The 58,418-nt window shown below is 51.2% G+C and overlaps 5 protein-coding genes across 11 annotated transcripts; all 5 read right to left on the bottom strand.

Moving 5' to 3' along the window:
* Window positions 1–255: 255 nt before the first annotated feature.
* On the bottom strand, window positions 256–6,025 carry CE2H19orf84 (chromosome E2 C19orf84 homolog). Its single transcript, XM_042918000.1, has 3 exons — window positions 5,423–6,025; window positions 2,520–2,630; window positions 256–1,427 (listed from the first exon to the last, which is right to left on the bottom strand). Exons 2-3 carry the CDS (start codon window positions 2,552–2,554, stop codon window positions 899–901), a joined length of 564 nt encoding a protein of 187 aa, XP_042773934.1. The 5' UTR covers window positions 2,555–2,630; window positions 5,423–6,025; the 3' UTR covers window positions 256–898.
* A 6,743-nt stretch (window positions 6,026–12,768) lies between these two features.
* LOC122207801 (sialic acid-binding Ig-like lectin 10) lies at window positions 12,769–35,277 on the bottom strand. Of its 4 annotated transcripts, XM_042917995.1 has the most exons (12): window positions 21,576–21,705; window positions 21,115–21,495; window positions 20,671–20,955; window positions 20,343–20,390; window positions 19,931–20,194; window positions 18,570–18,617; window positions 18,181–18,438; window positions 17,805–18,089; window positions 17,392–17,485; window positions 17,113–17,296; window positions 13,952–14,268; window positions 12,769–13,220 (listed from the first exon to the last, which is right to left on the bottom strand). In XM_042917995.1, exons 1-11 carry the CDS (start codon window positions 21,610–21,612, stop codon window positions 13,984–13,986), a joined length of 2,169 nt encoding a protein of 722 aa, XP_042773929.1. In that variant the 5' UTR covers window positions 21,613–21,705; the 3' UTR covers window positions 12,769–13,220; window positions 13,952–13,983. The 4 variants fall into 4 exon arrangements, with proteins under 4 accessions (XP_042773929.1, XP_042773927.1, XP_042773926.1 ...); XM_042917993.1 differs by lacking the exon at window positions 21,576–21,705 and adding an exon at window positions 35,026–35,277 and having other exon boundaries at window positions 20,671–21,495; XM_042917992.1 differs by lacking the exon at window positions 21,576–21,705 and adding an exon at window positions 21,793–22,203 and having other exon boundaries at window positions 20,671–21,495.
* Window positions 35,278–37,157: 1,880 nt separating this feature from the next.
* LOC122207803 (sialic acid-binding Ig-like lectin 14) lies at window positions 37,158–39,308 on the bottom strand. Of its 2 annotated transcripts, XM_042917999.1 has the most exons (4): window positions 38,334–39,308; window positions 37,918–38,175; window positions 37,687–37,822; window positions 37,158–37,558 (listed from the first exon to the last, which is right to left on the bottom strand). In XM_042917999.1, the coding sequence occupies exons 1-4, from the start codon at window positions 38,425–38,427 to the stop codon at window positions 37,516–37,518; spliced, it is 531 nt and encodes a 176-aa protein (XP_042773933.1). In that variant the 5' UTR covers window positions 38,428–39,308; the 3' UTR covers window positions 37,158–37,515. The 2 variants fall into 2 exon arrangements, with proteins under 2 accessions (XP_042773933.1, XP_042773932.1); XM_042917998.1 differs by having other exon boundaries at window positions 37,918–39,308.
* Window positions 39,309–45,934: 6,626 nt separating this feature from the next.
* LOC122207802 (sialic acid-binding Ig-like lectin 8) lies at window positions 45,935–48,419 on the bottom strand. 2 transcript variants are annotated; one of them, XM_042917996.1, is made up of 3 exons: window positions 47,563–48,419; window positions 47,101–47,379; window positions 45,935–46,950 (listed from the first exon to the last, which is right to left on the bottom strand). In XM_042917996.1, exons 1-3 carry the CDS (start codon window positions 48,002–48,004, stop codon window positions 46,595–46,597), a joined length of 1,077 nt encoding a protein of 358 aa, XP_042773930.1. In that variant the 5' UTR covers window positions 48,005–48,419; the 3' UTR covers window positions 45,935–46,594. The 2 variants fall into 2 exon arrangements, with proteins under 2 accessions (XP_042773930.1, XP_042773931.1); XM_042917997.1 differs by having other exon boundaries at window positions 46,264–46,875; window positions 47,563–48,418.
* A 2,473-nt stretch (window positions 48,420–50,892) lies between these two features.
* LOC122208782 (sialic acid-binding Ig-like lectin 5) lies at window positions 50,893–58,133 on the bottom strand. Of its 2 annotated transcripts, XM_042920218.1 has the most exons (9): window positions 58,054–58,133; window positions 57,614–57,973; window positions 57,167–57,445; window positions 56,922–56,969; window positions 56,253–56,510; window positions 55,879–56,166; window positions 55,064–55,160; window positions 54,647–54,725; window positions 50,893–51,152 (listed from the first exon to the last, which is right to left on the bottom strand). In XM_042920218.1, exons 1-9 carry the CDS (start codon window positions 58,082–58,084, stop codon window positions 50,973–50,975), a joined length of 1,620 nt encoding a protein of 539 aa, XP_042776152.1. In that variant the 5' UTR covers window positions 58,085–58,133; the 3' UTR covers window positions 50,893–50,972. The 2 variants fall into 2 exon arrangements, with proteins under 2 accessions (XP_042776152.1, XP_042776153.1); XM_042920219.1 differs by lacking the exon at window positions 56,922–56,969.
* Between the last annotated feature and the right edge of the window lie 285 nt (window positions 58,134–58,418).

Raw genomic sequence — 58,418 nt, 5'->3', positions numbered from 1 at the left:
TCCCCCAAATCCCTTAAGCCTCCCCACACAATGGCCCCGTGGCCCAGAAGCTTCCAGCAGCTAGAAGTGCAGTGGTGGCAGAGGCCCCAAATAGAATTCGCTGAAACAGGGATCCAGGCCCTCCCTCCCCGCGGCCCCGGCCACCCTGGCCTCTCTCTGTGACCCTCCCCACGACCTAACCCCTTTCACAGGCCTTGCTCACAGCACCCGCTGGGTTAGCCTGAGCTGCGTAAGCACACACACAGAGACACAAGATATGGGGCAAGTCTTCCATTTATTTTTCAACCAGGCTCCCCGCACCGAAGGGCAGGAAAAGGGGTGGGAGGTTGCAGGTCTGTTGGGCCAATGGGGTTCTCTGCCGGTGGGTCACAGGGCGTGTCACGGTTGGGGCTGGGAAACAGGACGGGATGGGGCTGGCTGGGGTCCAGGGTGGACTGGACTAGGGCTCAAGTGTAGGACACAGTTGAGGGTTGGGTTGGGCCTGAGGTGGGTAGAGAAGCTGGGAGCAAGGGTGCAGATGGGGACAGAAATGGCAATGAGTGGGATTGGGAAGGTGGTATTGAGAGTGGGGACCGGAAAGGGCTTGCAGGGGAAGGTGGGGATGGGAGGGACTGAGGTTGTCACTGTAGACGGGGTTGGAATGGGGGGTGGGGAGCTGGGGATGGCTTGGGGCACGGGGGCGAGGCTCAGGGTTTTCTCTGGTGTGGGATCCTAGGTCAGGTCCATGTTTCATGGGGTGACTGGCAGGAGGCTATGGTTTTGGGGGAAAAGAGATGGGAGCACGATGTTTCTTGGGGCATCTCTGCCATAGCTGAGGTCACCCTGGGGCTCCAGGAAAACCCTCCTGGTGACCCTGAGGGGCCCTCTCAGGAGTTTGGGGAGCTGGACCCTCAGGGTCCTAGTATTCTGAGTCCCAGTTTTCTGCTGCAGCAGCTGGCATGTCCTGGGGTGTCTCCCGACCTCCAGCTTCCGTCTTCCCATCCTGGGCAGGCAGCCTTGGTGGTGAGGCTGGCATCACCGGGGGAGTCTTGGGGCCAGCCCCAGACCCCCCCCGCCAGCCCCTCTCCAGCTGTTCCACCCTTCTGGGTCCCCATCGCGGCTGGCCCTGGCCCCGGCCTGGCCTGCGTCGGACGTCCCAGCCCCCACGTCCCCTGGATGGCCTCGTGGCGGTGCCTGGCTGGGAGCAGCATGCCTGTGAGTTGCAGGGGCAGGAGGGCAAGGACTGTTGAAGGGTGTAGGCCCCCAGCAGGGCACTGTGCAGGAGGTAGGAGAGGGCGTCCAGACGGATGGGGACGGTGACAGAGGCCAAGTTCTCAGGGAGCCCCAGGTGGGCTGGATCTGGGGTCCCCAGGGGAAAAGGTGGCAAGGCTGGGAATGGCCCAGAGGGCCACGGCTCAGGCCCAGGTGATGGCAGGGACGGGTTGTTCCTAGAACGACAAGAGGACAGGTCAGCAGATCTCGGCATCTCTCTACGTCCTTCCTACTGTGGTCCCGCACTTCTCCTGGGAGTCCTCTGAGCTGGGCATCCACCTGTGACCTCCTTATCCCCTTCTCTCCATTTCTCTCCCCCTCCCCCCTCCTTTTATTTATTTTTTTATTTAGTTTATTTATTTATTTTTGAGAGAGGAGGAGGATCTCAAGCAGGCTCCACACTGTCAGCACAGAGCCCGACGTGGGGCTCGAATTCACTAAACTGAGATCATGACCTGAGCTGAAATGGAGTCAGACGCTTACCCGACTGAGGCACCCAGGTGCCCTCTTTCTATCTCTGTCTCATTCTGTCTTCCCGTCTCTCTTTACAGACAGACAGACAGACAGACAGCTCTACCAGAACTTAAGCATCAGACAGAACCCAGCTCCAGGCTGCCTCGCTCATGGTGTGTTTCTGGGCTAATCATTTCCTTGTGCTGAACCTTAATTTTTTCACACCAAAAGATGGCCTCGCATAGTGGCAAAGGTGCATATTAAAGACCTGGGTCAGGGGCGCCTGGGTGGCGCAGTCGGTTAAGCGTCTGACTTCAGCCAGGTCACGATCTCGCGGTCCGTGAGTTCGAGCCCCGCGTCAGGCTCTGGGCTGATGGCTCGGAGCCTGGAGCCTGCTTCCGATTCTGTGTCTCCCTCTCTCTCTGCCCCTCCCCCATTCATGCTCTGTCTCTCTCTGTCCCAAAAATAAATAAAAAACGTTGAAAAAAAATTTTTTTTTAAAAGACCTGGGTCTGACGATTATTATCACTATTTCTTCAGCCCTGTGACTGTTCCTGACATCACCGATTTCTTCTCATTCCTTCTTGAAATTTCTCCCTGTTCCACAAATATCTGTGTCCCTATCCCTAAGTAGCTCACTCAAATCTGACCACAAGATCTCCAAGATTCTGTTTCTAACAACTGATGACACTGGAAAAAAAAATTTTTTTTTCCTGATAGTCTCTCTGAGTCTGTCCACTCTGTCTCTGATTTTCTCTGTTCCCTTCCCTCTCTGGTCTCTGTTCTCCCCGTGGGAAGGGCCTCGTGTCTCTTACCCTTCGGGCCCAGTCCCTTCCTCCTGCTGTTCCATCTTTGCAGAGATCTCCCGAGTTTCTTCTAGCACCTTCGCCTGAATGTCTTCAGGGCCCTGAGAGGCGGAGAGAGGTCTGGAAGAAAGTGGGAGGGACTTTGTTCAAAGTGGGGCGTGGCCTTCGGGGCGTGCGGAGCCGCGGGAAAGGGCGCTGGGGTCTCAGGACCTAATTTCTCAACACCACGTATCTGGGGTCGCAGCTCTCTACCTCCTGAGTCCCAAGAGTACAGCCCCTGAGCTTCTTCCACCCCCAGACCCAGGAGTCCAAGCCCCCAGCCCCTCCTCCCTCAGACCCAGGAGTCCAGTCCCCCAGCCCCCTCCTCTCAGACCCAGGAGTCAGGGCATTAGCCCCCTCCTCTCTTTCCACCTGCATTTCTGGCCGTTTCCTCAGGGGGCCCATGGTTCTTTAGGACTAAAGGGGCATTTAGATAGGGAATTCTGGACATCTGGACATTCCTCAGGGTAGAGGGGATCGTCAATGGGCTGGAGTCGAGAGCTGGATTCCACCCAGGCCCTGTCTCTGACTGACTTTGTGACCTTCAGTCCTTCTGGACTCTGTGCTTCCGTTTCTCCATCTGAGAAATGGGGCGAATATTACCTTCCAGGTTCTTGTGAGGTTTAAAGATACGACTTGTGTAAAATAGTCAACACAGAGTCTAGACTAATTTGTTTCAACAAATGAGAGTTACTTATCATTATTGCTGCGAGTGTTGGTAGTATTTTATTGGGAAACAATAGTCATTCTTAATCTCTTCACTTAAGAAGTATGTATTAAAAAAATAAATATGTATTCAGTGCCTACTGTATGCTAGGCCCCATACTGGGCTTTGGGGGTGTAGCCCCGGGACAAAATAGACTCAGCCCATATTCTTAAGAGAGAACAAGAGGGACAAGACACAAGTATACATTTCCTAGAATAAGTTCTGTGGGGGCACCTGGATGGCACAGTCGGTTAAGCATCCAGCTCTTGGTTTCAGCTCAGGATACGATCTCACTGCAGGTTCAAACCCCGTGTCGGGCTCCACGCTGATAGTTCAGAGCCTGTTCAGGATTCTCTCTCTCTCTCCTCTCTCTGCCCCTTTCTCACTCTCTCTCTATGTCAGAAATAAATTAAACATTAAAAAATTTTTTAAGTTTATTTCTGAGAGAGAGAGAAAGAGAGAGAGAGAGAGAGAGAGAGAGAGAGAGAGAGAGAACATGAGTGGGGGAGGGGCAGAGAGAGAGAAAGAGAGACAGAGGATCCGAAGCAGGTTCTGTGCTGTCAGAGCAGGAGGCTTGAATTCACCAACCCTGAGATTATAACCTGAGCCAAAGTCAGATGCTTAACAAACTGAGCCACACAGGCACACCTAAAAAAAAAAAAAAAAAAAAAAAAAAAATGTTTTTAAAAGAATAAGGACTGTGAAAGTGTGAAGACAGGGCAAGGGGAACAGAGAAGCACAGGGGGCAGTGAGTTTAGTTGACTAAGATGGTCAGGGAAGGCTACTGTGGAAGGAGCCAGAAGACGTTGGTGTTGAGTATTCCTAGTGGAGGGAACAGGAAGTGCAAAGGTCTGAGGGTGGAAGGAGCACAGCGTTTGCAGCACTGGGAAGGACAGAGCTTGGAGGGGGTGAGGGATAGGTCTCTTTGCTTTTAAATACAATTTTTCTTTTGGAATACTTTTATTTAAAATTTGTTTAATGTTTATCTATTTTTGAGAGAGACACAGAGCATGATCCCGGGAGGAGCAGAGGGCGAAGGAGACACAGAATCCGGAGCAGGCTCCAGACTCCAAGCTGTCATTACACGGGGCCCCAACTCATGAACTTCGAGATCATGACCTGAGCCAAAGTCATGTGCTTCACCGACTGAGCCACCCAGGGGCCCCTGGAATACTTTTATATTTACAGAAAAATTATAAAGATAATAAGGAGAGCTCCCATACAGTCCTCACCCAGCTTTGCTTACTGTGTATCTTCTTCCATTGTCGTGGAACATTCATTGCAACTAAGAAACTAACATGACTATTAACCATACTCCAGACTTACTGGATTTTACCAGTTCCCACACTAATGTCCTCTATTTTCTGTTCTAGAACTGGTGCAGGATACCATTTACCAGACTCGTCTGTGGTACAGCAGCTTCTCGTCTTTGCTGGCTTTTCACAACCTTGACCATTCTGAGGAATGCTAGTTAGTTACTTTATACAGTAGAGGTCTCTTTTAATTAGTAATTCTAACTCATTTAATCCTCACTTCACAGGTGATCAGACCTTGCCTCAAGGGGTGTAAGTAAGTTACTCAAGGTCACAGGGCTAGTCAGTGGCACAAGTGAGATCTGAACTCCACAGCCTGGCTCATATCTGTGCTGTTGATGGGAGACACGAGCAGGAGCCAGATTATGTAGGACCTGGTGGGCTGCAGTGGAGACACTGGATTTTTTTTTTCTTAGAACATTGAGATGACTTTGAACATTTGCAAGCAGAAGTGTGACATAATTTGATTTATGTTTTAAGCAAAGCACAGTGTCAGCGGTTTGGAGAATAGGCTGTGGTGAACGCCAAGAGTGGTTGCAGGAAGCCCAGGGAAATTGCCGCTATCCTCCAGGCAAGGGGTGGCAGTGACTTGTAGGGAGGGGAGTGGGAATGGGAAGATGTGAAGGGATTTAGAAGGTATTTTGTTAGAACCTGTAGCAAGCAGGGCTGCTGGGGGTGATAAGTTAATGAGGAATCGAGGATAATGCAAAGTTTTCAGCCAGACCAGTGAATATGATTTTTCTTTTCTTTTCTTTTCTTTTCTTTTCTTTCTTTTTCTTTTCTTTCTTTCTTTCTTTCTTTCTTTCTTTCTTTCTTTCTTTTTTTTTTTAACTAGAAGGTTCACGACATCCCACCTTAAGGAAGGGAAAGCCCAGATACGAGCTTTCACTTTTTGCCCTTCTCTCCAATCCAGGTCCTGTGCTGGATGATGCTGATGACTCGGAGGTATCACCGGTCCTTGAAGGGCTGACTTGAGGGGTGGGGGACAGGCACAGAGATGGACGACGGTAACATTCCAGGGCGATCAGAGCCGGGACACTGGAACAGGCCAGTGAGAGCCCCAAGCCCAGGAGGGAAGGGAATGCTGCCTGGGGGCAAAGGGGTGACGTGAGGGAAGGGGGTCAGGAAAACTTTGCTGCCTGCCAGCAAGGGGCAGCGTTGGTTGGTTGGTTGGTTTCGTTTTTGGTTTTTTGTGTGTTTTGTTTTGTTTAGGGGAGGTGGCCTTTGGGCTAGGTCTAGAGTGAGAAGAAATGGTGTGAGCAAAGGCCAGGTGGCTGGACCGAAAAGATTTTATCATTGAAGCCAAGACTTTCTCAGCGAGTGTGATTAGGATTCGGGTCTCATCCTTCGGTTATGTCGTATCCCAAAGAGGCGTGGCTATTTTGTCGAGACACAGGGCTTGGAAATGAAGGTTCGAATCCCCGCTCCGCTACTTACAAGTCCGTGACCTAAAGCAAACTGCTTAAACTTTTGGGGTCCCCTGTTTCTTCGAGAGATAGCCCTTCCTGGTCAATTCCAACATAATGGAATGGCTTTCGATTTTGTTCTGCTACTGTTTCTATTTCTGTGAAGAGGTCCGACGTCGACTTACCAAGAACCTGGCCCTTTAAGGCCCTCCTCCCACGCTAGGGAGCGGAGGCGGGCTCTAGTGTCTCTAAGGGAATGTCCTGTATCCGTTTTCCAACATTGGGAGGCAAGTTCTGCAAGTGACCAATCAACTCCTGCGTCGGGGGCAGCGAAACTTCCGATTCGTGGGGAAACTCCAGCAGCGTTGCGTTTGAGCTCCGCCCACTCCGTGTTAGACAGCCGCGCGAGACAGTCATTCTCGGCTCTGATTGGTGAGTGAGCTCGCGTTGCCCCCGAGTCCCCTCCCCGCATCCCGCAGATCTGCGAGCCGGCACCCTCGCTCTTTGATTGGTTATATTTCTGAGCGCGAACTCGGCTCGCTCTCTGATTGGTTGTCCTCTCTCAGGGCTTACTCCGGACTTTCTTGCTATGGAATTCAATGGAGTCGATGGCTATTGCTTCCGCAGGGTGGCGTCTGCGGCGTCCGGGGATACCTAGCCCAGGCCTGGAGATGCCGAGCGAAGCTTGGAGGGGCGACAGGACCCCGGGCTGAGGGAGGGAATCCCGCGCAGGCGTCTCCATGGCCCACCAGGGAGCCCCGTTGCCCCATCCCCGCCTTAGGTTCGGCCCCTTCCTTCCACTGCCTCCCCCCAAGGGCCTCGGGCGTAGTCCCAAGACTGGACTTTCAGGGCCTCCCAGCCTACTGGGCTCACGGGTTCCCTTAAGTCCCCACTTCTGTCCCCCTCCAGGGGACCCTTCCAACTTGGGGGCCTTTCCAAGTGCCCTTAGGCACCAGGGCCTCCTGGTCTTGAGGGCTTCTCTCCCTGCCGTCCCACCCTTAATACCCCTCTTTCCCCCCACCCCCACTCCCCCGCCGCCTTTCTTGCCTCCCTTGGAGACTCTCCCCACCTCTAGAGGCTCTGACCTCACTGCTTTCTTCCCATACCCTTCAAGGTAGCGGTGGGGGACTGCTCACCTTTAGACTTTGACCCAGAAGTTATACCTTCTTTCTAATCAGAACCCTGCAGGGGCGCCTGGGTGGCTCAGTCGGTTAAGCATCCGACTTCAGATGTGCTCGGGTTATGATCTCACAGTTTGTGAATTTGAGCCCCGTGTGGGGATCTGTGCTGATAGCTCAGAGCCTGGAGCCTGCTCTGGGTTCTGTCTCTCTCTCTGCCCTTCCCCTGCTCATGCTCTGTCTCTATCTCTTTCTCTGTCTGTCTCTCAAAAATAAACATTTAAAAAAATTTAAAGGGGTATATATTAAAAAGAAAAGAAAAGAAACAGAGGAGTCCAGGGGCTCCTGGCTAGCTCAGTCATTAGAGCATGTGACTGTGGATCTTGGGGTTGTAAGTTTGAGCCACAGGTTGTATGTAGAGATTACTTTTTTTTTTTAATTTTTTAAATGTTTATTTATTTTTGAGACAGAGACAGAGCATGAACAGGGGAGGGTCAGAGAAAGAGGGAGACACAGAATCTGAAGCAGGCTCCAGGCTCCGAGCTGTCAGCACAGAGCCGGATGTGGGGCTTGAACTCATGGACCACGAGATCATGACCTGAGCTGAAGTCCGACGCTCAACCGACTGAGCCACCCAGGCGCCCCTAGAGATTACTTTTTTTAAGGCTTTTGTTTTGTTTTGTTTTGTTTTTAATTGAGAGAAGCACAAGTGGGGGGAGGGGCAGAGAGAGAGAATCCCAAGCAGGCTTTTCACTGTCAGTGCGGAGCCCGACACAGTGCTTAACTCATGAACCGTGAGATCACAACCTGAACCAAAACCAAGAGCCAGACATTTAACTGACTTAGCCACCCAGGCGCCCCAACACGTAGAGATTACTTAAAAAAATAAAATTAAAACAAACAAACAAAACAGAGGAGTTCAGAAAACCTCACTGGACCCACCCAGGTTCTCACGTTCTTGCTCCGCAAGAGAGCCAGTCTTTGGACACATCCAGGGTTAGCCCGGAGAAGGCTTCAGCCAACAAGAAGCTACTGCTGTGGCCAGTCGGGTCAAGAGTCACTTGTCCCCATGCCCATCCCTCCTCTAGGCCCCTAAACTTTGGGAAATCAGGGCTTTAAATGAGGATGGAGAAAAGATGTGTCCAGGATGATTGGTGTCCCTCTCTTCTCCAAGGAGGCAAGTCCCAGCTTGAACCACTACTGGATGGAGAGGAATCTGAGGGGAAGGCTTAAGACCAGGCTGAGCAGAGTATCTGAGACATAGTTAGGAGCTGAGAAGAAAAATATTCTTTTTTTTTTTTTTCAAAGCAGGCCCTATGCCCAATAGGGACTTGAACTCATGACCCTGAGATCAAAGTCACATGCTCCACTGACTGAGCCAGTCAGATGACCTGAGAAAAAAATGTTTTGAGAGAGAATGATCGGATCAGTGATCAGAAACATAGAGCTGTTTTGTATTTATACTTCCTGGGGCTGATAGTTCCTAGTGAATTGGTTATAGAGACTGCGTGACAAGGGGGAAAGTCCAGGCTGGGTCTTCTGCCTCCAAGCCTGTTGTCACTCATATTTTCATTTACACAACGTTGCCCTTCCCCAGAGTCCCGGATAACACCGTCCTCGCTCCCTCCGAGTCCCAAGTCGTTATTGGTAAGTCAGGACCTTAGCTCACATATTTCAAAGTTAGTGACCCCTGGCCAAACCTGTTGCCCTAGCAACGCACTCTTGAAATTTCCCAAGTCAGGGCGCCTGGGTGGTTCAGTCGGTGAAGCATCTAACTCTTGATTTCAGCTCAGGTCATGATCACACGGTTTGCAAGACTGAGCCCTCCAAGTTGGTCTCTGAGCTGAAAGTGCCCAACCGGCTTGGGATTCTCTCTCTCTCCCTCTCTCTCTGCCTCTTCTCCGCTTGTTCTCTCTCTCTTTCAAAATAGATAAATAAATAACTTACAAAAAAAAAAGAAATGTCCTAGGTCATACAAACTTTGAAAGGTGGCTCTCATAGCAGGATTTGGGGGTACAGGAATGGAAACAGAAGCCCCTCCGGCATCCTCCCCGCTCCAAATTTGTTAAAAGGGATTCATGCTGTGCAGTCAATGCTCATCCGTTCTAGGACCTGGCTGGGTATGAGTTTCACTTCCTCCATTTTGCCACATGGCCTTAGGCAAGACCCTGTCCCTCTTTCTAAGCCCCATCTCTAAAATGAGGGGATTGCATTGGGTGATCCTAAGCCGAGTCCCTAATTCTCTCACTCTGTGCATACTGGCTCCTAGTGGCCAACTTGAATCCTTGCACCTAATTCACTGTTGTACTTCATGCTGTCCCCAGGAGCGTTGGCTCACTGAAGAAGGCAAAACAGGTCTGAGGGGGTCTCCCTGGTATATCACCAGCTACCCAATAACAGCCCAATCGGGGCTCCTACGGTGACTATGGGAGGAAGAACAGAAAGAGCACGGGAGACAGTGACCACAGTGCTCGCCCTCGCTCTGTATCTTATTCTCCAAAGCTGTTTGCAACCCCCCTGCAGACTGGGGTGCCATGGCTAATGCAAATGGGCAGCCTCTTACGAGCTGAGAAGATTTCGCATATTATAGTTGCCATTCAACAAACGTGAGATTTGGATCCCGATAGATAAATTCTCTGTTCTTCTGAAGGCTCTCCACCATACTTAAATAATCCTACTTCGTTGTACTCAGATAAGCATAGTTAATGTCTAAATGATGCTTTACAGTTTATACACTATATTTACAGTCTCTATTCAGTCATTACAACCCACATTTGAGCAAGGGTGTTACCGTCATTTGAATACAGGGGGAAATAGAGGCTCTGAGAGGGCAACTCACTTGGCCTACACTTACTCTGCTAGTAAGTGGTAGAATCTGGACACAAGGACAAATCCTTTGTCCTTCCCATGTGCTGTACCTGCCACACCTCTTTTTTTTTAAGCTCATTTATTTGCTTTGAGAGAGAGAGAGCTCCAGAGAGAGTGAAGGGGCAGATAGAGGGAGAGAGAGAAACTCCAACTCATGAACCGTGAGATCATGACCTGAGCTGAAACCAAGAATCTCTTAACTGACCGAGCCACCCAGGTGCCCAGCCACACCTCTGGTCAACAATTCATCAGGAGGCCCATATAGGATCATGACTAAGAGCCTGGGCTCCAGAATCAGATTGCCTGGGATTGAATCTTACTAATCATGTGGTGTTGGGCACGTCTGCAACCTTCCGGTGCCTCAGTCTGCTCAGCTATAAAGCAGAGATCGTAATATCTGCATCACGAAACCCTTGGAAAATTCCATCTCAAAGTCTCCCCCCTCCCCTTTCTTTCTCCCTCTTCATTATTTGCTGCACAGTGATCTTCATCTGAGAACCAGAGTGATTTGTTAAACTGTCACCAGGAGATCTTGGTACCACAAAGCTCAGGCCATTTCATTCACAAGAAGGAAGTTTTGCAAGCTGTGATTAATAAAAGGAAAAAAGTTATGAGCTGGTCTTCAGTTTTCACATCTGGTCCTAAGTCATCAAAATTTTTACATGCTAACTTCTCTGTAACATTTGTATTAGAGAAAAGTCAGAACCTGCCTCTTAGTGGCTCGAATGAGGAGAAAAGTTGTGATTGGACAGGAGTCCTGTCAATCATTTCAGGTATAAAGAGAGGAGAGCCCAGGGGCACCTGGGTGGCTCAGTCTGTTAAGCGACTGACTTTGGCTCAGGTCATGATCTTGTCTCTGAGTTCAAGCCCTGCTTCAGGTTCTTCTGTGCTGACAGCTCGGAGCCTGGAGCCTGCTTCAGATTCTGTGTCTCCTTTCACTCTGTCCCTCCCCCACTCACTCTCTCTCTCTCAAAAAAAAAAAAAGTAAATAAACAATAAAAAAGAGAGAGGGAGAGAGTCTGTCACCTCATCTCTGGAGGAAGCAGCGGCCAGACTGTGTCCACGCAGCTGGCCACTGTGGAAGATTTGCTTTTTGTTTTTTGTTTTTGTCTTTCTAAGATTATGGTGGGGGGGGGGGGGTGGAGAGAAGGGATCTTTAGTCCCTAAAAGGATGAACAGAATTAGATAAATCTTGCCAGTAGTGGCTAAGAAACCAGTGCAAGAATCAGCTTATTATTATTATATTTTTATTTTATTTTATTATTATTACTTTATTTTAGAGAGAGAGAGAGCGCATGAATAGGGAAGGGAGGCAGAGGGAGAGAAAGAGAGAATCTTAAGCCAGCTCCATGCTCAATGTGGAGCCCCACACAGAGCTCGATCCCACGACCCTGAGATCATGACCTGAGCCAAAATCAAGAGGCAGATGCTTGGGGTGCCCCGGGTGGCTCAGTGGGTTGAACATCCGACTCTCGGTTTCAGCTCAGGTCACGTTCTGGCGGTTCGCGAGTTCGAGCCTCGCATCAGGCCCTGCGCTGACAGTATGGATTCTCTCTCTCCCTCCCTCTTTCTGCCCCTCCCACACACTCTCTCTAAATAAATAAATAAACTTAAAAAAAAACCAAACATCAGATGCTCAACTGTCTTGAGCCACCCAGGCGCCCCTCAGCTCATTAGTACTGACGATTACCTTGGGTAGACAAATTAAGAGGTTTTGTTAAATTCTTCTGGATTAACATCTGTTCTTTCTTAAAGTTCTGAACCTTTTCGGGCTGCCTTACATGAACCAGTTAATTGGGATCTGGCAAGATGAAGGGAGACTTCCCCAGTCTTCAGTCAAAAATTCCCTTAAGAGTTTCTGTGTTGAGTGGGATAATATAATAAGCATTCACCGAAGCGCCTGGCGTAAGTGCTCAATATGTGTTAGTCCGTGTTACAAATGTCTCCACAGATCAATAGCTCTGGAATTTGAGAGGGTTTAGGTGAAGTGGGGCTTGTCTGCGAACATCCGGTTATTCTCTCTCTCAGGACACAAAGCCTCAGGACCTTAGCCAAATACCTGGGAAAACGTGAACCTGTCCACCACCAGCTCCTTCCTCTTCGTGGAAGCTGCCACCCTTTGAAATGATATGCCCTCCCCTCTAACCCTTTCCCTGGTCTTTAGCTCTTGACCCTGTGGACCACAAGCATGGTCAGAGACGGGCCTTTTATGTCCCAGTCCAGCCAAAAGCCCCCCAAGGCTCCGAGTCCTTTTCGCTCAAGAGCGCCCCCTTCAGGCAGCATGGCAAAGCAGTGGGGAAAGATTTTTAGAGCCAGGCAGCTGTTGGGGTGTGGACACGCTCTTGGTTCCACAGATTTCTCCAGTGTGGCTTTATTTTTATTATTATTGTTATTTATTTATTCATCAAATTTTTAAAATGTTTATTTATTTTTGAGACAGAGAGAGAGAGAGAGTGCAAGCAGGGGAGGGGCAGACAGAGAGGGAGACACAGAATCCGAAGCAGGCTCCAGGCTCTGAGCTGTCAGCATGGAGCCCCACGTGGGTCTCAAACTCACGAACCGTGAGATTGTGACCCGAGCTGAAGTTGGACGCTTAACCAACTGAGCCACCCAGGCGCCCTGTTATTTATTTATTTATTAAATGTTTATTTATTTATTTCTGAGAGAGACAGAGAGAGAGAGGGTGAGAGCCAGGGGAGAGGGCAGAGAGTCCCAAGCAGGCTTCGCTCTGTCAGCACAGAGCCCCATGCCAGGCTTGAACCCACAACCCGGGAGATCATGACCTGAACCAAAACCAAGAGTCAGCCGCTCAACCGACTGAGCCACCCAGGTGCCCCCAACTTTTTTTTTTTTTTTTTTTAATGCAAAGGCCAACATCTCTTCTGGGCTCCTCAATTTTCTGCCTGGCAAGTAGCAACCATCCCCCATGAGAGCTTTCTGTGAAGCAATTAGGACTCTGACCTCTGGGGAAGGAGGAAGGACCTGCTCCCCTCGGAGAAATAGACCCATCTTCTCTCTTCACCGGCTGGTTGATTCAGAGTACATGGTGAGCTTTGCTTTCCATTACATTTTGAGAGCGTTCCCAGTACCATGCCCTCCTGCGATCGTTCTTCCTCAGGTTCATGGGTTGGAGGGCACAATTGCGCCCAGTCTCCACGTGGTGTCCTTGCCCTGAGGGACTTCCTGTCTTGTCGCCTAGCAGGACATCTTTACGGTGGCTGCTCTTGAACTCACTCTGAACATCTGCTTCTGTTCCTCTTCTGTAAAAATAAGTGGCTGTGTTTACTTTAGGTGAAGATTCTGCAAACTCTTCCTGCAGATGCCCAGACAGCAGACATCTCGGACTCAGCTCTGCCTGCCGTGGGCCAGAGTCCTGCATTCTTTTGAATGGGCGCAACTGTGATCCAATAAAACTTTATTTATGGACACCGGAATTGGAATTTCATATCCTTAGCACGTATCAGGAAACATTTTTCTGCTTTCGATTCCCCGCTCCCATTTATTTTTTTAAGTTTATTAGTATTATTATTTTAGTAATCTCTACACCTGACCTGGGGCTTGAACTCACCACCCCGGAGATCAGGCGTTGTAAGCTCTCCCATCTGAGCTGGCCCCTCCCCACAACCATTTAAAATGTGGAAAACACTCTTGGCTCGAAATTAGGCATCGGGTCAGACTTGACCTGTGAGGTTAGCTGGCTGACCTCGCAAAGATGATAGGTTAATTGCCTTTAAAGTCCCTCCCACCTTTGAGAAACTGTGAGCCTGTGTGATCAGCTGTGGGGGGGGGGGGTGGGGGGGGTGGTGGCAGAGAAGATTTCTCTTGCCTCTCAGAATAGTGCATCCAGAGAGATGCGTCCAGCTTTTCCAAATGATCGGGTCTGGAATGGGAGGACCCATGCTTGGAGACCAAGAGGGTGAGGGAGACAGAGAGAGAGAGAGAGAGAGAGAGAGAGGATGCTTGTCTTCCTCACCCTCTCCATTCTGCCTACCCTGGATCCCAGCCCTGCAGCCCGGGAGACGGTCAGTGAAACTTGATGTCCTCGTACTCCGGGCCTGTGTCCTTGGACTCCCAGGTGTCCCAGGGTCTGAGGCCCGAGAAGGTGAGGGCAGCATAATGGAGATTCTCTTGGTTACTCTCTGATTCTGAGGCTTTCGTGGATGATCTGGGTCCTGGATAAGTGTGGGGAGCAGCATGTAGCTCCTTCTGGTTTTTCTTACATTCCTGGGAGGGAGCGCCTGGAGGAGAGGCCTGGGAAGGACTGCTCGGCATGGCCTTCCGGTTCTGGTTCCGGTTCCGATTGCGAGCCTGGGAGAGAAACCACCAGGCTTCCTTCCCTCCTTCTATTCTTCCTTCCCGCCTCCCCTCTTTCCTCCCTCCCTCCCCCTTCCTTCCCTCCCTCCCTCCTCCCCTTCCTCCCTCTCTCTCCCCTCCTTCCTCCCTTCCCCTCTTCCCTCCCTCCTCTCCTTCCTCCCTCTCTCTTTCCCCTCCTTCCTCCCTTCCCTCCCTCCCCTCCTTCTCTCCCTGTGTCCTTCCTTCCTTCCCTCCTTCCACAAATACTCGAGAGCTCACCATGCACCAGACACTAATTAAGAACTGGGACTGGGGCGCCTGGGTGGCTTAGTTAAGTGATCAACATCGGCTCAGGTCATGATCTCACGTTTTATGAGTTCGAGCTCCGCCTCGGGCCCTGTGCTGACAGCTCAGAGCCTGGAGCCTGCTTCGGATTGTGGGTCTTCCTCTCTCTCTGACCCTCCCCTGCTGGCTCTCTCTCTCTCTCTCAAAAATAAATAAACATTAAAAAATTAAAAAAAAAAAAGAACTAGGATTACATCTTGGGGCAGGAACAAACAATAAACAATGTCTGTGGTTTAAGTCACCCCAGCTGCAGTCCTTTGCTATGGCAGCCAGAGCGAACACACACAGGGAGATCCGTGCAGCCCACAGCACGGTCAAGACACAGAACTGTTCCTCCCCACAAAGCTCTCCCCACCTGCTGCTCCTCTCTAGTCCTCACTGCCCTCCTGTCCCTAAACCTGGCCACTACTAATCTGTCCTCGGTCTCTACAATCTGATGGTTTGCAGGGTGTTATAAACATGGAATCCTGCATATGTGACCATTGGAGATCAGCATTTTTCCTTTTTTTTTTTTTTTGTCTCTAAGGTTTTTTCAACCAGTAGCTTCTTTCAATCATTTGTTCCTTATGATGGCTGAGTAGTATTCCACGGGGGTTAGTTGTCCCTATTTGGTTTTTTTTTTTTTTTTTTTTTTTTTTTAAGTTTATTTAAAGAGAGAGAGAAGGGGAGGGGCAGAGAGAGGGAGAGAGAGAGAGAAGCCCAAGCAGGCTCTGCACCGTCAGCACAGGGCCTGATGCTGGGCTCGAACTCACCAAAGGTGAGATCATGATGAGCTGAAATCAGGACTCAGACGCTTAACCGACTGAGCCACCCAGGGGCCTCCCTATTTGGGTTTTTATTTTTTATTTTTTTTATTTTTTTTTTTTTATTTATTTTTGGGACAGAGAGAGACAGAGCATGAACAGGGGAGGGGCAGAGAGAGAGGGAGACACAGAATCGGAAACAGGCTCCAGGCTCTGAGCCATCAGCCCAGAGCCTGACGCGGGGCTCGAACTCACGGACGGCGAGATCGTGACCTGGCTGAAGTCGGACGCTTAACCGACTGCGCCACCCAGGCACCCCTATTTGGGTTTTTAAAGGATACCATGCACACGGAAAGAGAGCGGAAGCAGGGGGGCACACACAGGAAGTGGCAGAACCGGAAGAGGCGGTTTGGGTGTATTGGGAAGGGGGTCTTGCTAATGGGTTGATCGTGGGGTGGTGGAGGACAGAGGAGCGAAAGACGGGCTTGGGCAGCCAGGCGGACGTGGTGCTGTTTGCAGAGCCGGGCCGCATGGAGAGCGTAAGCAGTGGAGTTAGTCCTAAATTCGACTCGGACGGGCTAAATCCGAGACGCCTGTTAGACACTCAAACAGACATGCCGCCCGGACCGTTGGATAGGAGTCTAAAGGTCAAGGGTGAGTTTGAGAGATGCAAGTTTTGGAGTCATCAGCATACAAATGTTCTCTCCTGGGGGCGCCTGGCTGGGGGGGGGGGGGGGGGCCGGTTGGTTTCGGCTCAGGTCGTGATCTGATGTGGGTTCGAGCCCTGCATCAGGCTCTGTGCTGACAGCAGGGAGCCTGCTTGGGATTCTCTCTCTCTCTCTCTCTCTCTCTCTCTCTCTCTCTCTGCCCCTCCCCTGCTTGTGCGCATGCGCACCTCCCCTCTAAATAAACTTAAAAAAAGTAAAAATAAAAATAAATAAGTAAGTAAATAAACAAATAAATGTTCTCTCCTAAAACTATCCGGCATTTGTAGAACACTTAGTAGGTGCCGGCTACTATTCTAAATGTTTACAGGTTCCAGGAGCATAGCGAGTACTTAGAATGATCCTAGGTAATAGATACTACTATTTCTCACATTTTCTTTAAAAAAATTTTTTTTAATGTTTATTTTTGAGAGAGAGAGAGTGCAAGCAGGGGAGGGGCAGAGAGAGAGGAAGGCACAGAATCCGAAGCAGGCTCCAGGCTCTGAGCTGTCAGCACACAGCCCGATGCGGGGCCCAAACTCACAGACCATGAGATCATGACCTGAGCTGAGGTCAGACTCTTAAGGACTGAGCCACCCAGGCGCCCCCATGTCCCCCATTTTAAACTAAGGCACAGAGAAGTTAAGAGACTTGTCCAAGAACACACTGCGATAAAACCAAGAGTGTACCCGGACGAGCTGACTTCAGAGCCGCGCTCTTCATCACTAAATACACGGACTCTCCATGATATTAAGAATGATCACATCATCAATTAGAATTAGTAACCTCATCGGGGTGATAAGAACGGGCGAGCTGCTACATTTTGAGCAAGTGCATGATGTGTTCTCATCCTCAAACCAGCTCTCGAAGGAAGCAGAGGAAGAAATGGAGGCTCAGAGAGAGCGAGTGATTTGGTCAAGATCTCACAGCACTCGAATCCAACACCCATACCTTTTCCACCTTGATGTCCCTTGGGGGAAAAGGGTTGGGACAGGGCAGGGGAGGGGCGAGGGCGAGGGCTGGGAGTCTGAGCAGGGAGAGTAGAGGCAGCACACGGAGCCACTCACCAGGGGACCAGGATTGGGGACCACGTTGATGTAGTCCAGGATCGTGCTTCTCCGCTTGGCCTTGGGCTTCGGCGGAGCCCCTGCCTGGGCCGGAGTCCCTGCCTGGGCCGGAGTCCCTGCGTGGGCCGGAGCCCCTGCGTGGGCCGGAGTCCCTGCCTGGGCCTGTTTCTTCCTCAGAGTCTTCCTGCCCGGGGAACAAGACCCTTGATTGTGCGCCCTGGCACTTCCCCGGTCCCCAGCCCCGGATCCCACGCCCCATCGCGCAGGCTCCTAACTCACGTGACCAGGATGAGGCAGAGGAAAAGGAGCGTCGTGATGCCCATTCCCAGAAATATTCCGCTACCCAACGCCTTTGAGAGGAGTCCCTTCTTATCTGTGCAAGGAGACGGTCAGCCAGCTCTGAGCCTCCCCCGTTAACGTGGGGCCTCACGCCCACCTGCCACCGGGCACTCAGGTTCCAGCTCCCATTCCAGGAATTTTATCTGCAACCCCTTCTGTCCAAGTCTTGGAAACCCCTCTGCGCCCAGGGCCCAGGCGACAGGCCTTCCAGTTTGGATTGCCCTCTGCATTCCCAGCCGCAGGTGCCACGTGCACCTTCCCAGGTCCTGCTCCAACCACAGGACCTTGCCCCTGCCCCCACTCAGCCTCCACTCGTCGGGGGTGGGGGTGGGGCCTCCAGCTGGCCCGCAGACCTGGCAACAGCAGGACCGCGGCGCTCTGTTCCCCATGTGCATTCCGGGCCTCGCAGCTGAGTCTGAGGCCGGAGCTCAGCGGTCCCCTGAGGCTCAGGGAGCTGTTGGCCCAGGGCCCCTCGGAGCTGGAGGTGACGGTCAAGGAAGCGTCGCTGTGGTTCCCCTCCAGCAGCCCCTCCCCTAGCCGCCAGCTCAGGGTGGGGGCCGGCTGGGCTTGGGCGGAGCAGGTGCAGCCCAGCGCCTCGCCCTCCCAGGAGCAGGAGGGGCCGAGCAGCCTCGGGGGGCCTGCAGGGGGGGGGGGGGGGAGGGGCAGGGTCAGCGGCGCCTCTGCTCCCCAGGCCCCGTGCGTCTCGCCCCCGGGGGTCCCCACACTCACAGACCACAGAGAGAAGCAGGGAGACGTGCTGGGAGCCCAGCGAGTTCTGAGCTCGGCAGGTGAGGACTCCTTCATGCTCCGTTTGTATCTGAGGCAGCTCCAGGATCCCGGGGTCTGCGGGCTGGGAGGGGCTCAGAGTCTGTCCCCGCAGGGCCCAGCTCAGCTGGGCTGGGGGGTTGCTGTGGGCGACACAGAGCAGACGCAAACTTTGGCCCTCCAGGGCTGGGAGGGACGTGCCATTCCCAAGGTTTTCCAGGACTGCGGGAAGGAAGAGGCAAGATCAGAGGCTCAGCTGAGGGCACAGGGACCCTTTTGCATGGCAGCATTCCAGACGCCGAGGCCCCCAGTGTGGCACCGAGAGGCCCCAGGTTCTCTGTCCCCCTTCATACCTGTCCTGTTTGCTTGTAGGGCCATCACTCTCAGGTTCTCTGGGGCATCTGAAACAGAGACAGGGTGCCGGCTCTAGAAGGGAGGGGAGGGGGGTTCCCTCAGGGCAGAGAACGGTCCTTGGAGACAAAGAGGGCAGGGCGGCCAGCATGGAATCACCTAGTGACTGATTCTCCACTGAGTGGCCCAAGGGAACAGACTGGTAAGAAGGGCTGGTCTCTATGCTTGTGATTTATAATAAAATATATAAGGGCACCTGAGTGGCTCGGTCAGTTAAGTGTCTGCCTCTTGGTTTTGGCTCAGGTCGTGAGCTCACGGTTTGTGAGTTCAAGCCCCACATCGGGCTCTCTGCTGACAGCATGGAGCCTGCTTGGGATTCTCTGTCTCCTTCTGTCTCTGCCCTTCCCCTGCTCACACACACACACACACACACACACACACTCTTTCTTTCAAAATAAATAAACTTAAAAAAATTAAATAAATATACATATCTCTCCCATTCCTGGCATAGAGTTCCTAAAACCCTCGGAATTTCCTAAAAGACGAGAGAGATAAAGGTGTCTTGATATTCATAACAAACCCCTTTCAAACCACACCTGGGTTGATGTAAATGAGGTGACCGTTGGAAAGCACCTTGGGGGGGGGGGGGATGGCTGGTGGCCAGAGAACCAACCTCGGTGACTGAAGCTTTGGGACTTTCCATCCCTGCCCTGACTTCCGGGGAAGGGAGAGCGATTGCAGGTGGGATCGGATGGCAGTGGCCAAAGCTTTGGTCAATCCTGCCTCCGTGTCGAAGCCTCCATAAAAACCCAAGAGAATGGGGTTTGAAGAGCCTCCCTACTGGTGAACACGGGGAGGTACGCGGGCAACGGCCTTGCCCCCCACGCATCTCTTCTGTCTGCTGCTGTATCATTTTATAATGACCCCCCCATCCAGTAAGTGCAGTGTTCCTCTGAGTTCTGTGCCCCATTTTATCAAATCAATTGAATTCAAGGTGGGGGTGGGGGGGTCATGGGAAACTCCGATCTAGAGCCAGTTGGTCGACTCGGCTTGTGACTGGCCTCTGAGGTGGGGGCCCAAGGAGCGGGGGGGACCTTGCGGGACTGAGCCCTTCACCTGTGAGATCTGCCACCACCTCCAGGTAGACAGTGTTCAACCGAGTTGAGTTGCAGAACACCCGCTGGCGCCAGAGAATTGTTTGGTGGTGTGGTGGAAAACCCACGTTGGAGTTGGAATCGGCATTGTTAGCCCCCCCAGCCTGGGGTTCCGGGTCCCTTTCGAGCTCCGGGGCCCTGCCCCCCAGCCCCAGCCCCCCTCTTCCTTCTCCCTTTCTGGAAACCAGGCTCCTGATGGTCGCACTCACACTGCACGGAGAGGTTCAGGGTGCGGCTCTGGGAGCCACGCCTGTTCTCTGCTCGGCAGGTGTAGCAGCCTGAATCCCCAGGCATCACCCGGGTCAGCACCAGAGCCAGGGGGCCGGGGGTCCAGGGGTGAGACCAAGAGAGGATCCTGTCCTCCAGGGCCCAGCTCAGGGTGGCAGGGGACTGGCTCTCGGAAGCACAGACCAGCTGCAGGAACTGGCCTTTCTGGACTTCCAGATGTGGGCTGTTTCCCTGGGGCTCCGGGGCTGCAGAGACAGAAGCCGGGAGAGAGAGAGAGAGAGAGAGAGAGAGAGAGAAGCTGAAGGAGGAACAGAGTGTCCCTCACCCTCTGTCTCCCTCGCCTCCACCCTCCGCAGAGGACCAGCCCCACCCTCCCAGGCCCTCAATACGTACCTGATGCCTTGGCTCTGGAAAGGCTGATAACCAGGTCTTTGGGGACATCTGCAACAAGATTGAGACCTGGCTTGGGGGAGGACCGTGGGGCTCCTGGCAGTAAGAGGGAACCCCCTCGGGGGGGAAAAGAAAGCGTGATATCCTCCGGGAGGCTAGTGACGAACCGGTGTCAAAGATGCTTGTGGCTGGGGAGCAGATGGCGTCCCCAAGCCCTCCCAGGGCCGAGGCAGCGTGATGCGACTCCCCACCGACCTGTCTGGATGCCCCCGCCCGGCCACATCCCGCCGTGCCTGTCTGCACACCCTGATGCCCTGGCCACCAGACTCACGGGTGACGTTAAGTCGAACGGTTGTCTCTGCGCTCACGCCCTTTCTGGAGAAGTCTACCCGGCACGTGAGGTGGGTGCCGTGGTCCTGGGGTCTCGGTGTGAGAGAAAGCACTGAGAAGTAGGAGGGTTTGCGTCCGGGCCCTGGGGTGGTGACGGCGGCCCCCATCCAGGAGAAAGTAGGGGCTGGACATTCCTCAAAGGCCCAGTTAAACACACAGATGAGTGTCGCCCGGCGCCCTGCTTCCAGGGTCTCTGGGACGTAGACATCGGGCTTCTGTGTCAGGGCTGGGGCAGAGAGAGGGCACAATCCTAGCCCTGGGAGGGGGTGCTGCAGGGGTGACCCCTGATCTGCTCCCCACAGTGTGTGTGTGTGTGTGTGGGGGTTGGGGAACGGCAGGGAGGAGGAGAGTTTCCCTCCCAGTCCTGCTGGAGCCCGGTCCATACCTGTCACTTCCAGATAGAACGGGCTTTCCACGAAATTATACCGCACGTAACTGCCTCTCTCCACCCGAAAGAAGTACTGTGCCGAGTCCTCCACCTGGGCGTCTCTGATCAGCAAGGAGCAGCTGCGGTTCTGGGGATCCCCAGTGAGCTGGAACCGGCCCCCGGAGCCACCGTGCACTTGATCCTGCTTGTTTGTGGCCACCGGTCTTCCCTTGTTCGTGTCTGTCCCGACCACGAACCAGGAGCCGAGGGCGGGGGTGTCCTCCGTCCAGCCTATCCGGGGGTAGGAGAGGGTGCAAGGCACGTGCACACACAGGCCCTCCTGCACCGTCACCACGCTCTGCACTTGCAGGGAGAATCCTGGGGCCTGAGCCTGAGACCCTGAAGGAGACAGAGGGCTCAAGCTGCAAGCCCAGCCCGCGCCCCCACCCAGGCCCCTTCTGGCCCCGTGGCCCACTCACCGCCCCACAGCAGGGCCAACAGCAGTGACAGGGCCATCTCTGCACGAGGGTGCACTTGGACCTGCCCTCACACAGGCTCGTCCCCCGGACGCCTCCACTGACGAAGGGGAACCGCCGGTTGCGAAAGCTGTACCCGGGGCCCCACCCCCACTCGCTCCCGCCCGCCCCCCCCCCCCCCCCCCCCGCCCTATCTTGTCACTCTCCAGCCCCACCTCACCCGCTAGGACTCTGAATCTTTCCTGGGGGACTGGGTGGGGTGGGGGGAGGCTGCCTGGTGCTTGGGATGGCAGAGCTGGTCCTTCTGGGGGTCCCCTGGGGGTGGGGAGGGAGTGGAAGGTGGGTGAGGCCATGGGCCCTGGGTGGGTGGAGGGTCGGGGCTCTCCCGCTGGGCCTTAGGTGGCTGAGGAAGCAGAAGTGAAAGTGTACAATGAGCCTTTCTTCAGATGGGGGGGGCCCTGGGGAAGGAGGGCAGTGGGGAACAGCAAGAGTGGATGCAGGAAGGGGGTTGTGGGGGGTGGGCGGCTGACGGGTCTTGCCAGTTAAAACTCAGAATCTCCAGTTAAAGTTGACTTTAGAGAGCAGGGGAGGGCCAGAGAGAGAGGGGGACAAAGGATCTGGAGCGGGCTCTGTGCTGACAGCAGAAAGCCCCATCAGGGCTCCAACTCACGAACCGTGCAGATCATGACCCTAGTTGAAGCCAGACACTTAACCGACTGGGCCACCCAGATGCCCCAGTTAAAGTTGACTTTCAGTTAAATGATGAATGATTTTTTTTTTTTTTTAGAAGTATGTCCCAAATATCGCAACGGGACATTGTTATACTAAAATTATTCGGCGTTCATATCTGAAATGCAAATTAAACTGGGCGCCTTTGTGTTTTTATTTGCCAAATCGGGTACCCCTAGGCTGGTGTCAGTCCCACCCCTTCCTCCTCACTGGGAGGGCTCGCTGATTTCCGCCCCCAGGTCCACCGGAAGCACCCATGCCAAGACCTCAGTCCACCTCTCAAGCTCCCCTTCGTCTTCTGCCCTAAGGTTGGATGCACCTACTGGTAATACCTGTTGTGATGGGAGCACCTGCCCCCACAGTCAACCTCCGTGCCTGGGACCTGGTGTGTGCAGGTGCCACGCGGCCTCCTGAGGACACAGGCAAATCAGTCACGGTGTCTGACCTCAAGGGGACCCAGTTTGGTAAATGAAGCTTCTGAGAAATGGAAAAGCACTGAAGTGCTCGTAACTGCTCCCCCTCGCTGCCACCCCCCAGCCAATGCTGGGACAGATGTTCACGACAAAGGCGTGGTCACTTCTTCCTGGGAAACCAGAAGAGGCCTCCTGGAGGAGGTGACCTGTGGCCACCTCTGTCCTTGCTCTCGTGTCACGTGCTTGGGCTGCCGTAACAAAGCACCACAGACAGAACAGCTCAAATGACAGAAAACATCTTGCCCGCAGTTCGGAGGCTGGAGTCCAAGACGAAGGCGTCAGTAGGGCTGGAAGAACAGGTTGGTTGCTTCCCAGGCCTCTCTCCCTGGGGTGTAGACATCATCTTCCCACTGAGCTCTCACGTGGCCATCTCTCTTTGTGTGCCTGTGTCCTGATCTCTTCGTAGAAGGACACCAGTCCTGGGGCGCCTGGGTGGCTCAGTCGGCCAACTCTTGATCTCAGCTCAGGTCATGATTTCACAGTTTGTGAGATCGAGCCCCAAGTCAGGCTCTGGGCAGCACAGAGCCTGCTTGGGATGCTTTCTCTCTCTCTCTCTCTCTCTGCCTCCTCCCTGCTTGCACTCTCTCTCAAAATAGATAAACATAAAAAAAAAAAAAAAAAAAGGACACCAGCCTACTGGACTTGAGCTTGCTCTATGGCCTTGCTTTAAGTGAATTACCCATTTAAAGGCCCTATCTCCACATACAGTCACATTCGCAGGTACTGGGGTTAAGGCTTCAACATATGAACGTGGCAAAGGGGGCACAATCCAGCCCCTAATACCCACCTCCTTCTGCACTCTGATCCAGGTCCCCACTGCCCAACCTGGGCTCTATCAGGGGAGAGCCAGGGTCCCTTTTCCCAGGGTAGGCTCTTGTCTAGAGATATCACAGCATGGAGCTCACAGAGGAGGGGCCTCCCAGAGAGGAGGGAGGACTGGGTCTTGACATGGGTTTGCCCTGATTGTGTGCAGACAATTCCTTGATTTTCAGATTGTACTTAGTTGTGGAAGATGATAACATGGAGGAGGGGGGAGATTTGAGTCCACGGGATGTCCCTGTACATTTCTTTGCAACTCCTGTGAGTCTAAAGGTTCTTCAAAATGAGGTTAAAAGCCTGGGTGGCTCAGCCAGTTGAGTGTCTCTTTTTTTAAAAATTATTATTATTTTAATGTTTTTGTTTATTTTTGAGACAGCGAGAAAGCACGAGCTAGGGGGACGGGTGCAGAGAGAGAGGGAGACAGGAACCAAAGCGGGCTCCATGCTGACCGTAGAGAGCCCGATGCGGGCTCAAACTCACGAGTGGTGAGATCATGACCTGAGCCGAAGTCAGATGCTTAGCCGACTGAGCCACCCAGGTGCCGCTTTTTTTTTAATTATTTTTGAGAGAAAGAGACACAGAGAGCATGAGCAGAGAGAGAGGGAGACACAAAATCGGAAGCAGACTCCAGACTCTGAGCTGTCAGCACAGAGCCCGATGCTGGGCTCAAGAACCCACGAACCATGAGATCACGACCTGAGCTAAAGTCAGACACTTAAATGACTGAGCCATCCAGGCACCCAGATCTGACTCTTGATTTCAGCTCAGGTCATGATCTCACGATCATGGGATTGAGCTCTGTGTTGGGCTCCATGCTGAGCATGGAAACCGCCTGAGATTCTCTCTCTCTCCTGCCCTCTGTTCCTCTCCCCAGCTCACTCTATCTCTCTCTTTCAAAAATAAAAATAAAAAGCAAGCCAAAATAGATAACCACAAAACACAACAACAATAAACGAGCTGATGACTGTAAATTGTATCTCAGCCCTGACCCTTCCCTGTCTATTAGACACCTACTCAGGAATCTGCAGTGTGCATTTCAAGCTTAACATGCATCATGCAGCACTATTTCTCACCACAAGCCTGCTTTTCATCTCTCTAAATATTATGCGGCACCAAGCCCTGCCCACACCTGAGCATTGGCCTGACGGCTTCCTTTACTTTCTTTACTCCCATGTACAATTACCCACAAGACCCATCAGCTCAACTTCTTAGGTATTAAAAAAATTCCATCCACTTATCCCCACCCCACTACCATTCATTACTCTCATCCAAGATGTCTCAATCTTAGCACCATTGACACTTTTTTTTTTTTTTTCAATTTGGGGCAGTTGCCTGGGTGGCTCAGTCGGCTAAGCATCTGACACTTCATTTGGGCTCAGGTCATGATTTCACAATTTGTGGGATGAGCCCTGTGTTGGACCCCACACTGACAGCACGGGAGCCTGCTTAGGATCCTCTCTCTCCCTCTGTCTCTGCCTCTCCCTTGCTTATCTCTCTCTCTCGCTCTCTCTCAAAAATTAAAAAAAAATTTTTTTATATAGAGAGAGAGCGCAGGGGAAAGGCAGAGGGAAACGGAGAGAGAGAATCTCAAGCAGCCCCCACTTGGAGCTCAATCTCATGACTATGAGATCATGACCTGGGCCGAAATCAAGAGTTGGATGCTTGGGGTGCCTGGGTGGCTCAGTCGGTTGAGCGTCCGACTTCAGCTCAGGTCACGATCTCACGGTCTGTGAGTCCGTGAGTTCGAGCCCCGCGTCGGGCTCTGGGCTGATGGCTCAGAGCCTGGAGCCTGCTTCAGATTCTGTGTCTCCCTCTCTCTCTGCCCCTCCCCTGTTCATGCTCTATCTCTCTCTGTCTCAAAAATAAATAAACGTTAAAAAATTTTCAAAAAAAAAAAAAAAAGAGTTGGATGCTCAACAGACTGAGCCACCCAGGCTGACCAGCACTACTGACATTTTGAGTCAAATAGTTCCTGAGGGGTGGGGTCCCTGGCAGGATGTTCATCAGTAGCCCTGGCCTCCAGCCTTCAGATGTCAGTAGCACCCCATCCACCCCAGCTGTGACAACTAAAAACACTCCAGACATTGCCCCCTGTCCCCTGGATGGCAGAATCACCCTCAATGGAGAGTCACTTCCTGGGTCCAAGCCATCACCCTCACTCATCTGTAGGACAGCAGTGACTGATTGATTATTCCTGCTTCTAGTTTGCTCTCTCCAAGGTGCCTTGTCAACACAGCAGCCAGAGTTACTTTTCAATTAGGGACACCTGGGTGACTCAGTCGGTTACCCATCTGACTTCAACTCAGGTCATGATCTCGTGGTTCGTGAGTTCGAGCCCCGAGTTAAGCTCTGTGCTCACAGCTCGGAGCCTGGAGCCTGCTTCCAATTCTGTGTCTCCCTCTCTCCCTCTGCCCCTCCCCTGCTCCCGTGCTCTCTCTTTCTCTCTCTCAGAAATAAACATTAAAAAATGTTTTCAAATATAAATCAGACCGAGTCCCTCTCTTAAAAGTTGCAGGGGTGTCCTGTTATATTTAGGAGAAAATCCAAACTGCTCACCCTATCTCCCGATGACCTCCCCAAACTCACTTTGAACCCTCTTTTGCTTTGCTTTTGCATTCCACCAGTAATCCCAGCTCTGTTTCTCACATTTACTAAGTTTGTTCCCACTTGGGGGGCAGTGATGTGTGACACTTGGGGTTGTCACTTCCAGGAATGCTCTTCCCGTGGCTGCCCCTCCCACTGTTCTCAGTTCAGAGTTGTCCCCAACATTTCCCCACCCCCACACCCTTCTGAATTTCCTGTGGCTTCTTGGGCCTCCCTCAGAATTCTCCACCCTTCCTCAGTGTGACCAGATCACCTCTGCCCATCCCCCAGCCTTGGCCAGACAAGGGCCAAGCAGCTAGCTGAGGCCATGAGAATCTTTTTTGGGCCAAAGAATGTTCAGATTTTTTCTGAAAGTATTCCTTTATTTAAAAAAAAAAATGTTTAGGGGCGCCTGGGTGGCTCAGTCGGTTGAGCTTCCGACTTCAGCTCAGGTCTGATCTCACAGTCTGTGATTTCGAGCCCTGCATCGGGCTCTGTGCTGACAGTTCAGAGCCTGGAGCCTGCTTCAGATTCTGTGTCTCCCTCTCTCTCTGACCCTCCCCCATTCATGCTCTGTCTCTCTCTGTCTCAGAAATAAATAAACATTAAAAAAATTTAAAAAAATAAATTTAAAAACATGTTTATTTATTTTAGGGGCACCTGGGTGGCTCCTTCTGTTGAGCGTCTGACTTCGGCTGAGGTCACGATCTCCCAGTTTGTGAGTTTGAGCCTGGCACCAAGCTCTGTACTGACAGCTTGGAGCTTGGACCCTGTGTCGGATTCTGGGTCTCCCTCCTTCTCTCTCTGCCCCATCCCTTCTTGTACTCTGTCTCTCTCTCGCTCGCTCTCAAAAATAAATAAATGTTAAAAAAAGAAAATGTTTATTTTGGGGAGAAGGAGAGCCGGTGAGGGGCAGAGAGGGAGGGAGAGAGAGAATCCCAAGCAGGCTCCAGGCTGTCAGCACAGAGCCTCACCTAGGTCTTGAACTCATCTTGACCAGAGCAGAAATCAACTGACTGAGCCCCCGAGGCACCCCTGAACGGATTCCTTTAGAACAAACACCCAGCCCTGCAAGCCTCCCCTCTTGTTTCATTAATAGATGTTGAGCATGGGCTCAGGCTCCCTCCACCCCTGAACTCACAATGGGGTCAAAGGTAGATAGGTGGATGGGTGGGGGTGGGGGGTAGGTAAAGGGGCGGGAGAGGTTGGGGAGGGGAGAGAGAGAGGTAATTAGTTCAGGATTCTGCCCCAGGAGGGTGCAGGGATGTGGACCTGAGGACCAGAGCCATGCGAGGCAGGGTCCCAGTGCAGGATGAAGAGTCCAGGTCTGGCTGTAGTGGAGGCCCTGAGGGTGGTGAGGAGCCTTTATCTGGGGAAGGGGGCATCCTAGACAAACCCACCCCCCAACACGCACACACACCAGCCTCTTCCTGCCGCTTGTCCCGCACGCGACCTGTCCCTGGGGCTTCCGTTGCCTCTACTGCAGCTCCGCACGTAGCCCCCAGGAGGCGCTCCGTCCCCGCAGCTCCGACTGACCCCTCTGGAGCCCCAGGCCCCAGGGTCTGTGCGGTCTTGGTCCTGGAGAACTCGGGGAGTATTTCTCCCGTGCCGCACACATTTGCAAACGGGGCTCTTCCCAAAAGTCTGCATTCGTTCTCACTGCACCTAGAAATTATGACTGCTCCTTTCACTGCACCTCAATAAACACAGTCTCTGCCAGGGAGAGCCTACTAAAGCAGTCACGGGAACCACTCTTCTTCCTTCCCCTGCCACAAAATAATTTTATTTTATTTTTTTTATTTAAGGTTTATTTATTTTTGAGAGAGAAAGGGAGAGTGGGGGAGGGGCGGAGAGAGAGAGAGAGAGAGAGAGAGAGAGAGAAAGCAAGCTTCCTGCCTGTCAGCCCAAAGCCCAACATGGGGCTCAAACCCATGAACCATGAGATCACGACTTGAGCTGAAGCCAGACATTCAGCTGACTGAGCCACACAGGTGCCCCTAACCGCCCCCCTCCCAATTTTTTTTTTAAGTTTATTTTTATTTATTTTGAGAGGGAGAGATAGAGAGCAAGTGGAGGAGGGGCAGAGACAGAGGCAGGGAGAGAGAATCCCAACCAGGCTCTACATTGTCAACGCAGAGCCCAACTCAGGGCTCGAATTCATGAACCGAACTCACCTGAGCCAAAGTCAGGAGTCAGAGGCCCAACCAACTGAGCGGCCCAGAGGCCCCTACCCTCCCCCAAATTTAAAACACTTCAGTGCTGCCCCTGCTCACACAGTGTTCTCAAATGGAGTCCCACCCAGGCACACTCACCATGTGATGGCCGCATAAGAAAACACATTCCTGTGTTATCTTCATCCATCCAGCCGCTATAACAGAATTACCACAGACCGGGTGGTTTAAGGAAGGAACACTCACTTCTCTCAGTCCTGGAGGCTGGAAATCCAAGATCTAGGCGCTGGCAGATTCCATGTCTGGTGAGAGCCCACTTTCTAGTTCACAGATGGCCATTTTCTAAAACGCCATGCCCTCATGTGGTGGAAAGGGCAAGGGAGTCTCTGGGCCCTCTTTTACACAAGGGCGCTAATCCCATTCATGAGGGTGCCACCCTCATGACCTAATGACATGCTAAAGGTACCACCTCTTACTATCATCACATTGGTGGGTAGGTTTGAACATACAGATTTTGGGGGGACCCAGTCTATAGCATGTGGTCTTACTCAGGTCCCACTGTCTAGGTTGGGGTCGTGTAATATCACACACAGGCAGACTCAGCGGGGCCTTCCCTTTTCTCTTCAAGTCAAGATGGCATATTAAAAAGCAAGATGCTGAGAGAAATACTGATCTAGGATACATTTGGATTCGCTAATTTCTAGTAAAGGGAAAATTCTGCAGGTTCAGTATTTTATTATCAGATGTGATTGCTACTCACTGGTGTGTGTTTTGACACTCAGTGTGAAGTATCCGTTTTCCAAAGTGAAATGCCAGCTCTTTACATGAAGAAACAAGACTATCGGTGATGTGATCCCCATTTACTTCTCAACTTCCTATCTTTTTACTCTATTATTTTCATTTTTTCCCCTTTAATAAAGAGTAAAGCAGACCCTGCTGGCATTCACAGCCAGGCCCCGGTGTTCTCCTATTAAATATAAATGATCATCAGTAAAACTAAAAAGCAACTGACAGAATAGGAGAAGATATTTGCAAACGACGTATCAGATAAAGGGTTAGTATTCAAAATCTATAAAGAACTTATCAAACTCGACACCCAAAAAACAAATAATCCAGTGAAGCAATGGGCAAAAGACATGAATAGACACTTCTCCAAGGAAGACATCCTGATGGCCTACCGACACATGAAAAAATGCTCAACATCACTCATCATCAGGGAAATACAAGTTAAAACCACAATGAGATACCCCCTCACATCAGTCAGAATGGCTAACATTAACAATTCAGGCAACAACAGATGTTGGCGAGGATGTGGAGAAAGAGGATCTCTTTTGCACTGCTGGTGGGAATGCAAACTGGTGCAGCCACTCTGGAAAACAGTATGGAGGTTACTCAAAAGACTAAAAATAGAACTACCCTATGACCCAGCAATTGCACTACTAGGTGTTTATCCAAAGGATACTGGTATGCTGTTTCGAAGAGACACATGCACCCCCATGTTTATAGCGGCACTATCAACAATAGCCAAAGTATGGAAAGAGCCCAAATGTCCATCAATGGATGAATGGATAAAGAGGATGTGCTATACACATACAATGAAGTATTACTCAGCAATCAAAAAGAATGAAATCTTGCCATTTGCAACTACATGGATGGAACTGGAGGGTATTATGCTAAGCAAAATTAGAGAAAGACATATCATATGACTTCACTCATATGAGGAATTTAAGACACAGAACAGATGAACACAAGGGAAAGGAAGCAAAAATAATATAAAAACAGGGAGGGGGACAAAACATAAGAGACTCTTAATTATGGAGAACAAACAGAGGGTTACTGGAGGGGTTGTGGGAGAAGGGGATGGGCTAAATAGGTAAGGGGCATTAAGGAATCTACTCCTGAAATCATTGTTGCACTGTATGCTAACTAATTTGGATATAAATTTAAAAACATAATAAAATAAAATAAAATAAAATAAATATAAATGATCATGGGACACTTGGGTGGCTCAGTCGGTTAAGCATCCAACCTTGCCTCAGGTCATGATCTCGAGGTTCACCAGTTCAAGCCACGCATCGGGCTCTGTGCTGACAGCTCAGAGCCTAGAGCCTGCTTCAGATTCTATGTCTCCCTCTCTCTCTGCCCCTCCCCACTCGTGCTCTGTCTCTCTCTCTCTCTCAAAAATAAAAAACCTAAAAAAAATTTTTTTTAAATGATCTCACAGGATATCACACCAGACGAGTCCACTCTGTGACTGAGATGGAACAAGCTAAGGATGAGGATTCTCCATAGTCCTGTCTTAACACAGACACAAACAAGAACAGTCTAAGCTACAAAATGACCACACAGCAGCCCACCCCACCCCGCCCCTAATCCAGAGTAACATGAATGACTGCGCGAATATTTACCAAATGTGGTTTTAGCCTTTGCTATGGACTGAATGCTGTATCTTCCCCCCACCATTCAAGTGCTGAGGCCCGAATCCCCGGTGCCGTGGTATTTGGAGGTGCGGCCTTTGGGAGGTGATTAGGTTAGGAGGGTAGAGTTTCCTGAATGAGATTTGTGTGCCCTTATAAAAGAGACCCTAGACGGCACCCTTACCCCTTCTGGCACATGAGGACAAGTGAAAAGCCCTCCATGAACCAGGACGTGTGTTCTCACAAGACACCGGATATGTTGGTGTCTTGGTCTTGAATTTCTCAGCCTTCAGAACTGTGAGAAATAAATTTCTGTTGTCCATAAGCTACCCAGTGTGTGGTGCTTTGTTATAGCGGCCTGAACTGACTAAAACAGATACCCCTGGGAGCTCAGAGACATCACTTGGTGAGCTGGCATTTATTCATGTAACTAAAACCCTTGTCAAGCTATTAAACATTTCTATCATTCCAGAAAATACTATCCATCATGCCCTTCCCTACCAGTACCAGTATTCAGAGTTAGAGCCTCTGCCCTGTGGATAGGGGGCAGCTTGAAGAAGACAGCCTCTAACTTCTCAGCTGTGTTCACCTGGAATTTAGGGTCTTCAACACGTAGCTGGCAGGGGATGAGAAGTGGGGTAGCCGCCTGCCCTTTCATAGGAGGGTGCTGTGGCCCTCAACTTCAGACTTGGAGGAGAGGGCGCCTGTATTCTTGCTTCATCCCACTGGAATGGAGTTTCTATCATCCTGAACCAGAACAGGAATGGGAGTGGAATCAGCAACATTATTCTTAAAAGCCAAAACTGGGAATGATTGAAATGTCCCTCGGCTGGTGAATGCATAAATGAAATGTGGTGTATATTCATAGAATGTAATAACATTGAGAATAAAATGCCACTAACTAATGGCATGTGCTCTAACATGTTTGGACCTCAAAAACCTAATGTCTGGTGAAAGATATCAGGCACAACAGACTTTATATTATGTGATTCGATGTATATGAAATATTCATAAAATAGTTCATTAGAGACTGAAAGCAGATCAATGAGTTCCTGGAGCTGTGAAAGCACTGGTATTGATTACAAATGGGCACAAGGGTCCTCTTTAGGCTAATAAAAATGTGTGACAATGACTACACAACTCTATAAATTTACTAAAAAAGCCATTGAACTGTACACTTACAATGAATTAATTTTGTGTTATATAAGTTGTATCTTAATAAAACAGTTATTAAAAATTCAAGGGGGTTGGGGCGCCTGGGTGGCGCAGTCGGTTAAGCGTCCGACTTCAGCCAGGTCACGATCTCACGGTCCGTGAGTTCGAGCCCCGCGTCAGGCTCTGGGCTGATGGCTCAGAGCCTGGAGCCTGTTTCCGATTCTGTGTCTCCCTCTCTCTCTGTCCCTCCCCCGTTCATGCTCTGTCTCTCTCTGTCCCAAAAATAAATAAACGTTGAAAAAAAAAATTAAAAAAAAAAAAATTCAAGGGGGTGGGGGAGCACCTGGCTGGCTCAGTCAGTAGATTATGTAACTCTTAATCTTGGGGTTGAGAGTTGGGTGTAGAGATCACTTACGAAAATTAAAATCTTTAAAATAAATAAATAAAAAACATAAAAGACCTAGGAATAAACCTAACCAAAGAGGTGAAAAGTCTATACGCTGAAAACTATAGAAAGCTTATGAAATAAATTGAAGAAGACACACTAAAAAATGGAAAAATATTTCAAGTTCTTGGATTGGAAGAACAAATATTGTTAAACTGTCAATACTACCCAAAGCAATCTACATATTCAAAGCAATCCCTATCAAAATAACACCAGCATTCTTCACAGAGCTAGAACAAACAATCCTAAAATTTGTATGGAACCAGAAAAGACCCCAAATAACCAAAGCAATCCCGAAAAAGAAAACCAAAGCTGGAGGCATCACAATCCTGGATGTCAAGCTGTATTACAAAGCTATAAGTATCAAGACAGTATGGTACTGGCACAAAAACAGACACTCAGGATCAATGGAACAGAAGAGAGAACTCAGAAATGGACCCACAAACACATAGCCAACTAATCTTTGACAAAGCAGGAAAGAACACCCAATGGAATAAAGACAGTCTCTTCAGCAAGTGGTGCTGGGAAAACTGGACAGCGGCATGCAGAAGAATGAACCTGGACCACTTTCTTACACCAGACACAAAAAGAAACTCAAAATGGATGAAAGACGTAAACAGAAGACAGGAAGCCTTCAAAATCCTAGAGGAGAAAGCTGGCAAAAACCTGTTTGATCATGGCCGCAGCAACTTCTTACTCAACACATCTCCGGAGGCAAGGGAAACAAAAGCAAAAATGAACTATTGGGACCTCATCAAAACAAAAAGTTTCTGCACAGAGAAGGAAACAGTCAGTAAAACTAAAAGGCAACCAACGGAATGGGAGAAGATATTCGCAAGTGACATATCAGATAAAGGGTTAGTATCCAAAATCTATAAAGAACTTATCAAACTCGACACCCAAAAAACAAATAATCCAGTGAAGCAATGGGCAAAAAGACATGAATAGACACTTCTCCAAAGACGTCCAGATGGCCAACCGACACATGAAAAAATGCTCAACATCACTCATCATCAGGGAAATACAAGTTAAAACCACAATGAGATACCCCCTCACATCAGTCAGAATGGCTAACATTAACAACTTAGGCAACAACAGATGTTGGCGAAGATGTGGAGAAAGAGGAACCCTTTTGCACTGCTGGTGGGAATGCAAACTGGTGCAGCCACTCTGGAAAACAGTATGGAGGTTACTCAAAAAATTAAAAATATAGAACTACCCTACGACCCAGCAATTGCACTACTAGGTATCTATCCAAAGGATACAGGTGTAGTGTTTGAAAGAGACACATGCACCCCAATGTTTATAGCAGCACTATCAACAATAGCCAAAGTATGGAAAGAACCTAAGTGTCCATCAATGGATGGATGGATAAAGAGGATGTGGTATACACATACAATGGAGTATTACTCGGCAATCAAAAAGAATGAACTCTTGCCATTTGCAACCACGTGGATGAAACTAGGAGTATTATGTTAAGCAAAATTAGTCAGAAAAAGACAAATATCATATGACTTCACTCATATGAGGAATTTAAGACACAGAACAGACGATCACAGGGAAAGGAAGCAAAAATAATATAAAAACTGGGAGGGGGACAAAACATAAGACACTCTTAATTATGAAGAACAAACAGAGGTTTACTGGAGAGGTTGTGGGAGGGAGGATGGCTAAATGTATAAGGGGCATTAAGGAAGACACTTGTTGGGATGAGCACTGGATGTTATACATAGGGGATGAATCACTGGGATCTACTCCTGAAATCATTATTGCACTATATGCTAACTAACTTGGATGTAAATTTAAAAATTGATTGATTAATTAATTTAAAAAAGAAATGAAGATATTTTTTTAAATTAAATAAATAAATAAACAAACAGTCTGCTGGAGACTTCTGCTTCTGAGCATGAGAGAGTCATAGGGTCCAGAATTATCCTCCTGTAAACAACTAGGATATCAAACAAAATACAAGAAACTTCTCTTTTCATACATGGAAGAAGGGTGATCCTTGAGAGAAGGACAAAAATGAGGTGAACCATATAATCACCGAGGTTTTCTGTGAGGAGTTTGTTTGTAGATAGCAGAGTAAGAAAAAGGGTAAGGGCACCATGAAAGGGACTGAAATTTCACTGAGATGAGCAGCCAGACTTTGAAGGTTAGGAAGCTGATGCGGCTAAAATATGTAGGTCAGAGTTTCAGACAGGAGTATCGTGGAGAAAGGGTTCAGAGTCTCCATGAAAGGTCCTGGAGTCGTTGGATCTGCGCAAGCATAGGGTGAAACCCCATGAACCCAAATGAGAACAATTTCTAAGGAGAGAGCAATTACCAGAGAGTTATTAGTTGGAAGATTCCCAGAGCTCACAAAGGGCTTGGACATGTGTATATTCCCTCCAGCCAGAGTAAAGATATCTTCTTGAATCTACGGAGTATTCAGTGAAAGCTCCAAAAGGGTGATGGCATTCAAGTGACAGAAAATTAGCCCGACACTAGACCTATCTTAGGAGGGGCTAAAATTAAAAAGTCTTAAAAATATTGGCCCAACATGCTAGTAACCTAACTGCCTTTAAAAAAAAAAAAGACCAATGTTTTTAAAGAAATACAACAAAAGCATGCAGTCAGCCACATAAAACTGACACTGTCCAGCACTCAGTGAAAACTTACCAGACATACAAAGAATTATGAACACGTGACACTCAACAGAAAAATTCATCCAATGGGATCAGGGTCAGACATGACACAGGAGGCAGATCTAGGAGACAAAGACATTAAAAAACTGATTATAAGTATGTGCCATATATACTCCAGGATGTAAAGGAAAACGTCACCATTATATGGAGAAGAAGTGTAAGATTAAAAAGAAAGGAAATGTAACTTAAAAAAATTTTTTTAAGTTCATTTACTTATTTTGAGAGAGTGAGAGAGAACAAATGGGGAGGGGCAGACTGAAGGAGAGACAGAATCCCAAGCAGGGTCTGCACCATGAGTGCAGAGCCCAATGCAGGGCTTGAATTCACGAACCGTGAGATCAAGACCTGAGCTGAGATCAAGAGTCAGACGCCTAACCGACTGAGTCACCCAGGCGCCCCAAAGGAAACACAACTTTTAAAGAAGAAAATAAAAAAAGAAAGAAAGAAAGAAGAAAATATATTATCTGAGATGAGAGTTCCACTGAATAAGATCAACAGCAGATTCAACATTGTAGAATGATCGGTGAACTTGGAGATGTATCAGTAGATCCTGTTCAAACAGCAGAATATAGAGGAAAAAAAGGCTGGAAAATGGCAAACAGATGTTCAGGGCCCTAAGAGATATTATCAGGCCACATAACCATATGTAAAAGGACAGGCCCAGAGGATATGAGAGAATAAGAATAGAAAAAAAGAATTGAAATAAATATTGGCTTCAATTTTTACAAGTTTGATCAGTGTTATAAATCCACGGATCCAAGGTACTCAACAAATTCCAAGCAGGATAATATTTTCTCTCTCTTTGTTTTCCCCTCTACCACTCCCCCCATCTTCCTGTCTCTTCCTTCACACACACACACACACACACACACACACACACACACCCGAAGGCATATATTAACCAAATGATTTAAACCCAGGGAAAAAGAGAAAATATTAAAACCAGCCAGAGAAAAAGACAAACTACAAACAAAGAAAGATAAGAATTACAGAATTCTCACAAGAAACTATGAAAACCGAAAGAATTTGAAGAACTGAAAGGGAAGACAATGTTATCCTAAAATTCTTTACCCAATAAAAAATATCTTTCCAAGCTAATGTAAACAGAAGCTTTTAGACAAAAAAGAGCTGAGAGAATTCGTCACCAGCATACCTATGCCACAAGAAATATAAGAAAATATTTCAGGCACAAGGAAAGTGATGCTGTAGAGAAATCTTAATGTATACAAAGAAATTAAGAGCAATCGAGTGGTTAATATGTGGATAAACATGAAATGGTTTCTTTTTCTAATAAAAGAGATCTCTTTATAACAACTCAGGAAACAACAGATGTTGGCGAAGATGTGGAGAAAGAGGAACCCTCTTGCACCGCTGTGGAGAATGCAAACTGGTGCAGCCGCTCTGGAAAACAGTATGGAGGTTTCTCAAAAAATTAAAAATATAGAACTACCCTATGACCCAGCAATTGCACTACTAGGTATTTATCCAAAGGATACAGGTGTGCTGTTTCGAAGGGGCACGTACACCCCAATGTTAATAGCAGCACTATCAACAATAGCCGAAGTATGGAAAGAGCCCAAATGTCCATCGATGGATGAATGGATAAAGAAGATGTGGTATATATATACACAATGGAGTATTACTCGGCAATCAAAAGGAATGAAATCTTGCCATTTGTAACTACGTGGATGGAACTGGAGGGTATTATGCTAAGCAAAATTAGTCAGTCATAGAAAGACAAAAATCCTATGACTTCACTCACAGGAGGACTTTAAGAGACAAAACAGATGAACATAAGGGAAGGGAAGCAAAAATAAGACAAAAGCAGAAAGGGAGACAAATCTTAGGAGACTCTTAAATACAGAGAACAATCTGAGGGCTGCTGGTGAGGTATTGGGTGGGGGTGGGGGTTAAATGGGCAAGGGACATTAAGGAGGGCACCTGTTGGGATGAGCACTGAGTGTTCTATGTAGGCGATGAATCGCTAAATTCTATTCCTGAAATTATTATTATGCTATATGTTAACTAATTTGGATTCAAAAAGAAGGAAGAAAAAAAGAAAGGAAACATCAAAAAAGAGAGAAAAAAGATCTCTTTAACATTCGCTGTTTTAAAAATAATAATATTATGAGATTTATAACAATATAGTATGGGGTTGAATTATGGGCTTATCCCAACCACATTAAGGTAGAAGCAAAATGTTACAAAGGGGCTACATAATTCAAATTAATAATAACAAAGATTTATCCATCCCCTCACTTGCCCTCTCCCGCCATTGGTGCAGAACCACCAGGAAGCTTCTCGGGCAGCGGAGGTGAAGAGACTTTAGTTCTGGAGAAGAGGCAGGGCCACGCCATCCAGCACCGCCTTGCTCCACAAGAGCTGTGCCAGGGTGAGTCTCGGGATGCGATAGTTGGATGGATCTTCAGCCTTCAGGCATCGGCATCACGGCGAGGAAGGGGGCTCACTTACAACCTGCAGCCTTATGCTCTTTGGAGCCTGTGAACCTGGTGGAAAACACAGTTCCGAAATGAGAGACTAGTTCCATGGAGGGTTTGCTCTGGAGAGGACAAGGAATGTGACGTCACCCAAGGGGTCACCCAAATCTGGGACGTCTTGAGAAAGGGCTTCTCACCTGGTGTAGTAGATCCAGGTGAGGCCATAGGTGAGAAGGAAGCCAACCCCCATGAGGGCCCCTCTGAGCAGGGTGAGGACAAGAGGCCAGGTGTTCCACGGCTCCCCAGATATCGGGGGGCAGGAACAGGAGATTCCTGGGGCAAGAGGATGGGAGTGAGTTTCCTTAAGTCCACACCTTGGTCCTGTCCACAGCCCCACCTCGGAATGCAGGTGTCCTGCGTGCACTCACCCTGCACAATTAGGTTCAGGGAGACGTGGTTGGAGCCCCACGGGTGCTGAGCTCGGCAGGTGAATTCTCCTCCATCCCCCAAGACCAGCCGGGGCAGCACTAGGACCCCGGGATCTGAAGGCTGGGAGGGGCTCAGGGTCAGGCTTCCCCGGGACCAGCTCAGCCTGGCGGGGAAGTGGCTGTCAGTGTCACAGACCAGGCGTAGGGACTGGCCCTCCTCAACTCGCAGAGAGGTGGCATTGCCCAGGGCCTCTGGGACTAGGGGACAGAGAGAGTCAGAAGGGCAGGACTGAGAGCCCCTTCTCTCCCTCTGTCCTTCCACAGACACGGGGGGTGGAATATAGTGTCTCGCAGACAAGTGTTCCAAGCTAAGGCAAGTAAGAGTGAAGAGCCATCGGGGAGGTGGGGACAGGTACCCGGTGATCCCAGGACAGGCAGATGGACCGCTGAGCAAGAGTTGGCCATGTCTAGACCTGGCAGAGAACATCCCAGGACGTGGACTTGGTGCATGATGCCGAGGAGGGGTGTGGACACAGGTAGGTCTGACCACTTGCAGGGAAGATTCGGAGGCTCACACACAGGTGATGCTCTCAGCCTTTCCTCTGAGGGCCACGGGGAGCCATGGGAGGGTTTTGAGCAGGGGAGGAACAGGGTCCGATCTGGGGCATGTAGAGACGCATTTGGGCACAACTGCAGCGGGCAGGACGGGGAGGGGACAGAGACTGAACAGAGAAGGCTGGACCAGGGTGCAGGTGGTCTCACTGTGTCCAGGTAAGAGAGACAGAGGCCCGAGGCGGGGCTGCTGCTGTGGGGGTGGAGGAAGACAGCCACTGTGACATTTTCAGGAAGTCCAGTTTGCAAAACTCACTGAGTCATGGGGAGTGTTGGGCGAGGCACAGAAATGTCTAAAGTGACTTCCAGGATATTGACTCAGGTTGTTCAGGAGGAAGGCCCTCCCACCAGTGGCAGGGGAGTGCACTCAGGACAATCGGGACGGGACAGAGATCTGTGAGGGTCTTCAGGGCAGACGTAGGACTGGAAGCACCAGGGGACGGGCTTACCCACGGGGTCACGCAGGAAGCAGCCAGAGGCCCGGAGCCTGGCAACAGGAAGCTGTATTTAAGATGCCTTGTGGGACAGTGTAATGTCATGGTCACAGGAGAAGCGGAGAATCAGGAAAAGGGAATGATGGCAATGAGGGGAGAGAGGTCAGGGGAGAGGAGGCAGCCATGGTGACAGCAAACGGTGGAATAGGACTCACAGTGATTCTACAGAGTCCGGCCAGGGGGCGGGACCAGGGAGGGGATAAGGAGCCATGGGGTTTCATTCCATCAGACCCTTACAACATTCCCTTATCTGACCTCTGAGACATCAGTTGTGCCCCAGGTCTCTCCCACCTGTGCTATTTCCCCTGAAGATGCGGATGGTCAGGTTCTGCGGAGCATCTGGAACAGGAACAAATAATTGGTCACCTGCAGTATTGTGAGGTGGTCACGAGCGGGGGCGGGGGGGCCCGGGTATTCTCTCCATTTGAACCTGTGCTTCCAAGAATACTCCCTAAGTATCCCGCCCAAGCCCTGCCTCCCCCACCCCCAGCACCCACTGTCCTCAGGGACCCTGGCGTCCTGGCCTGGCACTCACAGGACACGTTGAGCTGGATGGTCCTCTCTGTGCTAACGTTAGCTCCGGGGAATCTCACTCGACAGGTGAGGTCGGTGCCGTGGTCCTGGGGCCCTGGGGTGAGGGTGAGCACTGAGAAGTGTGTCCTGTGGCCCAGGGAGGTGAGGGCATCCCCGATCCAGGAGAAGGTCGGCGGCGTCCCCTTCTTACAGGCCCAGGGCACGCTACAGGTAATCTTCTTGGGCTGGCCAGATTCTAGGGGCCCCTGGATGTGGATGTCAGGTGTCCGTGTGAGAGCTGAGGGAGAAAGAGAGACAGAGACGCAGGCCCTGCGTGTGTCCCCAGAAGCAGCCTCTATACCAGGCCAGCCGTTTCCTCCCAGCCAGGATTGAAATCAGGGGGTCCCCTCCCGGGCCTGCCCTGGGGCCCTCAGGACCCATGCATGTCCTCTCCTTGACCCCACTCCTTACCTGTCACACGCACAGAGAGCCGGTTCTTTAGGAAATTATATCTCACAGATGGCCCTCTCTCCACCCTAAAGAAGTATGTCCCCGAGTCCCTTCTCCGTGCGTCTCTGATGTCCAGGGAGCAGTCGTAGTCCCGGGGGTTTCCGAGGAGGCGGAATCGACCCTGGGTCTCCTTCTGCACTTTTCGACCTAGGTTGTTTGTGGCCACTGGAGCATCCTGTGCTACATTGGCCCCTTCCCGGAACCAGTAGCCATACACAGGGTAAGAGTCATTCCAACTATTCAGGGGATAGAGGAAATTGCAGGGCACGGAGACGCACAGACCCTCCTGCACCACCAGTGACTCCAGAACCTGCAGCCAGTATCTCCTCTCCTGAGCCCGGGACCCTGCAGGGAATTGAGTGTCAGTAGCGGCCCCGCCCGCCTGGCCCTCTCCCCTCCGCCCACTCACCTGCCCACAACAGGGGCAGCAGCAGAGGCAACAACATCTTAGAGACAGATGTCTGGGCTTCCTGTGGGTGAAGAAGGGAAGGCAGAGGGAGGCTGAGGGGGGCCCACGGGAAGCTGGGGAGGAGCACCAGGCCTCACGATTTCACAAAAGGGGAACTGCCGCTGCGGAGCTCACCTCCCATCTGCAAGGTGCTGGTGACCCCCCGCACTCTCTCCTGGAGACCCAGGGAGGAGAGACCAGGAGCAGAACGCTGTGTCCTGCCCCCCGTCTCCACTCTTCCCTCCACCAACGGGGCCTGGACCAGGACCTCTGAGAGCATGTGAGGCATGGGACACGGTGAGTCTCCTAAGATCTTCCCATCTGAGGTGTTGTCTGAGCAGTGTTGTCTACACCAGGGAGCTAGTCAACTGCTGTCTACACCTGGAGGGCCAGAGCCTCATCCAGACCCTCGAGTGGTCGGTCCTGCAAGGTGGAGGACTCTTGAGGTCTGTGAACATCCGGGGTAGAAGGAAAGAAGGGATGCTGGGTGAAGTGAAGGCAGGAACCACTCATTCATTCATCCATTCCCCAAATGCTTAGTGAACATCTGTGTTGGGGAGCTGGAAACACGACAGATGAGTCTGACCAGGTCAATCCGGTGACAGGGTCCCCACCCATGGTACCACTTCCCCCCTAGAGGACGGTGCTGTCCCCGTGGGGTGCAGAGCTGCAGGCATCTGTGACTTTGCTATGTGTCCTGGTGGCCTACTGGTTATTTTCTAAAAATCCAAGTGCAGGATTATTTTGGACTTGCGGTAAACAGGAACAACTCTTTTCAGGTTGCAGAACTTAAAGCGGTTCCCGTTAAGGAACCACCCCCCATTTCCCCCTCCCCCCAGCCCCGGAAACCACTGTTGTACTTCCTGTCTCCAGGAATTTGACTACTTTAGAGACCTCATATAAGTGGAATCATTTCAATCGGCCATAACGTCCTCAGGGTTCATCCGTGTGGCGGCATGTGTCAGAATTTCTGCCCTTTTTAAGGCTGAATAATATTCCATGATGGGTTAGAACACATTTCGTTTATCTGTTCAGCTGTTGAGGGACACTTGGGCTGTTTTTACCTGGCTATCGTGAATAATAGTGCTACGAACATGGGTGTGTAAATATCTCTTGGCCCCTGCTCTCGATCCTGCATATGCACCCAGAGGTGGGGCCACTGGACCATATGGTAATTCTAATACTAATTACACACACAACACACACAGGGGAGGGGGAGGGGCAGATAGAGAAGGAGAGAGAGAGAGAGAGAGAGAGAGAGAGAGAGAGAGAATCCCAGACAGGCTCTGCATTGTCAGCATGGAGTCTGATGCAGAGCTCGATCCCACAAGGGTGAGATCATGACCTGAGCCAAAATCAAGAGTCAGACACTCGACTGACTGAATGAGCCCACCCCGGTGCCCCCGTGTTTAACTCTTGAAGGAAAGTCCAAAGAGTTTTCCACAAGGCTGCACCATTTTTCATTCCTGCAAACCATGTGCATGGGTTCCCATGTGTCCACATCTTTGCCAACACTGGGTTCCTTCTTTCTTCTTTTAAGTAGAACATCTGTCCTAACAGATGTGGTTTAGACTTGCATCTCGCTAGTGACTAATGATGTTGATTATTTTTTTCATGGGCTCCTTGGGGGTTTGTGTATCTTCTTTGCCGAAGTGTCTATTCCAGTCCTTTGAAAATTTTTTTAATGTGTATTTATTTTTGAGAGACAGAGACAGAGTGTGAGTGGATGAGGGGCAGAGAAAGAGGGGGAGACACAAAATCAGAAACAGGCTCCAGGCTCTGAGCTGTCAGCACAGAGCCCCAGGTGGGGCTTGAACTGGGGACGAGCAAGAGCATGACCTGAGCTGGAGTCGGATGCTCAACCGACTGAGCCCCCCAGGCGCCCCAACTCAAGTCCTTTGGATGACAGAGATTTTGAAGTTGTGTTCATGGTTGTACCCTGGCACCCATGAAAGTGCTGGCACATAGCAGGTGTTCAACGATACTTGCCGGACGAGTCTATGAGTGGGGCTCCTTGGTTAAGCCTCCAACTCCTGATCTTGGCTCGGGTCATGATCTCACAGTTGGTGAGTTCGAGCCCCGCATCGGGTTTTGCGCTGATGGCGTGGAGCCTGCTTGGGATTCTGTCTTTCCTTCTCTCTGCCCTCCCCTGCTTGTGCTCTCTCCCACTCTCTCTCAAAATAAGTAAATAAACTTTAAAAAAAAAGAAACAAATATTTTTTAAAAATAAGTCTATGAGTAAATGACTGGCTATCACTCTTCCACTCAAAACCATACAACCACACATATGCACACATACACACACAGGTGAGTGGCATTTAAGACTGATCCTGAAGGTAATTAGGGCTTGGAGAGGCAGGAATGGGGAGGGAACGGCATTTCAGGAGAAGGAACAGCATAGGCAAAGCCTCAGAGTCAGGAAAACCCTAACCCGGCTGGGTGTGGAGACGTTGTAAGATGCAGGGAGAGGTAGGGACCTGGGTGGAGAGTTCAGTGGGAAAGAGACCACATCAGGTCTTCAAATCTAGCCTGTTTGCCCCTCAGTTTGGACTGTGGAGAGGAATCCTAGGTCTTCATACTGTGGAGAAAGTGGATGATAATGGTGTCCCGAGACTCAGTGTTGAGGACGGAGGGGGAGGCAAGAGACAGGTGCGTTAGAGGCCCCGGGAAAAGAGGAGTCTGCAGGAACAAGCAGGGTCAGGATGGGGAGGAGACGGGAGCTAGGATGAGCTTAGAGGAAGGATGGACAAGACCAGGTGATGTAGTGGACCAGGCAGAACAGAGGGAGGTCACGGTGGAGAACCACACCCCGGTTCTGACCTTAGAGATGAGACCGTGCCAGCCATGTGAGGGAATCCCAGCGGAGAAGAAGGTTCAAGAGGAACGTGGCAGCTCAACCTCGGCTGTGCTGAGTGAAGCAATCCCGGGGCCATCCTGGAGGAGGTGATGGTGGGATGTTGGGTGGTGAGCTGCCCACATCACTCACCTGAGGGATTAACTGGGCGTGGTGTTGGCCTCCTCCACGCCCCCTGCAGGCCTGGCTTCTCCTTCCTGAGGAATCTCAGTCTGAGAGAAGACACCGGGGCCTTTCGGTCTGGTCCTGGGAATGCAGGGCCAACTGATTCACTGCGGTTCCCAGTTAAGGGGCTGGAGGGCAGACGAGGTGGGAGAGTGCAGGTCGGCCCCGTAGACGGCCGTGAGCACAGCAGGCGCAGCCCGTCCCGTCCTGGACACTGTGGAATCCTCACACCTGGTCAGCCTCCCCCCTGCCCTGCCCTCGGACCTGTTCAGTCCCTCCTGCGCTGGTTCTGGGACTCGGCCACAATCCCCACCCTCCTCAGGCCTCCCCTCCCCCTGGGGCAGTGCTCACACGAGGACGATGAGGCGAAGGAGGATGGATTCGTGCATTCATGAGCTTGACTGCTACACCGTGTCCTCTGCTCCCGGCTGGTCTCTGGACATCGGTCCCCCAGGCCCCCCTGCGTCACCGCTGTGGCACCCCATGTGCCTGAGCCGCACGCTACCCCGTGCCCTGGCCTTCCAGCAGCTGGACAGCGGGCTCTGGGGCTGCCTGCTCGGGGACCAGTGAGCCAAATGGCATTGAGGGGTTAGGGTCCACTGTGCAGCCCCTGGACACTCACCCTGCAGAGAGAGGCTCAGGGAGGCGTGCTGGGAGCCCACCGCACTCCGAGCTCAGCAGGTGTATTCCCCTTCATCTCTCTCCTGTGCCCGAGGCAGCTCCAGCACCCCAGGGTTCCAGGGCTTCGAGGAGCACAGGGTCAGCTCCCCGGGGCCCAGCTCAGCCTGACTGGGGGGGTTGCTGTTGACACAGACCAGGCGCAGGGACTGGTCCTCCAGGACTGAAAGAGACGAGCCATTCTCCAAGGGCTGTGGTGGCGGAGAAAAAGAGACTGAGGGTCAGAGAGACAAAGAAATTGATACAGGTGGACACCAGCAGAGAGGGGCAGACTCAGACACACAGACATGGATGGAGATCGAGACTCTGGGCGTCTCCCTTTGGGAGAGGGATCCAGGGAGAGGCACTGAGCATAAGCCCAGAGGCTGCTCAGGCCCCTTCTTTCTGTGCACTTTATCTCTGACATAGCTTTATCTCTGCCCGGATGGACTCTGTCTGGCCGGATTCAGGCCCCAGGAAGCACAGGCAGAGGGTCCTGGGCCTTCAGGACACCCGTGCACGTGGTCATTCCTGCCCTAAATGCCGCGTCCTTCCATCAGGACCCACACTGACCCAGGAAACTCTGTCCTTTCTTCGGATTTCCACTTGACACTTGTTTACTGACTTAACAAGTCATCTCCAAGGGGACTTAGTCTTACATTTTTTTTTTTTACATTTATTTAGTTTTGAGAGACAGAGAGAGACAGAGCATGAGGTGGGGGGAAGGGCAGCTAGAGAGAGGGAGACACAGAATCTGAAGCGGGCTCCAGGCTCTGAGCTGTCAGCACTGAGCCCGAAGCGAGGCTTGAACTCACGAACCGTGAGATCATAACCCCAGCCGAAGTCGGACACTTAACCGACTGAGCCACCCAGGTACCCCAAGGGGTCTTACTCTTAGAAACTCATGGTCTGGTGGGGAACAAGGACCCAGGAACAGGAGATCCCAACACCACCTGACTCATGTTGAGGTGGTGGGGACACTGGGCTGGGCAGCCTTGGAGCTGGCAATGTAAATGAGACTGGCAGATCCAGGAGGGCCTCCTGGAGGAGGCAGCTTCTGAAGTCAAGTGTGAGAGGCAAGCAGGGGCGGCAAAATGATGACAGGGCTGGGAAGGGCACGGCAAGAAGGAGGAACAGAGAGTGCAAAGACAACCAAGGACAGAACATGTCCAAAGAAAATCTAAGAGGACCTACCGAATCGGCGCTAAGGAGTGTAGGATAGAGGAGGGCCTTCAGAGAGGACACCACAGGAGGAAAGGCAGACAGTTTATTTTTACAAACTCAAAGTGGTGGTGGGGGGGTGGCACCTGGGCGGCTCTGTTGGTTAAGCCACTGACTTGGGTTCAGGTCATGATCTCGAAATTTGTGCGTTCGAGCCCCACATCTGGCTCTGAGCTGACAGCTTGGAGCCTGCTTGGGATTCTCTCCCTCTCCCTCTTTGTCTGCCCCTCCCTTCCCCCACCCCCAATAAATAAATAAACATTTTAAAAAGGTACAAACTGGGGTGCCCGGGTGGCTCAGTCAGTTAAGCGTCTGACTTCGGCTCAGGTCATGATCTCACAGCTCGTGAGTTTGAGCCCTGCATCAGGCTCTGTGCTGACAGCTCAGAGCCCGGAGCCTGCTTCGGATTCTGTGTCTCCCTCTCTCTCGGCCCCTCCACTACTTGCATTCTGTCTCTCTTTTTCTCTCAAAAATAAATAACCATTAAACGTTTTTTTAAAAATAACATAAAATAAACATTAAAGGTTTTTTATAAAGGTAAAAACTTCCAGTTATAAAATAAATAAATCCTGGGGATGTAATGCACAAGGTGATTATAGTTAACAATACCGCGTTGCATATTAGAAAGTTGCCGAGAGAATAGATCTTGAAGCCCTCAAAACAAGAAAAAAAAATTGTAACTATGTACGATGATGTTCCCAGTTTTACCAAGGCGATCATTTTGCAACATATACAAATATCCAATCGTGCCGTTACACACCTGAAACTAATAAGTTGTTATATGTCAAGTTGTTATGCCTCAATAAGAAAAAAATTGAACACGTGACCCAGCTACTTACCTTTCAGGAATTTATCCCAAAGGCATAGACACACACCTGAGAAAGTGGGTACGAGTACGAGATTACCGATTGCAGCGTTTCCGTTAATAGAATAAAATGAACGCCGTGATGTGCCGTTAGTGGAAGGCGCACGCAGAAGCAGAACCCGCCCACGTGAAGGAATACTGCGCAGTCACAGAGCAGAAGGAGGACAGTCTGTGTTACTGACGGCAAAGGGCCCCTTAGATCCTTAGCAAACACACTGAGGCTCAGAGCATTCTCTGCACACGAGACACTTTCCGGGAGGGAACTGGACATCTGAGGCCGACTTTGCTGTGCGTTTTGAATACGTGTCCGTGTGAATAGATTAGCTGTTCAAAAGTACTCAGATAAATGGTTGGTAGGAAAATAAAAGGTGAGGGCGTCCGGAGGTGCATGATAAGGGGCAGTTCTGCCGGGTGAGTGTCGCCCTGTTCTTGCTCTCCTGATAACAGGGGGGAGGGGACAGCTGCTCACAGGGCCATGGGGGCCGGGGAGGGGGAGGGCCCCTGGGGGACCCACACGAGGGACCCGGCCCTGCCTTTGCTCCCTGCACCCTAGGAGGAGCCCCTATCCTACCTATGCCGTTTTCTTGGAAGACAGCGACGGTCAAGTTCCACGGAGAATCTGGGACAGAAAGACATGGCAGATTGGCGTCAACGGAGAGGGCTGGTGGACATTGGCCCTCAGTCCCCACGGGAGCTGCATAAATGGGAAGAGGGTGGAGATCCTCCTGACCCCCTCCCAGCCCACATGCCAGGACCCAACACCCAATGTCCCAGGCCCTGACCCCCCAGCCAACTGCCCTCAGGACCCCATCAGGGATCCGGGTGGCCCTGGCCCGGTTCTCACAGGACACGTTGAGGTGAATGGTCCTCATTGTGGTCACTCCGGTCCCAGGCAAGGTCACCTGACAGGTGAGGTCGGTGCCGTGGTCTTGCAGCTGTGGGGTGAGGGTGAGCACAGAGGAGAGGTGGGTCTTGGGGCCCAGGGAGGCAAGGGCCGCTGACGTCCAGGAGAAGATGGGGGGCGTGCCCCACTCACAGGCCCAGGGCACAGAGCAGGTCAGGTTACTGGGGCGTCCAGACTCCAGGGTCCCCGAGATAAGGATGTCAGGTGTCTGGGTCAGGGCTGGGGGGAGATGGGGAGACACGGGGATCAGGAGGAGGGTCTGAGGTGCAGCCTTGAGAGAAGCCTCAAGCTTTGGTCCAGCCCCTGCCTCTGAGCCCCAACATGCATTACCCCCAACCCCTCCCGGGTTGTCCTGAGACCCCCAACCTTCCCCTGTGGCTTCTCCCACAATCTGCTCCTTACCTGTCACACGCACGGAGAGCTGGTCACGTGTGTAAGTATATCTCACAGAAGGCCCTCTCTCCACCCTGAAGACATATGTCCCCGAGTCCCCTCTCCGTACATCTCTGATGTCCAGGGAGCAGTCGTAGTCCTGGGGGTTTCCGAGGAGGCGGAATCGGCCCTGGGACTCCTGCCGCACTTTTCCATCTGGGTTGTTTGTGGCCACTAGAACATCCTGTTGTACACCGGCCCCTTTCCGGAACCAGTAGCCGAGAGCTGGGGTAGACTCAGACCAGCCTTCCCGGGGATAGAAGCATCTGCAGGACACTCGCACACACAGGCCCTCCTGCCCCTTTGCGTCCTGCACTTGCAGCCAGTAATCCCCCTGTGGCCCCCTCCCGGCCCCCCTCTGGCCCTCGGCCCCCTCTCTCCCCCAGAGCAGGGCCAACAGCAGCAGAAGCATGTCTGGGCTTGGAGGTGCCGGGTCCCCGGGGAGCCTGTTTCTCCGGGTCTGTCTCTCAGAAGCTAAGAGCTGCAAGACTGAGAGGAGGCCCCGACAGGAAGGTGACAGTGATGTCAGAACAGTGGCCCTCGTCAGAGAAGGAACCTCGCACGCAGACGCTGTCAGGGCCGGGACAGCCCTTGGGAATCAGCCATCCACCACCGCATCTCCACTGCTGGGGACCCTGGGCCTAGAGGCCAGAGAGGGTGAGAGCCTCGCCCAAATTCACACCCTGTGCAGGGCTCGAGCCCCATCTCCCGCCTTCCTGCCAATGCCCCTCCCTTCTGGGGTCATTTTTTTGCAAAGTGAAAAAGGGTTCCTTCCTTTGGGCCAGACCACCTGAATCACAGGCCGTACATGTCTGTAGAAGTCAGTGCTGCCGGTGGGGCGGTGGGGGGGGGGGGGCGGTATCAGGACCTGGGAGATGGGGGAGGCTAGAAGGGGGTGTGAGGAGGCCCACTGTCCTCCCTCCCTCGGAATCCACGTGGTGGGCATCCCTTCCCTGCTCACGAGGTCACACACTAGCCCTGGGCACGGCCTCAAGAGTCACTGTAAAACAGTAAGTGTCCAGCACCTGGAGCTCTCTGTGACAAGTAACTGTAATTCTGTGATTATTTGTGCTTTGTGTGTTTCAAAATTCCATTTGTAGATGCCTACATATTACACTTGTATATTTGGGGTGTGTGTGAATTAAGCCTTTGATCTTTATGAAGTGCCCATTGTTTTTAATGTTTATTTATTTATTTATTTATTTATTTTAATGTTTATTTATTTTTGAGACAGAGAGAGACAGAGCATGAACGGGGGAGGGGCAGAGAGAGAGGGAGACACAGAATCTGAAACAGGCTCCAGGCTCTGAGCCATCAGCCCAGAGCCTGACGCGGGGCTCGAACTCACGGACCGTGAGATCGTGACCTGAGCCGAAGTCGGCCGCTCAACCGACTGAGCCACCCAGGCGCCCTGAATGTTTATTTATTTTTGAGAGAGAGGGTGCCCGCACGAGAGGGGGAGGGGCAGAGAGAGAGGGGGGCAGAGGATCTGAAGCAGGCTGGAACTCACGAACCTTGAGATCATGACCTGAGCACAAGTAGGACGCTAAACTGACTGAGCCACGCAGGCGCCCTACTAAGTGCCCATTCTTGATGCCTTTTGCCTCAAAGACTCATTCATCTGATTTTAGGACACCAACACCAGCTTTCTTTTGTTTCGTGCTTGCATGGTGCGTGGTATCTCTTTCGACATCTTGTCATTTCAACCTTTCTGAATCTTTCCATTTTATTTTTTTAAGTTTACTTATTTATTTTGAGAGGAAGAGAGAGAGAGATACCATGCAGGGCGGGGCAGGGAGAGAGGGAGAGTGAATCCCAAGCGGGCTCTGCCCTGCCAGCACAGAGCCTGATACGGGGCTTGAATTCATGAACCGTGAGATCACAACCTAAGTCAATGTTGGAAGCTTAACCAACTGGGCCATCTAGGAACCCCTACGTTTTATTTTATTTTATTTTATTTTATTTTATTTTATTTTTATTTATTTTTATAATTTTTTTAACATTTATTCATTTTTGAGAGACAGAGAGAGATAGACTGTGAGCAGGGGAGGGGCAGAGAGAGAGGGAGACAGAGAATCCAAAGCAGGCTCCAGGCTCCGAGCTGTCAGCACAGAACCTGATGCGGGACTCGAACTCACAGACTGTGAGATCATGACCTGAGCTGAAGTCGGACGCTCAACCGACTGAGCCACCCAGGCGCCCCTACATTTTATTTTTTTTAATTAATTTTTATTTTATTTGAGAGAGAGGGGATGCACAAGCAGGGGAGAGGGGCAGAGAGAGAGAGAGAGAGAGAGAATCCCAAGCAGACTCCAGTGCAGAGCCCGACATGGGGCTCAAACTGATGAAACTGTGAGATCATGACCTGAACCGAAATAAGAGTTGGACGCTCAACTGACTGAGCCACCCAGGCGCCCCTGAATCCTGACATTTCAGGGGCGCCTTACCCGCCTCATCACTCCAATATCTAAACATGGGGAGGCAGTCTTTCATTAACTTATGTTGCCTTGCATTCTCCAAACACATAGGGAGAAGTCCATTCTCTTCTGAGAAGAGATAGGGGGGGAATTTGACCGGCCAGGACACACTACTTACTGTCCAGTGGGAAGCTGGACAAGACACCAGGACACTAGGAAACTAGAAGGAATTGGCAGAAGGGATACGACCAGGACTCTCAAAGTGACTACAGGAGTAGGGTCTTTAAAGGAACAATTTCAGATAAAATGAGGTCGCTAGGGTGGGCCCTAATCCAGTATATGTGGCGTCCTTATAAGAAGAAGAAATTGGGGCTCCTGGGTGGCTCAGTCGGTTAAGCGTCCGACTTCGGCTCAGGTCATGATCTCATGGCTTATGAGTTCGAGCCCCGCATCAGGCTCTGTGCTGATGGCTCGGAGCCTGGAGCCTGTTTCAGATTCCACGTCTCCCTCTCTCTGCCCCTCCCCTGTTCACACTCTGTCTCTGTCTCTCCCAAAAATAAATAAACGTTAAAAAAATTTTTTTTTCAGAAGAAGAAATTGAGGGGCACCTGGGTGGCTCAGTTGGTTGAGCCTCTGACTTCAGCTCTGGTCATGATCTCATGGTTCGTGAGTTGGAGCCCTGCACTGGGCTCTGTGCTATCAGCAGAACCTGCTTTGAATCCTCTGTCCTTCTCTCTCTCTCTCTGCCTCTCCCCTGCTTGCACTCTCTCTCTCAAAAAGAAAAAACACGTTAAAAAATGTTTAAAAAAATAAAAAGAAGAAGAAATTGAGACACGGACACACAGAGGGAAGACCAGGTAAGTTGACAGGGAGAAGACGGCCATCTACAAGCCAAGGAGAGAGACCTCTGCTGACACGTGATCTCAGACTTCCAGGCTCCAGAACTATGAGACAAACAATTCCTCACTTGTATGTCTTGATCTCTGAGTACTCGGTGTTGATGCCTTCCTGTTCCCGAGGCTTCAGCTTGGGAAATCGGAGGAAAGCATAGTGGAGTTCCTGTTCTTCTCCTGAAATGGGGCTAGTCCCAGCAGGAGCTGGGGGGTCTGCAGGGATGTCTGTCCAGACCCGGTGCCGATGCGCCTGAGTGGAAGGAAGAGGAGGAATTTGGAGCCAGTCAGCAGGGTCTGGGAGAAAGCAGCCAAGGGCCAGAAGGGGAAGGGCCCTGATGGAACTTTTATCATTCACCCATTCATTTATTTTTGAATGTTTAATAATTAAGGTTGGCCAGCCCTTAGTCGGTGTTTATCTTAACTGCATTACGTTTTTAAAATTTTTTTGTTTTTTTTTTTAATGTATTTAGTTTTGAGGGAATGAGAGCAGGGGAGGGGCAGAGACAGAAGGGAACAGTGGGCTCCACACCGACAGCAGAGAGCTCAGTGAGGGGCTTGAACCCATGACCTGTGAGACCACAACCTGAACCAAAGTCAAAGTCAGGTGCTTAACCAACTGGGCCACCCAGGTGTCCCTACTTTTTTTTTTTTTTAAAGGCTGGGAGAAGATATTATTATCACATTCATCACACAAATAGTAAAACCAAGGCTAAGAGAGATTATATACATACATTGTCCTAAAGACACCTATCTATATAAATGCACCACTGGGGCTCCTGGGTGGCTCAGTCAGTTAAGCATCGGATCTTGATTTGGGCTCAGGTCATGATCTCAGGGTCTTGAGATGGAACCCAGTGTCAGCAGGCTTTGTGCTCAGCACAGAGCCTGCTTAAGATTCTTTCCCTCCCTCTCTCTCTCTGCCCTTCCCCTGATCACTCTCTCAAAATAAAGTAAAATAAAATAAAATAAAATAAAATAAAATAAAATAAAATAAAATAAAGGCACCACTGAGCCAGGACTCAAAACCAATTCTTTCCAATGATAGTCCCGTCCTTTGTCCAGCCAGTGTGTGAGGTGCAGTGCGTGGGGTGACAAAGAAAGCAGATAACAGTTCCTGGTACCACACAGCTTATGGTTTCCCAGGAGAGGCAATTACTAAACAAATAGAAAACAAATACGTTCCAAGTTCTACATCTGGGTTAGGAGACATTTAGAAATATGAAGCAAGGCAGGGATGACATATCCCGTTTCTGGACAAGCTCTAGAAGGTGGAGCAGAGGTCAGTTCCCGCAGTCAAGATGGCAACCAGACACCCTCGCCCACACCTGCTCCCTGCCCGTGACACCCTCAGGCGACAGCAGCAAGAAACAAGTTCTCACAGGGGCGCCTGGGTTACTCAGTCGGTTGGGCGTCCAGCTCTTGGTTTCGGCTCAGGTCATGATCTCGAAGTTTGTGAGTTCGAGCCTTGCATCTGGCTCCTTGCTGACAGCGCAGAGGCTGCTTGGGATTCACTCTCTCCCTCTCTCTATGCTCTTCCCCCACTTGCAAGCTCTAGCTCTCTTTCTCTCTCAAAAATAAATAAATAAGCTTAAGAAAAAAAAAAAAAGAAAAAAGCCCTCACACAGGCGCTGAGAGAGGCAAAACGAGAAGTAATTCTCGGATTAAGAGGAAACTGTTGGGCATTTCTCTGGTCTCTGGGGACACAAGAGGGAATAAAACAATAGCTATAAAACAAACCGCTCTTAGGACTTATTTGCTAGAGGAGGTAACGACTCTGACTGTAGTAATGAATGCTGTGCTTACTCCGTGCCAGCTACTGTTCTAGACACTTCTTGTAACTACCCTCTATACTCTTAACATTCCCATGTCACCAAAAATAAACGGAGGTGTGTGCCACTTGCCCAAGGTCACCCAGTTTGTCCGTAGGGAAAGATGGGATTTGAATGCAGGAGCCCAGCTCGAGTCCATGCTTTGAACCACTATACTGTACTGACTACAAGAGACGTTCGCTTAAAGGAAAAAAATTGAGAATTTGAAGGTAAAGAAATGGAAGATATATGTCGTGATTCACGACAAGATGGGGATTTAGCTCATGTTAAGGGTTCCGTTCCCCAAGATCCACCAAGGAGAAACAAGACAGGGAATTACGTAAACTAAACTTTTAAAATGATATGGGGCGGGGGGGGGGGCGCACCTGGGTGGCTCAGTCAGTTAAGCGTCCAACTCTTGGTTTCGGCTCAGGTCAGGATCTCACAGTTCATGGGCTCGAGCCCCATGTTGGGCTCTGTGCTGACAGCATGGAGCTTGCTTGGGATTCTCTCTCTCCCTCTCTCTCTCTCTCTCTCTGCCCCTCCCCTGCTTGTGCTCTCCCTCCCTTTTGAAGTAAATAAATAAACTTAAAAAAAAGATTTTGTGTGTACTTGTTCTACCAGTTACGGAGAGAAGAGTTTGAAATCATCAGCTACGATTGCCAGTATGTCTATTTCTCCTTGCTGTTCTGTCAGTTTTCAAGTATACTTATTTTGATGAATGGTGCTCTGTTATGGAAGGAATACATGTTTAGGATTTTTGTGTCTTTTCATGAAGTGATAGAAACCAGATAAATTAGTAAATATTGCATGATTCCTTTTTTTGTTTCTAGGGTTTTTTTTAATGTTTATTCACTATTGAGAGACAGAGAGGGAGCATGAGCAGGGGAGGGGCAGAGAGAGGAAGACACAGAATCCGAACCAGGCTCCAGGTTCCAAGCTGTTAGCACAGAGCCTGACATGGGGCTAGAACTCACAAACTGCAAGATCATGACCTGAGCCAAAGTCGGACACATGACTGACTGAGCCACCCAGGTGCCCCTGCATGATTCCTTTTATATAAAGTCCCAGAAGGGACAAAAGTAATCCACAGTGATAAAAATCAGTGATTTCTGGAAAGGTTGAACTGACCAGGCAGGGGAACAAAGGAATTTAGGGACATGATGGAAATGTTCTACATCTTTTTTTTTAATGGTTTATTTCTTTTTAGTTTATTTATTTATTTTGCGAGCTAGAGAGAGAGCAGGGGAGGGGCAGAAAAAGAGAGAGACAGAGAATCCCAAGCAGCTGATAGCACGGGGCTCGAACCCATGGGGCTCGAACCCATGAACTGTGAGATCATGCCCTGAGCCAAACCAAGAGTCAGACGCTTAACCACCTGAGCCTTTCAGGTGCCCTGGAAATGTTCCACATCTTGATCGAGAACACGGTTACAGGGCAAACATGTTTGTCAAAATTCGCATTCAAATGGGTGCGTTTTATTATACGTAAAGTGCATATAATAAATGAGGTTGATATTTATCTACCATCGACAGTGGTAGATTTGAAGGATGCAAAAGGGGAGTGATGCACAAAATGTGACTTCGGGGTGCCCCAGTCTCTACCCTAGGGCTCGAGTCACCACTTCCCTACTCAGTGGGTCTCACCCACGCTAAGCTTGGGCCCTTACGCTTCTGGGTAACCAATGCCACAAGAAAAAGGCTAATAGTCCAGGGGAATGCAATACTCTGACATAGGAGGCATAAATACCCCCCAACGAGCAACCGGATTATATCCCCACTCCATCAGAAGCACAAGGATTAGAGCAGTTGAGTCAATAATTTAAAACTGGAACTGGAGCAAGTGTTGGATGTTAAAAAGGGAAATGCTCGACTATTCGCTGAGGGCGGCTTCCAAAAGGCATAGGCTGGATAGGAGCTCGTGGTCTGTCACTCACCCCAGAGCCTGAGTCACCGGCTGGGTTCAAATCCATGATTTGCACTGGCTGGGCTGCTCTCTTCCTGAGGGTCTTCACTCTAAGGGAACAGCCCCGGGACTTTCAGCCTGGTTATTTGGGGCGTGCAGCGGGCAGACCATCCCCTGCATCCCACGAAGAGCACAGAAGGAGGCAGGTGGGTGTGGGTCCAGTCTCCAAGTGCTTCCCCTAATCCAAGAGCCAGACCAGGGGCTGGGAAGAGAACCCAGGTTTGGCCCGATTGGCTACGGGATGCTTCACTCCACCACGCAGCCTCCTTCCCTGGCTCTTGGAGTTCCAACCAGCCCGAGTTCCTCTAGCTCAGGCTCTCTGAGATTCCATGACCTCATGCCCTTTCCACTCCAGGCCTCTCCCTCCATCCCTGGAGCCCACTCTCACCTGAAGATGAGACAAAGGCAGAGAGAAAATAGCAGGGTCATGATGCCCGCTCCCCCGACGGCTCCCAGGACGCCACTGGCCCTGGGTTCTGGCTTATCTGCAGAAAATTTGAGTTCTGTGTAAGCTCGAGTTCCAATACATGACATCCTGTGTCCCCCCGCCACCCATCACATGGCATTCCATTGCCCTGTGCACGCTGGACCGGCCGCTTCCCCTAGCCTCAGGACTAAAGATCTTAAGCCTACAACTGCTCCATTTGGGGCCTTAGGTGCCTCCCTGCCCCAGCCCCATCTCTCTGAAGCTCTTGGGGGCTGAATTTTGTCCCCTGCCAAATTCCTATGCTGAAGTCCCAGCCCTCTGGTACATCCCTCCACCCTCACAATGTGACTTTCCTTGCAACAGGGTCTTTACAAAGGTAATCAAGTTAAAATGGGATCGCTAGGGTGGGTCCTAACCCAATATGACTAGTGTCCTCATAAAATGGGGACACAGACGCGCACCCAAGAGGGTGCCAGGGAAACATGAAGGCGGAGAAGGGGTGATGCTTGCACAAGCTGACGAGCATCAAAGATTGCCAGCAAACACCAGAAGCCAGGGGGAGGCTGGAACAGGTTCTCACAGTCTCAGAAGGAACTGATCTGTGGACACCTTGATTCTATCCAGAACTGGGAGACAGTAAATCTCCATTGTTTGAACTGCCCAGTTTTTGAGGGACTTTGTCGCAGCTTCCCTAGCAAGGGATGTAGTGCAAGGACCAAGCTCCTAGTCCTCAGGTAACACCCCCCACCCACCCCACCTCCCCACAGCCCCCAGACCTGGCCGCAGCACCAGGACGGCGGTGCTCTGGTCCCCGTGCTCATTCCGGGCCTCGCAGCCGAGTCTGAGGTCGGAGCCCAGCGGCCCCCTGAGGCTCAGGGAGCTGTTGGCCCAGGGCCCCTCGGAGCTGGAGGTGACGGTCAAGGAGGCGTCGCTGTGGTTCCCCTCAACCAGCCCCTCCCCCAGCCGCCAGCGCAGGGTGGGGGCCGGTCGGGCATGGGCGGAGCAGGTGCAGCCCAGCCCCTCGCCCTCCCAGGAGCAGGAGGGGCCGAGCAGCCGCGGGGGGCCTGCAGGGGGGTGGGAGGGGCAGGGTCAGCGGCGCCTCTGCTCCCCAGGCCCCGGGCATCCCCCCCCCGGGGGTCCCCACACTCACAGACCACAGAGAGACGCAGGGAGACGTGCTGGGAGCCCAGCGAGTTCTGAGCTCGGCAGGTGAGGACTCCTTCCTCGGCAGCCCCGACTTGAGGCAGCTCCAGGATGTGGGTCCTGTACATGGGGGTGGCATTCAGGGCAGGGGACCCCCGGAACCAGCTCAGCTCGGCGGGGGGGTTGCCGGCAGCAGCACAGAGCAGCCGCAGGTCCTGGCCCTCCCGGATGAGAAGGTTCGAGGTGTTTTGCAGAGTCTCTAGGGCTTTGGGGGAGAGAGATGCAGAGAGGGAGAGAGGAGTTGGGTGAGGCCGGTGACTCTCTCCTCTTGTGATGTCCACACTCGCTCTGAGGAGGGGACTGGCAGAGTCCAGGCAGCAGGCCTGCAGTCGAGACCGGGATGGTTTGCCCGGGAGCTGCCCCCACCGTCCAGCAGATGGAGGCCCGAGGGCTGAGACAGGGGATACATATGGTGCACAAACATTAACTTCAGGGAGTCCAAGTTTGTGCAGGCCTCTGGCCGGCCCACCGCTCCCTTTGTCTGAACTCAGTGTCCGGCTTCTTGTATGTGTCTCAGGCCTGTTCCTGGCCAGCAGAAGCTTGAGAGCCAAGTAGGGCTGTCCTGGCAGAGCCCGGGTTTCCACCCCAGCCCCGGAGAAAAGAGGTTCTTTCCTACCTATTCTGTTTCCTTGGAAGATCCTGATGGCCGTGTTCTGTGGAGCATCTGGACAGGAGGATGAGGCTGCCTCGGCATTCATGGCGACAGAGGAGTGGGTGGTGGGCCGTTCCCCCAGGACCCGGGGCCACAGATAAGGGGATTCCCTTCCCGCTTAGCTATCAAGACCCCACTGTTAAACCACAGCCTAGCTCTGCCCTGGCCCCACCCCTCAGGCACCTGGGTGCTCCTGGCCCTCCACTCACAGGTGACATTGAGCTGGATGGTCCTTTCCACCATCACACCAACTGCAGGGAATTGCACTTGACAGGTGAGGTTGGTGCCGTGGTCCTGGGGCCGTGGGGTGAGGGTGAGCACTGAGGAGAGGCGCGTCCTGGGACCCAGGGAGGTGAAGGCGGCTGACGTCCAGGAGAAGATGGGGGGCATTCCCCGCTCGCAGGCCCAGGGCACAGAGCAGTTCAGGTTCCCGGGGCGGCCGGACTCCAGGGTCCCCGGGGTAAGGATGTGAGGTGTGTGGGTCAGAGCTGGTGAGGACAGACACAATGTTGGGGCCCCTCGGTGTTTTGTCAGCCCGCCCCAGCGTCTTGTCATGCCCGTCTCCACTCCACACCACCCCCAAAGGGCACAGAACCTTCATTTTTCCATCTCTGATGCCCCACACCCTGGGGTCTTTCCCTGGGCCCCTCCCATACCTGTCACATTCAGAGAAAGCATATTATATAGATATGAGTGTGTTTCGACACGTAAGAAGTAAGTCCCACTGTCCCCCATGTTGACGTCTGTGATGTACAGGGAGCAGTCCTTGGTCTGGGGGTCCCCAAGGAGGAAGAACCGGCCCTGGGTCCTCTCATGCAGCTTCCTGTCTGGTTTGTTTGTGGCCACTGGAGGATCGTAGTAAACATTTGCCCCTTTCTGGAACCAAGATATGGGGATGAATCCAAAGCTAAACCAGGACAAAAAAAATCTGCAGCGCACGTGGACACACAAGCCCTCCTGGACAGTCACGGACTCCTGTAGCTCCAGCTGGTAGCCCAGAACCCGAAGCAGGGGCCCTGGAGAGAGAGGAAAAGACTCAGCTCGGAGCTTCGATGCCTCCCCCAAATGGGGTTCCCTCTCCCCTCGGTTCACTCACCTCCACACAGCAGCAGCAGCCACAGCGGCATCCCTCTGTCATGCCCTGGGACAGTTTGCCTTCTGTGGCCCCTCTGACAGAGAAAGGAATCCGTGGGCTGTGGGAGGACAGAGGAAGTTCAGACAGGAAGCCTGTGGTAGGTACAAGAGGCCACAAACCTAGAAAAGAGAACTTCAGACTCACAGTCAGCTGTGATTAATCTTTGAGATAATCTGGTCCCCTTTCTGCGTGGGGCAGGCGGGTCCTGAGACTCAGAGGAGGCAAGGGTCTTGCTCAAGTAAGGCAGTAAGGAAGGACAGGAGCCCCCAAGCCCTGCCTCCTGGGCTCGTGCCCAGTTGTCTGTAGCCGAGAGCTGTTAACTGGAC

Source organism: Panthera leo, chromosome E2, assembly GCF_018350215.1.
Source record: "Panthera leo isolate Ple1 chromosome E2, P.leo_Ple1_pat1.1, whole genome shotgun sequence".
In the NCBI taxonomy this organism is placed as follows: domain Eukaryota; kingdom Metazoa; phylum Chordata; class Mammalia; order Carnivora; family Felidae; genus Panthera; species Panthera leo.
Note: the sequence above shows the minus strand (reverse complement) of the source record. Positions and strands in the feature narration are given on the sequence as shown.

Bases quoted from the DNA above. Each gene is read 5' to 3' on its own strand.
- LOC122207802 (XM_042917996.1), bottom strand. From the start codon at position 48,004: ATGCTTCTGCTGCTGTTGGCCCTGCTCTGGGGGAGAGAGGGGGCCGAG. The intron at 47,380-47,562 runs GTAAGGAGCAGA...ATCTCCCCCCAG, and splicing joins GCTCTCCGTGCGTGTGACAG to CCCTGACCCAGACACCTGAC. The intron at 46,951-47,100 runs GTGAGAACCGGG...CCATTTATGCAG, and splicing joins CATTCACCTCAACGTGTCCT to CTCCCGTGGGGACTGAGGGC.
- LOC122207803 (XM_042917998.1), bottom strand. From the start codon at position 38,404: ATGTTCTCTGCCAGGTCTAGACATGGCCAACTCTTGCTCAGCGGTCCA. The intron at 37,823-37,917 runs GTGAGTGCACGC...CTCTTGCCCCAG, and splicing joins CCTGAACCTAATTGTGCAGG to GAATCTCCTGTTCCTGCCCC. The intron at 37,559-37,686 runs GTGAGAAGCCCT...GTTTTCCACCAG, and splicing joins ACCTGGATCTACTACACCAG to GTTCACAGGCTCCAAAGAGC.
- LOC122208782 (XM_042920218.1), bottom strand. From the start codon at position 58,084: ATGCCGCTGTGGCTGCTGCTGCTGTGTGGAG. The intron at 56,167-56,252 runs GTGAGTGTGGGG...ACCCCCCTGCAG, and splicing joins CCTGCGTCTCTCTGTGGTCT to GCCCCCCGCGGCTGCTCGGC. The intron at 51,153-54,646 runs GTGAGTGACAGA...CCTTCCACTCAG, and splicing joins CCGGTGACTCAGGCTCTGGG to GCGCATCGGCACCGGGTCTG.
- LOC122207801 (XM_042917992.1), bottom strand. From the start codon at position 21,925: ATGGCCTCACCCACCTTCCACTCCCTCCCCACCCCCAGGGGACCCCCA. The intron at 18,439-18,569 runs GTATGAAGGGGG...TCCTTCCCGCAG, and splicing joins CCTACAAGCAAACAGGACAG to TCCTGGAAAACCTTGGGAAT. The intron at 17,486-17,804 runs GTCTGCGGGCCA...CTCCTTGCACAG, and splicing joins CGCGGTCCTGCTGTTGCCAG to ATAAGAAGGGACTCCTCTCA.
- CE2H19orf84 (XM_042918000.1), bottom strand. From the start codon at position 2,554: ATGGAACAGCAGGAGGAAGGGACTGGGCCCGAAGG. The intron at 1,428-2,519 runs GTAAGAGACACG...TTGTCGTTCTAG, and splicing joins GAAGGGACTGGGCCCGAAGG to GAACAACCCGTCCCTGCCAT.